The sequence below is a fragment of the Pan troglodytes genome, chromosome 4 (assembly GCF_028858775.2).
Source record: "Pan troglodytes isolate AG18354 chromosome 4, NHGRI_mPanTro3-v2.0_pri, whole genome shotgun sequence".
Taxonomy (NCBI): domain Eukaryota; kingdom Metazoa; phylum Chordata; class Mammalia; order Primates; family Hominidae; genus Pan; species Pan troglodytes.
The window spans coordinates 157,165,841-157,237,929 of NC_072402.2; the positions used below are offsets into that span (position 1 = coordinate 157,165,841).

The 72,089-nt window shown below is 41.8% G+C and overlaps 1 long non-coding RNA gene across 5 annotated transcripts; it reads right to left on the reverse strand.

The window, feature by feature from the left end:
- Positions 1-11,624: 11,624 nt before the first annotated feature.
- LOC107974916 (uncharacterized) lies at positions 11,625-39,847 on the reverse strand. Of its 5 annotated transcripts, XR_008548291.1 has the most exons (6): positions 39,709-39,847; positions 27,428-27,541; positions 19,011-19,088; positions 15,744-15,813; positions 14,892-15,022; positions 11,625-12,631 (listed from the first exon to the last, which is right to left on the reverse strand). It is a non-coding gene; the product is annotated as an uncharacterized LOC107974916 (long non-coding RNA). The 5 variants fall into 5 exon arrangements; XR_008548293.2 differs by lacking the exon at positions 19,011-19,088; XR_002943968.2 differs by lacking the exon at positions 15,744-15,813 and having other exon boundaries at positions 39,709-39,846.
- Positions 39,848-72,089: the final 32,242 nt, after the last annotated feature.

Below are 72,089 nucleotides of genomic sequence, written 5' to 3' on the forward strand. Positions count from 1 at the left end.
ATTAGCCAGGCATGGTGGCGGGCACCTGTAGTCCCAGCTACTCAGGAAGCTGAGGCAGGAGAATGGCCTGAACTCAGGAGGCAGAGCTTGCGGTGAGCCGAGATCGCGCCACTGCACACCAGCCTGGGTGACAGAGCGAGACTCGGTCTCAAAACAAACAATCAAACAATAAGTCAGTATTTTCTTCATAGAGATAAAACATTATCTCTATGAAACAATAAGAGGATGGTATAAAAAAGGAACGAGTTGTTCTCCCAGCTTTGTTGAAGTGCGATTGGCAAATAAAAACTGTATATATTTAAGATGTACAAGATGATGTTTTGATATACATATACTTTGTAAAATGATCACCACAAGCAAGCTAATTAGCAGTCCTCACATAGTGACCTTTTTGGGGGTGGAACGCTTGAGGTCTACTCTCTTGGCAAATTTCAAATATAAAATACATTTCTAACTATAGGTACAAACTACATTTGTACCTTTTGAACAACATCTCTTTCTCCCCACACTCCAGTTTCTGATAGTCACCATTCTACTTTCTGTTAATATGAGTTCAACTTTTTTTTTAGATTTTACAAATAAGTGAGATCAGGCAGTGTTTGTATTTCTGTTTGTCTTATTTCACTTAGCATAACGTCCTCCTGGTTCATCCATGGTATCACAAATAGCAGGATTTCCTTCTTTTTAAATGCCAAATAACATTCCATTGTGTACATATACCACATTTTCTTTAGTCTTTCATCTGTTGACGGATTCTTAGGCTATTTCCGTATCTTGGCTATTGTGAATAATGCTACAATAAACAGGGGAGTGCAGATATCTCTTCAAGTTAGAAATTTTACTTCCTTTGGACATATACCCAGAGGTGTAATTGCTGGATCATATGTTAATAATACTTTTAATTTTTTTGAGAGACTTCCATTCTGTTTTCCACAATGACTGTATCAATTTGCTTTCCCACCAACAGTGTGCAATAGTACCCTTTCTTACACACCCTTGCCAACATTTATCTTTTGTTTTTTTGATAACAGCCATTCTAACAGGTATGAAGTAATATTTTATTATAGTTTTGATTTGCATGTCCCTGATGATTAGTGATGTTGAGCATCTTTTCATATACATGTTGACCATATGTATGCCTTCTTTGGAAAAATGCCCATTCTGGTCCTTTACTCATTTTTTAATTGGGTTATTTGTTTTTTGGTATTGTGTTCTATGAGTTCCTTACACATTTGGGATATTAACTATCTTGCTATTTTCCTTTATAATTTGATTATTTTCTGTAGTAGTGTGCTTTAATTCCTTTGTATGTTTTGTGTATTAACTACAGATTTTTGCTTTGGGGTCACAATGAGACATAAGAGCCTATTTAAGCCAATAACAACTTAACTTTGAATGCATACAAAAAGTATACTTCCCCTCCCCCATTTTATGTATTTGATTTCATAATTTACATCTTCTTATATTGTGTATCTATTAGCAAGTTATTGTAGCTATAGTTATTTTAAGACTTTTGTCTTTTGACCTTTATGCTAGAATTAAAAATAATTTACACATCTTGATATTACAATATTAGAATATTGTGAATTTGGCTATATACTTACCTTTACTGGTGGGATTTATACTGTCATATGTTTGCATTTTATTAGTTAGCAGCCTTTTATTTCAATTTGAAAAACTCCCTTTAGCATTTCTGGTAAGGCAGGTCTAGTGGTAATGAACTTCCCCACTTTTTGTTTGTCTGAGAAAGACTTTATCTCTTCTTCATTTCTAAAGGATAGCTTTTCTAGGTAAAGTATTCTTGGTTGCCTTTTTTTCCCCAACACTTTGACTATATCATCCTACTCTCTCCTGGCCTGTAAGGTTTCTGCTGAGAAGTCCTCTGATGATCTTACAGTGTTCTTTTGTATTTGGTGAGTTTCTTTTCTCTTGCTGCTCTCAAAATTCTTTCTTTGTCTTTGATTTTTGATGTTTTTATTGCAACAGGTTTGATGAAGTACTCTTTGGGTTGAACCTGTTTGAAGACATTTGAGCTTCGTGTACCTGGACGTCCATATCTCTCCCCACATTTGGAAAGTTTTCAGCCATTATTTCTTTAAATAAGTTTTTTGCCCTTTTCTCCTCTCCTCCTCCTTCCATAAGACTTATGGAACACATGGTTCTCAGCTTACAGTGGTCCAACTTAAAACTTTTCAACTTTATGATGCCATGAAAGCGATACACATTCAGTAGAAACCATGCTTCAAGTACCCATATAATCATTCTGTTTTTCACTTTCAGTACAATATTTAATAAATGACATGAGATATTCAGCACTTTATTATAAAATAGGCTTTTTGTTAGATAATTTTGCCCAGGTTTAGGCTACTGTAAGTGTTCTGAGCATGTTTAAGATAGACTGGCTGAGCTATGATGTTAGGTAGGTCAGGTGTATTAAATGCATTTTTGACTTATGATATTTTCAACTTATGATGGGTTTATTGAGACATAACCCCATTCTAAGTCAAGGAGCATCTCTAGCAATTCTCTTAATGGCATCCCACAAATTCTGTAGGCTCTGTTTTCTCTTTCTCATTCTTTTTTCTTTTGTGACAGGATAATTTCAAATGACCTGTCTTTGAGTTCATAGATTCTTTATTTTCTGCTTGATTGAGTCTACTGTTGAAGGCCTCTATTGCATTTTTCACTTCATTCATTGTATTGTTCAGCTCCAGAATTGTTTTTTTTAATCATTTCTTTTTGTTGAGTTCATTGTTTTGTTCATGTGTTGTTTTTCTGATAATGCTGAGTTATCTATCTCAACAAAGAGAAGGGTTATTCTCTTCTAGCTCACTGAGCTTCCTTTAAACAATTATATCAAATTCTTTTTCAGGGAATTCATAGATCTCCATTCCTTTGGGAGTGATTACTGAAAAATTGTTCCTTTGTTGGTGTCATGGTCCTTTGTTAGTGTCACAATTATTTTCTGTGTTCCCTGAAGTGTTACCTTGCTGTCTTTGCATTTGAAGAAGCAATTACCTCCTCTAGTCTTTACTGACCAGCTTTGAGAGAGAAACACCTTCACCAGTCAGTCTGACTAGGGATTCTGAGACTCTCTCCTAACTTTTCTATGAATATTCCCCCTCCACACCTCTTGTTCTGTCTTGGGGGGTGAATTATTAAGATTCTCTGCCTTCTCTTGGTCCTGCAGAGCCAAGCCAGGTGCTGAGATCCTCTCATTTGTTTTCCCAAGATGGTGCCCTGAAATACTCAACTTTGTGTACTTTTTTCCCATCTTGCCAAGTCAGGCTGTCTGTCTGCATGTACTTGTAAACCTCCTGCTGAGATGCACACTTTCAGTCCATGAGGCCACAAGTGGGAAGCTGGCATGGGGGTAGGGGAGATATGTGAGGCATGCATAACATTGCAGAGGCCTGTGGGCCAGTTGGGGAGTCTGCAGGTGTGTTGTCCCAAGTAGTTTTGGACAAGCTTCCTGATGAAGTTCATGAAGCAGTTAATAAAAACTGCATCCCTTTTCTGAATACTGAGTATTGGTTGCTATGATTCTCTTCTCTTCTCTACTCGCAATCTCTCCTAACTGCTGAGCTCTACCAACCACCATGGTACTTTGAGTGGCAAAAGAAAGGTGCAGCCCTCTTGGGCAGCATTCCACATGACTGGGGAAGCCAGGTACTCACTTCCTATGTTCTCAGTTTCTCTCATGGGAGAAATCACGGGCTGAGAGATTCTCTCTTTGTACTGAGCTGTACTGTCCTAGGAGAGGAGTGACATGGGTGTAGTGAAATTTTTTTTCTTACCCTCTTTAGTGTGCTTTTCTCAGATTTTTTTTCCCCAAAAGTGTGTTGGAACTTCTTTGCTGGATTCTCAGACTCCCACAAAGGTAGTATGATCCATTAGTGGTTGTCAAAAGTGATGCTCTGTGGGGAGATAATCGTAGAAAACTCCTATTTCACCATTTTGCTGATGTTACTTATACTGAGCTTCTTGAGAGTTAAAAATATGGTAACAAGAATAGAAGTTTCAATAAAAGATCTCTGTGATAAAGTAGAGGAAATATTGAAAGTAGGTAGAAAAGAGGAGAGAAAAGCTAGAAGACAAAGAGAAAACAGAGGAGATGTATGTAGGAGGTCTTTCATTTACTTAATAAAAATTCCAAAAAAGGGAATAAAAAACCAAAATGAAAAAATAATACCTAAGAAATAATATACATATTCAACAACAGATGGATGTGAGTTTCTAGCTGGAAAGCATCAACCAAACTGTTCAAAACAATGACATTTAAAGGGCCCTCACAAAGCACAATATTGTTAAATTCCAGAATGCCAGAAATAGAGGTTTTAAAGCTTTCAGAGAGAAGAAATAGGTCATATACAGAAAAGAGAAATCAGAATGGCATGAGACTTTTAAACAGCTACCTTGGAAGTTAGAAGTCAATGAAGTGCCCTTCTATTACTGAGGGAAAATGACTTTCATTCTAGAATTGCTTTTCCAGATAAACTGAATCAAGTGTTAGGATTAAAAGATGCTTTCCAATATGTAAGGTTTTAAAAATGTTACATCTCATGGTAACTCTTCTCAGTTTGTGTTCAACCATATTGAGAGAATAAAACAACAAATAGAAAATCATGGGATACTGGAAGTGGGGGATCCAATACAGGAGAGAGCTGAAGGGAATTCCCAGGCTGATGGTGAAAGATGGCCCACAATGACAGCTGTTTGGCAGGTCTAGAAACCCATTACAGGTTGAAGGGAAAAGGTGGAAGTCTGCACGGTGGATGTTCCTAAGAAGAGTGGAACTGAGAGACTACTAATGGATTCAGGTATATTGAGAGAAATTCTTAGGGCTCCATGGGAGAGTTGGGGGGATAAATTAGTGACAGGCACATAGAAAACTAAGCAAAAAATAATGTTAATCCCAATGACAGCAAAAACAAAGACAATTCCAGAAAAAAACCACAAAGTTGTACAAGAAAGAAAATAAAGTCATAGTATAGTCACTTCAGTGAGTAATACATAGTTACAGTATTGGGAATGGTGATGTTGAAAATTTAGTTACAATGTTAGAAATGCTAGTATTGGACATTTAAGTATTTTTAAAAATACTTAACAAAAGCATGATATAAATGTGTTAGGAGAACAGAGAGAGAGGAAGGGTATGTAGGAAGGGGACCTGTGTGGGAATGTTAAGACCAGAGTAGAAAGTCAATCGTTGAGGTATGAAATGCAAAAATCAGAACGTACTGGTTTACAAACATTATTTTTATATATGGAAGGAAATAACCAAGAGAAATATCCCAAAGCTGAAAGTGATTGGCCCTAGAGAGAAGATAAGGGTTACAAAGAGAAATAATGAGAAATCTTGTTTTTCCAGTATAAACCTTGTAGAACTATCTGATTTTTAAAAAGATGTTTTATACAAATTACTCTGATAAATTTAAACTTAAGTTTAACAAAGGGAAATAAAAGCATCTTCTAATCTCACTGTCTGCATATTAATTGTAAATAGTCTAGTGAATATTCTTTTGGACTTTGTTTTCTATGTGTAGTATAACAGAAATATAATTTTTAATTTTCCCATGATTAGATAGTACTATGCAAATTGTGTTCCATTTCTCTTTTTCACTTGTATCTTGGATATTTTTTCCACCTTAGAGAGGGTAATAGTAATACTTTTTAACGAGTTACGTTTTACTAGTCACAACTGCAACTTTTTGCATTGGGGAAATAGCAGTACCTATAAGTAGAAGAATAATTAGGGGCTCCATTTCTTTGGGCCTTCCCTTCAGCTTGCTCAACATTGGGTATCATTTGTTCAAACTCCTACTTAAGTGTTAATCAATAAGGGCTTAATAAAATATGACTTTTTTTTTTTTGAGACAGAGTCTCGCTCTGTTGCCCAAGCTGGAGTGCAATGGTGCAATCTCGCCCCACTGTAACCTCCACCTCCCAGGTTAAAGCTATTCTCCTGCCTCAGCCTCCCGGGTACCTGGGATTACAGGCATGCACCACCACACCCAGCTAATTTTTGTATTTTGAGTAGAGATGGGGTTTCACCATGTTGGCCAGGCTGGTCTCAAACTCCTGACCTCAAGTGATCAACCCGCCTTGGCCTCCCAAAGTGCTGGGATTACAGGCGTAAGCCATCACACCTGGTCTAAAATATGACTTCTCTCAGAGATATTTATGACTTAATAGATAACTCCCGAAGATTAAAGGACCTTATAACTTTAAGAATGAGCTACTAATGAGGAAATTCCAGGTACTTTCATAGAAAGTAGAAGAGATCATTTCTGGGTAGAGGATATCCATTAGGTATCTTCTCTCTCTCTCTCTGTGTATATATATATTAAATATATAAAAAGATATATTATATATATAAATATATAATTCATACATATACGTTATATATAAAATACATGTAAACTCTATGTATATTTCAAATATAAAAATTATATATTATAAAATTATATGTTATATGTAGCAATTTATATATATATATATATATATATATTTTTTTTTTTTTTTCCTAACCCTGCTTCCTGTGTGAGAAGGGGAACTCCCTATTGTGGGTGCCCTGCCCCCCACTATGAAAATCCTTCCTCTCTCCCTGTAACCACAGACAACTAGGGCATGGGCACCTGCTCCAGTCCTGACACCCTTCTGCCCAGGGCTTTGATCTTGAGAGAGCAACACAGAAATGGACAGAGGCGCATGTTTTGTGGTGGTATGCCATGTCAGCAGTTGCATCCCCCCTCTTCCTCCCATTTTTCTCATCTGGTGTCCATGCTGTCATCCGTTGCTGTCTGTTCCTGCTACCCCATCTCTGGCTTTGGGGGTGGGTCTCTGCCGTCCTAGTACATCTCCATCTTAGGGCTGAGCAGAAACCTAGCTCTTCCATGTCCACAGTGCCAAGAGGCCTGGCTGCAGTGTCTAAGGAGAAAGTAGCAATGACTGGAGACAGTGGTAGAGGAACACACATCAAAGAACAATACTGCACAGGATAGAACTGCCTTTGGGTCTAGGGCAGATACATCTTGCTTAAGACCTGCCTTTATGTGACTGGCAGCAGCAACTATGCCTTCAACTCTCCCCTCTCCTGGAAGTCCTCTAGTCATCTTCCATATCGATTTCAAACCCCAAACAGAGCAAGAAGTGTTTCCCTCATAGCTGTATAAGGACTGGCCTCTTCTTAGGATGACCGGTAGTAAGAACACCATTTCTCTTTAGGGGAAACCCCACCCTCTCTACAGAGCTTTGGTCAGACCCTGTGGCTCAGATAAGACTATCACAAAGGAGTTTTAGATGGGTACCTTTCCTGAACTCTGGGGAATTGAGTCTTATGACTAACACTTTGCCACCCTAACAAGAAAGATGCAATTAACAATGCTGTTTGTGATTAGCAGTTGGTAGTCTGTCACTCAACGCTTGCACCTGCCTATCTGATGGAGGACCAATATACATGCTCAGTAATCATAGTCCTAATAGCCAAATGAGTACCCATTATTCACATGCAAAAATTCTGGCTGAAGCTGGAGTAGAATACATAGCTTAGGTCCAAGGCCGATAAGGCCTTTCCTTCTCATCCTCAATCTAAATCCTGGGACCTCCATGCTCAGGCATGTCAATAGGTAGTGAGAGACAAGGAGCAGACACTGCATTCATTTGCCCACCAGTGATGTGAGCAAGGATGGCAGGCTTGCCTCAACCATTCACCTGTGAGTGGGCCAGGAGAGCCCACACGAGTAACACTGCTCATGGTATAATAAAATGTCAAAGGATGATCAATCAGATTAGCTTCTCCTCTTTTCTTCCCTCTCTGTGGAGGAGTTGGGTAAGGGGTGGAGGGATAGAAGGAAGTATGTCCTTTCCGGAAAACAAGGAGGAAGACCTTCCCTGCAACATCTAACAGTGTCTGGAACACAGTGGCTACTTAGTAAATGCTTATTAATGAGAAGCAGCAAATGATCAGATTCTAATGAGAGGCACAAAAAGAAAAGGAACTCAGAGAAGGCTTCTTGGAGGAGAGGGCATTTAGAGTCATCTCCTCCATCCTTCTGTGGCCTATCTGCATCTGGGGCACAGCCCATGCAAGCTTCAGTAATTAAAACGTTTTCCTAAGTAGCTAATTCACACTAAGTGATATGATCATGAAGTATTACTACCTGTCATTACTTTGGTTGGTTGTTGGCTAGAACTTTTGGATCAATTAGTAATAGTCATTGAAGTTGGATACAAATAATGATATGATCTGGGATCTGGATGTTCTTAAATTTTATTCCACTAAAATTATCTCATAAAACTCAGGCCTTCTGAAAGATTATTGACAAAAGGAGAGGAAATCTCAATAAAGCCTCCAGGTACACTTGCCTAACAACTGAATCATATCCAAAAATTATATACTATGTATGGAGGCTTTCAACCCACTGCTTTTCTCAGTAAGTCACCCCTGCAGCCAGTCCACACCCACACACAGATTTTGGATGACAGGTGGCACAATTGAAAAAATGTGGGTGTCCATAGAGTCAGTGGCAGAAAGGAAGAAAGGCATTGGGGTGGGAGCATTGTGTATGCAGAAGGAGTGTGCAAGAAACATTCAGGGGATGATGAGCACACACATTTGGCTGACTAGTTAATCTGCTCATTAATCGCTCTGCCTCTCTGTCAAAAAGAAGCATTTCACTCCGGTCCTGAGAAATTGCCTTCCTAAGGAAAGAAGGTTATTGATGGAAATTTAGGGGTGTTTGGGGAATATTACTAAAATTTGTGTGTAACCAAATTTGTGACCTTCTAACAAATGTCCCCCTGTAGACCTGTGAGAAACAATATTAGGGTTGACCCACTCAGTTCATGCTTTTTTTTTTTCTGTTAAAAAAGCCAGCATTTCAAGCAGTGAGTAGACCAGTAAGATTTACCCCAGGCCTTATAGGTCAACAAACCTGCACCAGGGATCCAAATCTTTCTCAGAGTGATCATACCACTGTGTTAGAGTTCTTCAGAGAAACTGAACCAATAGGAGACGATATAGATATGTGGAAAGACTTATGAGGACTTGATTCACTGGATTATGGAGGCTGAGAAGTCTCATTATCTGATACCTGCAAGCTGGAGGCCCAGGAAAACCAGTGAGGTAGTTGCAGTCCAAACCCAAAGGCCTGAGAACCAGAGGGGCCGGTGGTGTAAATCCCAGCCAGAGCCTGCAGGCCTGACAACCAGGAACACTGATGTCTGAGGGCAGGAGAAGACGGATGTCCCAACTCAAGCAGAAAGAGCCAATCCACCCATCCCCTGCCTTTTTGTTCTTTTCAGATCCTTAATAGACAGGATCGTGCTTACCCACAGTCTACAGATCCACGTGCTGATCTCCTCCAGAAACACCCTCACAGACACACCCAGAAATAATGTTTTATCAGCTATTTGGGCATTCCTTAGCCTAGTCAGGTTGACTCACACAATTAGCTAACATACCAACCTCACACTTATTTATTTATGTATTTATGTACTTGTTTATTTATATTTTTAGAACTTTTATTTGAGGTTCACAGGTCCATGTGCAGTTTTGTTATATAGGTAAACTTGTATCCCAGGGGTTTGTTAAACAGATTATTTCATCACCTAGGCACTAAGCCTAGTACCCAATAGTTATTTTTCTGATCCTCTCTCTCCTCCCACCCTCCACCTGCTAATAAGCCCCAATGTCTGCTTGTCCCCTCTATATATCCGTGCGTTCTCATTATTTGGTTCTCACTTACAAGTGAGAGCATGCAGTATTTGGTTTTCTATTCCTGTGTTAGTTTGCTAACAATGATGGCCTCCAACTTCATCCATGTTTTTGCAAAGGACATGATCTCATTCTTTTGTGTGACTGCATAGTATTCCATGCTAACCTCACACTTTTGTTGTTAGGGCAGGCTCTGGGAGCTTTGGGATAAAGGAGACCTTTAAAATTTGCCCCCTTCATTTAGTCATACTAGATACAGAGCCTCTAATTGGTCAACAGGACCCACCAGCCGCTCCCTCTCCATCTCTATACTCAGGCCTCCTTAGCTTGTGCTGTGGATGAGCTTCCACCACATGGCAGAGGGTAAAGGGGGGGTGGCCACAGTCAGCTCCAAGCTCATATCAACCAAGCCTAGCAACCTTGGGAGAAAAACAATTCCCCCAATCCATTTCAGAAGATTTAGAAATGTGGAAAAGACTGATTACTATGGCTTGGGTCACTTGCCTATCCTGTGAACCAATCACCTTAGCCAGGGAAATAAAGATGGGCCATGCACTAATTCTCTCAGAGGGATCATCAGAGTTGGCAGTCCCATCAGACTCACATGGGAAGCCTAACAAGGGGGCAGTGATCCCATGAACGGAGGTGTGTGTGTTGAGCAAGGCTGTTATCTGAAGAACCAGAGGAGAGAAATACTGATAAACCAAAGTAGCAGATGTCCCCAAACTGGGAAAGCTAGAAAAGAGAGCAATGAAATTTAGAATGAAAAGTAAGAAGCAGAACTTGGAGAAACTCCCAAGTAGAAGGCAATACGTTCAAAAGATTTTAGGGTACTGGAGGTTTTAAGTGTGTATGGGGAAGGAAGCTGTTAATGGCATTGGCCAGGCCTTGACACTGCTGGAAAAGTGACTTCAAGAGCCAGTCACACTTCTTATATGAAGGTCAGTAGACTCTTTTTGGCTAGAAGAACAAGGATACTGACCTGTGGGGACATCGTGGTTTTCTTTTTTCTAACTTAAGAATAAAGATGTCAGGGTTTCTTTCCCACTGCAGTGGGAAGGTTCTTTCCCATGGATGGAGATCACTGAACTGGTAGGAAGATTGCCACGTTGGCCAAAGGAAATCTGCCACTTTTGTTTAAGTCCTGGAGATACTCATTGCCTCTAGAAAGGTAGTCCGCATTATGATGTGGTGAGCTCTGATGGAACACCATGGATAGGGAGTGGCACTGAATCTTTAGAAACTCAAAAGTGAGCAGGGGAACCACAGGGAAGTTTGGATCGACTGAAAGGACAGTCTGCTGAGTTCCTAGGAAAGGGAAGTAAGTGAAAGTGTCATTTTCCCCTGACATATCTCCAAGATAAAATTTTGATGTGATGATACCGATCAAGCTCATTAATTTGTTTGGCACTGGTTACTGAGGTTGAATGATGGAGACTGCTTGGAGTATTGTGTTAAGAAGAATTCTGAAGCAGTATTGGGCTCAGCCAGGAACAGTGCTATAAATGACAAAGCAAAACCTGGCAGTATCATAGAAATAGAACATGGTAGTATGTATCAATCATATTTGCCTTCCCCAGGGAATCTATTTCCCGAGGATTTCTCCCAGGAAACTATTACAAAGGAAGAAAAAAATGCTATATGCCACAAAGATGTTCTCCTCGGTGTTATTTACCATAGCAGCAATTTGTTCTGCAGAAGGAGAATGGTCACTTGTCAGAATGAAATTGTTGATCATGAAGGCCATTTGAAAACATGGGAAAATATGGGACATAAAAAGCTGAGTAAAAAGAAAACATTTATATACATAATATTTGCAATATTATATATTGCATATATATTACATATATATATTTACATATATATGTAAAAGATGACATATCACACACACACACACACACACATGTATTTTTGTGCATCTAGGGCTCATTTATTTCATATTCACTTGTGTTTGAAACCCAGCTGCTATCACACAGTAGGTACACAATAAATACTTTCAACTATTTTGTTGCTAGCTTTACATATTTTTTTGCAATAAAAATAGCTTTTCCCAAAAGGAATAAAAACTAAAACAAAAAATTCAAACATCCAAAAGTTAACATCCAAAAGTGTTGGTTTTTCTTCTCAGAAATAGCAATTGTTCTGCTTCTCATTAGTCCCACTTAGGCTCTCTCTAGGACTTAACTGAGCAACTCCTAAGATCCAAGTTCCCTTAAATTCCTACAGGCAGTGGTCCCACCAACAAAGACTTCTCTACTCTTCCTTTGCCTCCAGATGCTCAGACTTGGGCTTCTGGTATTCTGAAAGCATCCTTGTTTATTTTCCTACCAGAGATTGTTGATTTGCCCCAAAGGAAGTTTTTTTCTTCCATTTTGTGTAGTGTGAGTGGTGACTAACTATGAGAATGGTCTCAATGGCATCTCTGAGGCCAGAGGAAAGCTTCTGATGCAATTCAAAATTCAGATCTGAAGCCTATGAATATGGTTACTGGGCGTGATTGACAGATTGAGGCCAGGTATCAAACAGATCTCAGATATTGACAGAACCTCTGCTCATTGGAATGACCTCTCACTATGAGGGCAAGTGATCAATTACTGTGTACCTTCACTAACTTCAGAAACTCTCCTAATATTCCCTAATTCCATCTAACAGTATTTTTTTTTCCTCCAAACCACACAAAGCACCCGTAGCCCTTGACTAGGAAATTAAAATTTATTTTCAATTTCCTCAGGCAAGGCAAAAGCAAGTGTAAATTAACAGTCTGTAGCTTGTCTGGGACTAGAAAAGCATTGAAAATGTAGTGAGGAGTCACAATGTAGGAAAATTGTCCAAAGACAATGCAATATTTAGCTGATGGTAATCTCAGACGATATACTGGCAGGACAGCGGCAGTTGGACGAATGGGCAATATCTCTAGAAGCAAAGGAAAAGAGGAGAGGGGAGGCAGTTATTGCAATGATTTAGACCAAGAAAAAAGCCATGGTTTATCTGTCTGTACCAATCTAATATACTAGATGACACAATATCTGTCCGTTTCACCGGGTCCAAAATAGTCAACTCACTGTCACATGTAATTTACTCATTGTAAAGTAATAGTTTTGTCTGTCTTTATTTCTCACCTGAATACCTTCTGTTCCCAGCCCTTCCTTTTTAATAACATCATTTTTTTCTTACCGTAACAATTCTTGCGTATATCTATTCTACACATTTTTATTGAATTTCTACCATGAGCAGGCACTATGTGAGGCACAAAAGAAAGAATGGGCAATAAAAACTGGTCAGGGATTGGCCGGGCGCGGTGGCTCACGCCTGTAATCCCAGCACTTTGGGAGGCCGAGGAGGGTGGATCACAAGGTCAGGAGTATGAGACCAGCCTGGCCAAGATGGTGAAACCCTGTATCTACTAAAAATACAAAAATTAGCTGGGCGTGGTAGCAGGCGCCTGTAATCCCAGCTGCTCAGGAGGCTGAGGCAGGAGAATCGCTTGAACCTGGGAGGCAGAGGTTGCAGTGAGTCGAGATCGTGCCACTGAACTCTAGCCTGGGTGACAGAGCAAGACTCCATCTCAAAAACAAACAAACAAACCAACAAACAAACAATGGTCAGGGACACAGGTAAATTAAAGAGATAACTACAATTCAGTGCTATGATGCGAGGATGTAGTAGGGGCTCTCAAAGCACGAAGGAGGGGGCCTAACCCAGGCTGGGGAGGGCTTTTTGGAGGAGGCAATAGATAAGCTAGTTTTGAAGATAAAATGGCTTAGATGGTAGAGGAAACATCCTATAGCACCTTTGATCCCTCTTAGATAAAAGAGCTGTTAACATATATGTGTGTTTTCCTTCAGTATTTTAAACACACACACTCACACACCACTTGATGAAGAATCAAACACAGGGGATTTTAGGGCACACACACACACACACACACACACAGAGAAAGATTGGATTTATAGATATCATAATAATTATCTAGATGTACATAGATGTATAGAACTGTGATCTATATAGGATTCAATGTTGTTTTTTCCATGTCTTTAAATATGTGTTGAAAACATGGATTTTGATAGATTAATAATATTATATTTAATAGATGTTTCATAATATATTTGATCATTCTCTGTGTCTGTCAGAGTTTTTGTTTGTAAGCCACAGAAAACAACACTGGCTATATTAAGCAAAAGATGAATTTACTGGAATCATATTAGGTAGCTATAGGATCTATGGGAGGCATGGAAAAATAGGCTAACAAAAGGGACAGCAATCAAAATAGGCTCAGCAGTGGGACCCCTAGCCAGGGCTGACCACAGAAACAATCTGTCCCTGGAATTTTTGTTTTCTATACTTAGGTTTCAATGTTCTGAATAGGGGCATCTTGCTGACCAAGCCTAGGTGATGTGTCCCACTTTACCTACAAGGGCACAGGCAGTAGGAAGGATTGATTTTGTAGTGAGAAGTAAGGCCCCACCTCCCATTAAGAGTCCCCACTGGGGTCCATCTGTCAAACAGGAAAGGCATTAGGACATGACTAGCAGGAAACCACCAAGAACATCTTACTACCTCCCCATCGTTAGATGTTTGGGTTGTTTCCTTTTTCCCCTATTCTATTGTATTATAAAACTATGAAACATTTTTTCTCTGCAAAATTCTTGAGTACCTCTCTGATTATCTCTAAGATAAATTCTCTAGCAATGGAATTTCTGGATGAAAGGGTATGAATGTTTTCTCATCTCTTAATAGATACTGCCAAATTGCTTCTCTGGAAAGTAGCATCCGTTTAAGCTCACTCTTGGAGTGGGTATGAGGTGTGCCTGGTTTCTTACCCAGCTTTGGCATGATTATTTTTAGGAATCATCACGCCCACGCCTTTCTAGGCTGTACTCATTTGTGCAGCCTGTACATCACTTAAATTATGGTTCTCTGAAGTTGAAACACCTAGTGGCAAAGTGAACAACTGAGTAAATAAGTTGTTTATTTTCTTAATTTTATTTGTGATAATTACTTTTATTGATTTTCTTACTCATTAATTTGATTAATGCAGGGGCTGCTTCTTTTAATATGCTGTAGAGAAGCTGTTTCTTTTTCTCTTCTGGAAAGATAGCATTTACAAAGCGGCAAGTGCATCTGAAATAATGAAAGGTTGAGTTCTAGAAATGAGGTTCTAGGAGGTGCTCACCCTGCCTCGGCAGGTGGCTCTCACGGATAATGTCCAGGGTATCTCTCAGACCTCCTGGGAACAGGCGGAGAGCTCATCTCCAGAAGCAGATCCATTCAGAAGTCATAGCAGTGATTCAACTCCTATGGCCCCTAAGTTGGGATGAACACGAAACCCAGAGAGGTGATGACGTATTTCATGACTTTTCTATTAACTTAGAGGAACATCTTTCTAGCAAGAAATTGAAAGGCATGAAAAATATTAGGGTCTGGGCTTCCATCATGAGAGTCCTAATGATGCCCAAGAAGGACCACTTGATGAAGAATCAAACACAGGGGATTTTAGGGCAGTGAAACATCATATGGCAATTGAAGTATCATATTATATGTGATACTATAATGGTAGATACAAGATGTCACACATTTGTCAAAACTCATAGACCCATGTTGCACACAGAGTGAACTCTAATGTAAACTATGAACTGAATAATAATATATCAATATTGATTCATTAATTATAACAAATGCACCACACTTATGCAAGATGTTAATAATAGGGAAAGCTGTGTTGGGGTAGGGGACTGTATATGGGAACTCTCTGCACTATCTGCTCAATTTTTCAGAAAATGGAAAACTGTTCTAAAATATAAAGTCTATTAACTAAAAAACATTTCAAAAATACACACAGAGAAATACAGTGTATTCAGGAAGTAGCACTTGACTAGGAGTCTGGGTCCCGGAATGCTGGTCCTACTCACTAGCTGTGTGGCTTTGGAGAAGTCACTTCACCTCTCTGGATTTTACCATAGGGTTGGACACATGATCTTTAAAGTGATTCTCCCTTCTGATAGCAAAAGATCTCAGGATTACTTACTTTAGATTTGTCACCTGTGTCCAGACTTTGAATGTCGGTAGTAATCAAAACATGCCTTTCACTTTGCTGTCTGGCAAGAAATAATGGAATGAATAAAACACAAGTCTTTCCCCCTTACCTTGGGGCTCAGAAGCCTCTCTAGAGCTAGCAAGACCTATATAAAAGTCAGGCATAAAGCAAATAAGGCAAGCTGATTTTTTTTTCCAGAGAAAGCCACTTTTTTTTCTCTTTGCATAATTTGATTTTAGTGTTCTGCCCTTGTTAAGTTCTCTCCCACTTGTGGACATTTACACAATGGGTTATAATCATATTATTTTATTGTTGGTCATTAACCATGGGTTAACCTTTTACATGGACTTACGTGGCGTATTAAGTATGCCATTCACGAAGACTAGAGATAAGGCCTGATTTTGGATCATGGGTATGAACAAACATCTCTGGGTGTCTGTGCTTGGCTGGTAGCCAGCTTGATGCTGAGCTCTGATTGGTTGGATGCTCTTGGGGCCATGCGACCGCGACCTCAGGTCCAGGCAGTGGTGCACATTCATGGGATGGTGGGCTGAGGTAACCTCACTGGTCTTGAAGGAATGTTGATCTCATTAGAAAGTGTGTATAGCAAAGAATAATTTTCAATTTTCCCTAAGTAAATATCTGGCAAAGCCTAGAATTGGATCATGTCCAATTCTGCAGATAAAATGCCCCCAAACACGTTTCCCCTGAAGAAAGGCTGAAAATATATGCTCATTTATATTTGTCTAATTTAAGCAAATCTCATTAATGTGAATAATGCAGAATAATGTACAGTGATGTAGTGGTTTATATTCTCATGCTAGTCTACAAGGGAGTTAATTATGGTCCAACAGGAGGTTAGCACTTACTGAGGCCTTCTCTATATGAGGTCTTTACACATGTAAGCTCTTACATAGTCCAGGAATAGCAAATACACAGCAGCACTTGTGCCTCAACTCTCCCTCCTAAGCTCAAAGCAGACATTACTAATGTAAAATGACATTCTTGCCTGCAAAGATGGCCAGTAGACCTCGAACGGGGCTTTCAAGAAGACCTAATGAAGGCTTGTAAGAAGAACCTCCCTGCCCAATGAAGTCAACAAGCTTATCTTCATGGGAAGCCACCTTTCCTGGAGAAGAAAGATCTTGCTTCTTGGAGACGACTGTCTTTAAACTCATGGACTAATGTACCAGGTTGTTAAATTGACTTTCATTGTATTCTTAGAGGCTTAACTGAGTCCCCAGAACAGAGGTCAGTGATTGCTAAGTGCCCATCCTTTCTGGAAAACATAGATGCTAGACATATCCTTGGGAAGTTTCTGAGAGAGAGCAAAAATGATCCCTCATGTCCATCATTCACATCCGTTCCATGTAAGAGAAAGAAGACCAGACATCTTAAAAGATAGAATTAAATGAAGGGATGTCTTGGGAGCGAGTAATTCTCCCCAACCACCACTACTACTTCCAGGCAAATAAAATAGCTGCAAGAGTAAATGGTGGAGGTATTTGGGATGCATTCCTCTGCCTAGAAGACTCTGAAAGCTGGAGGCTGGCTGGAAATGACAGTGATGGTGGAGCTAGGAGACAGGGTGGAAGTCGGAGCAACCGCACTTATATCATTTGTAGGGCAAGATGAATGGGTTTTCCCATGGGCTGAGTAGACACAGAGGAGGGCAGTCAGGCTCAGCCTTTCTGAAAGGGCTCCACCCCAGAGGGCTGCCTGTCTGTTTCTTTTATGCAAATGTCAGTTTAAATGTTACATCCTCAGAGATGCCTCCCCTGACCACCAGGGCAATATAGTGTTCCTTGCAGTCACACTTTATTACACCACCTGGTTTATTTCCTTGATACCACTTACAACATAAACTTACGTTTTCCTTTGTTAGTTTATTTATTGTCTGGTACCTGTCCAAAGTTTTGCAGGAAGAATTAGAGGTGGAGAAGTGAGGAAGGAATCTCAAAGAGGTCATTCTTTACAAAGTAAAATCATCTTATTAAATTTAAGTTCCATGAGAGCAGGACTTTATTCATCTTATTCACCACTATTCCAGGTACTTGGAACAGAACCTGGCACATAGTAGCTACTCAACAAAAATGTATAAACTAAGTACATCTCTGCCAAGCAAGAGCCCTAAGAGATAAATAGACATCAGCTGGTTCTGAGAATGGCATTTTTTCCAGTCCATGGCCTGCTTGTAAATGTCTATGTTAAAACGGTGTAGAGGGAGAAGCAGGTAGGTACTATAAACTGGAATAATTTTTTTGTCCTCTCTGGGTTTCTATTATGCCTATGCTTCAGTGTCTGGATAACCAGTAAGTAACACTTTAGGGAAGTTTTTTCCTTCTCCTTTCCTCCTAGCCTCTGCTTATAATCTGCAAAGTCTGCTGGCCCTTGGAAACTCACATGGGCACTTAGTTGGTTTTGATTGATTGGATTGGCAGTGATGAGCTCTTCCCAGCCTTGATATGCCTCCAGGCTTCAGGGAAAGTTGAGACTCTGGCCAGATGTTTGGAGACAATTTGGGAAGGTGGAAATATACAAAGGATATGCATTTGCTAGTGTTGTTCGTGGCTTTTGTGCACATCCTCCTGAGTCATGTTAAATTAAAATTGTTTACTTTGAGCAAGTGTGTGTCTTCAGTGATTGGGACCCCCGAAAAACAAATTTATTGAAAAAACATGGGTAAACCAGGGTATTTTAAAAGCCATTCATTTCTCATGCTTTTGATTAGAGTCACAAATTAAATCTCCATAAACCTAGTCATACAGTGAAGTGAGAAATTACAGCCTTTCCTTTCTGTAAGAATTTTTTGAAAGATTGAAATAAAAATCAAAATACATTTGAATAGCACTTTGCAGTTTACCGGCACTTCTACCTATATTATATCACGTGGTTGAAAAAAGATGAATCATTTGGTAAACTTTAAACTGATAAAATCATAAAGCTGAAGAAACTTCTGGGTGTTCAGTGAGTAAATGAATGTTTGAGTGCAATGTGGAGACAGAATCATCATTGCACGTCTTATTTAGAATTAGGATTGTTCATCAGGTTAACCTTGAATCATGGATCCCATAACAGAAAGTTAGATAAGGCTGCTTTGAGAACTAAAAGGCCCAAAAAGTGCAGTCAGATCCATGTTAAGATTTGCGGAGCCCAGAGTAAGACTAATAGAGAGGCCTATTTACATACGTATGAATATTTTAAATGTGTAAATAAAGCTAGAAAACTGTTAAATTAAAATACAGTCGATCCTTCTACCTTGACAAGTAGAACTTCATGACTTTCTGGAAGGCCAGATTTGAACTGCGAATTCTTGGATGCCTCGGGTGGATGTTTCTGATGGAACATGGAAGGGTCAGACGAGTCTCACTTGGGTGCCACCTCCTTCCCTTTCCACTCCCAGCTCCATCTTATACCACAGGGGCCTTGAGTGCAGGCAAGTGGATATCCCAACCCCACCTCCAGTCTCCATCCACACCTCATCAGAAAGGTGGGCCCTGGGGAACAGGTCTGCCTGGTCCTCAGAAGTGAACTCAGGGCCATAAAGTCAGGCAATTCCAGGGTGCTGGGTACTTCGTATGAACAAGATGGGTGCAGGCTCTGGGTGGACATGTTTCCTTGGGCCCTGGGAGTCCTCACTCCATGAGGAGAGGTATAGTCAGCGGAGGAACAAACAGGCCTCTCTAAAGTGCAGGAACCTGGGCAGGGCCCCTTGTGCCTGGATCTAAAGGTAGTACTAAATTTAATGATAGTTAGTGCTATGGTCTGAATGTTTGTCTGCCTCCCAAGTTCATGCATTAAAATTCTAACCCCCAAGATGATGATATTAGGAGGTGAGGCTTTGAGAGGTGATTAGGTGATGGGATTAGTGCCCCCTATAAAAGAAGCCTGAGAAGGACCTTCACCCCTTTCTCCAGATTAGGTTACAATAAGAAGATCACTGTCTATGAACAAGGGAAATGGGCCCTTATTATATGCCAAATCTGCCAGTGCCTCGATCTTGGACTTCCCAGCCTCCAGAATTATGAGAAATAAATTTATGTTTTTCATAAGCCACCTAGTTTCAGGAGTTTTTGTTGTAGCAGCTCAAATAGACAAAGATAGTTGAAATTAAACTGAGCGTTGTTTGCTTCTCAACTTTTGTCTTAGGTACTCTTTTCTTTAAACCATTTGTAAATGCTATAGTACCTAAAGCTACCCTAACCAAAGACCTATTTTAAATGATGCCCAATTTGGTTTTAAAAAACATATTGAAAAGGGGCCACTTGGGATGAAGAATTCAGTAGTTAGGACAAATGAACCAAAATTTGAAATAGAAAACAGATAAAGCATTCCATCGCAAGTATAGACAGGTGAACTAAAAGAGCTATAATTACAATAATAGTGTCTTTCAAAGTATAACTTCTTGTTTCCAAAACACTTTCACCTGTATATGTATCATTGAGTTCTTATGAAATTAAGCATCAGTTCTTTGAAGTTTGAAATATATATATATATACTCCAGACAAATATAAAAAGGAACACTTGACACTGTGAAGAGTAAATTTATAGACTCCATTAGCCAAGGAATGGTGGAAATGAGAGGTGGAACAATGTAGAAAGAGAAATCAAAGGCAGCAAACAGGCTTCAGCCTGGGTCAGCTCTGATCTTTGGATAGTGGCCACTGAAGTGCTAGACTGAGAAAATCTTAGGTCATGCCTGGCCTCAGTGGTTAGTAATAAATTAGCCATGCCTGTTACAATCAACAAAGGGGCCATGATGGCATGTGAGCTGTGAATGTGCCATTTCTGGGCTGGACAAATGCATGTGGCTGACAGTAAGGGCAAGCAGGATGCTTGGGGTTATCCTTAATCTTTTGAGGTTGTTGGCAAGGAGAACAATCAATGCAAATTCTCAAAAAGAATTCTCATGTTCTTGAATATTTCTGTCTTTCTCCAGCAAAAATAATTTGGGTTTCTTTGAAAAAGACGTTGCCTTCAACTTACTTTCTGATATGGAAAAAAGATGAGATAGACACCTGTTAAGGTGTTGATTGGTGATAACTGGATGAATAGAAGACCTGGATTCTTTTCTCATCTCTGTCACTAACTAGCTGTGTGACCTTGAGCAAATCCCTTAACCCCTCCAGACCTCTATTTCCTTGTCTCCAAAATAGGGATATTATCTGAGTGATCTCTCAGAGATTTGTGAGGCTTAAAGGAGTTAGTAACAAGGCAATCACTTGAAATATAAAACATTACACCATTGTAAACCATTATGATTCCACTGAAAAATTAGCACATTAGTCTAGGGTAGCATTTCCCAAAGTGTGTTTTTGGAACATCAGTTCTATGGGATGTCAACCGGTATTACGCTAAAGCTATCAAACAAACAAACAAACAAACAAAAAAGTGTTTTCTGGCCAAATAAATTTAGAAAACTCAAGGCTAAGCAAGCTTACATAGTTACTTTACCACATAAATTATTAGTCTTAATAATTTAATGTGCATTGTGAATCATTAAAATGAGGAAATTATATGCAGTAATTCAGACACTTCTTTGGACACAAGACTCTTATTTTCTCAACATATTAGTCTTTCAGAACACAGTCTTTTGGAAATTATTAAACAATCTACTCTTCAAGTTCTCTTCTGACTTGAATGCCCTCTGATTCATTCATCTGTTCAACAAATATTTATAGAGTCCCTATTATATGCCAGGGACTGTTCAGTGTAAAAAAAATACATCAGTGTACAACACAGAGAAACAAATCCTTGCTTTCATGGAGCTTACATTCTAGCAGGATTTGATGTCACTCACTCAAAGTGTACTCATACTTTGAGAAGTGACTGCTATCCCTTAACTCAAAGATACAAAGTTGTAAAGTAGGATCATTAAAAACAGAGAAAGGCCAGTGGGGAAGGATAGTTTGTGGGGAAAGGAGGGAAGACTGTGTGTCACTCTGCCTCCCTATCCCTCAGCCTCTGAGTTGAGGTTAAACTATGAACTCAGATCTGAAGAAGCAGATGGCTTCTACATCAGGGGCACACAATCCCATTTGTTTATTTATTCATTAATGTCACTATTCAGCACATAGTTATAGGCATGACATATGTCATACACAACAATGCATAAGACCAAATTTGTACCCCCAGAGCTGACTTCCAGGTGGGCAGGCAGATCAGGACATGAGAGATTGTGTCTGTGTGTTTTATGTGCTATGGGGGAGAGGACAGAGTAATGTGGGGGCACATTGCAGGGGCACTGAACCCTAGACATCAGAGAAGACATCTTAAAGTGACATTTAATTTGAATTATCCAGAGAGCAATAGGAGTTTGTTTAGCAAACTGGCTTAGGGTGAATTGGGGAAACAGGGAGTAGGAAAAGCGCTCTAGTCAGTGGACACAATATGTACCTAACAAAACTCCCATGGCAAGTTTACACAGTGGAACTGGCATGAAAGGCATATGTATATATTAGAGTTCTGTGTATGATTTTCTTTGAAAAAGGGTTCTGTTATTGAAACAAAACTTGAAAACCATTAGTGGTTTCCCAAAGGAAATTTTTGAGGCTACTGTATGTTTATAATTCTTAAATTCTACTGCTTTTGTAAGTCTTTCTGTCAAAAGTATTTGCATTTTCATGGGGAATTTAGGAAGACTGAGATTTCTTTCAAATCTGAGGTACACATTGCTGCTGGCAGATAGTATTCATTGAAATGATTTTTGTTATAAATGACAGAAACCTCAATTCAAGATGACTTTAGCAAAATAGGAAATTAATTATCTTACATGACAAAACAATTCAAATGGAGAGAGACTTCAAATCCAGTCTCTCTCCATTTCAGTTGTCTGGCCTTCATTCTCAGTCTTAGCATTGCAGCAAGAGGGCTGCCAATGTCTCCATGTCTGCATCTTTCATGTCCAAGTCTAGTGGAAAAGAGGGTTGTCTTCCTGAAGCTGCCACATAAATCCCTGTATTCACTCTGATTATACCATCTTATCTCATGTGCTCATCCCCAAACCAATCACTGTAGCCAAGAGGGTGAAACTACAAAGATTGGATAGGCCTGGATCACATAATCCAATCCTGGAGCAGGAAGTGTAGTCCCATCAAAACCACATGACTGAGAATGATTTCCTAAAAAGTCCTGAGGCTATAAGCAGAAGAATAGGGAGGGAGGCAGAAGGGGAAGGAGAGAGAGATGGAGATAGGGAGAGAGAGAGAAAGAGAGTCAAGGATGAAGGGAAAAAAGAGAAGTATCACGGAAAACAGGAAGAAAAAATCTCCTATTTCCTTTTAACAAATGTAAAAAATAAATCTACGCTCTGAATAATTTTTAGTTGTTAGAAATGGAAGAGGAAGTAGGGAGAAAAGAGGAAGCGTTGTGAATTAACACTAATTAGATGTGGGTATTCCTGAGTCTGCTGTTTATCAGTCTCTAGGTAGGAGAGGAATTTAAAGATCAACAATCTATTGGATGCTTGAACCTCCTTCAGCTACACAGCCAGCATACAATCAATTTATGTCCTTGAATACCTCCCAGTGACAGGAAACTCATGCCTCTGGTAGCTAATCACTTCATTGCTGAGTATCTCCCATTGTTGGCTTATTAGTTCTCATAATGATCTGAAGTCTTCCTCCTTGTAACTCTGCTGGCTTCAGTTCTCTCTAATCCATGAAAGGAAAGCTTAATTCAGTGGGGGTAAACTAGTAGACTATGGCCAAATCTGGATCTAGACAAGATCATTGCCCTGCACAATATATTAAATGTGGTTGACTGTGGGTGCTTTGGGTGGGCAGGCACAGCCCTTTTCTTGTAGCCCTACAACTCCCTGCTGTTCACTCCCTGGGAACTTCATATGTTTATGTTACCTGCCTGGACTGGGAAGGGATGTGATTTCACAATTCCTGGTCTAATTCTTCTTTCACATAGTTGGCCAGGCACTTGAAGGCTGTTATGTGATGGATTAAAAAAGGGAGAAAGCAAAAAAGAAAAGAAAAAGAATGAAACTGGAAGTAATACAGTCTAGTGGGTTCTTCCTTAAAGCATCACCTTGAGGGTAATGTTTACTTTCTCCAGTGATACTGCTTTGGCTCCAAAGGATTTTCAAACTCCTCTTGGAATTTTTTTCAGAGCCTGAAGCACGTTCTTTGAATATGCTCATTGGTGGCGAATCCTCATTCTTTGGGGGTAGTTTTGATTTTTGAAAGAAGCCAAAAGTCATTGAGAGCTGAGTGTTGACCAACATGGTGGCTGCTGCATCTGCCTCATCTTTCTTGTGTCCAAAGTAAAGTGCAATGATGTCTTCATAAGTCTGAGATCCTTATAGGTTCCTTTTAATTAATTAATTCATTTATTGTTTTATTTTAATTTCATTAACATAATAACCAACACTTTCACAAAGGCACAAAAGAATATATAGTAAAAAGTCCTTTCCCTTCCCTTGCCACCCAGCCACCTGGTTTACCTTCCATGTTTTGCGTGTATCCTTCCAGAAAGAGCCTACTCCTATCCCTTAATTGACTTGAAGAAGGCCCAGAGAGGTATCTCTAAGTAACTGAAGAACTGCTTGAATGCTGGCTGAAGAGCACTGCAGTGTGTGTAAGCTGTGATAGGTTTATGCCAAATGCAGGTGTCAATACTTTATCCTTAGGACCCTGAGAAGTCTCTGTAATATGAGGCAGTTTCCTGGCTCAGATACCTGAGCTGTGCGAGATCAGGTGGGTTACTTTTTCTCTTGAGCTTTGGTTTTCTCATCTGTAAAATGGTGATAATGTCAACAACCTCCTTCGCAGGGTATAATGCGGTTTAAGTGCAATGATGTACGAAAATGACCTAAGGAGATTTATTGTATGTGTCGACTTAGCTCAACCACGGTACCCAGTGGTTTAGTCAAATACTAGTCTAGATGTCTCTGTGAAGGTATTTTGTAGATGTGATTAACATCTGCAATCAGTTAACTTTAAGTAAAGCAGATTACCCTCCGTATTGTAGGTGAACCCCATCTAATCAGTTGAAAGCTTAGAACAAAACCTGAAGTTTTCTAGAGAAGAAATTCAGCATTAAGACTGTAGCCTAGAAATCCTGCCCAAGTTTCCAACCTGCTGGCCTGTCCTATGGATTTCAGACTCAAGACTGCAACATCAACTCTTACTTAAATTTCCAGCTTCCTGGCCTGCCCTACAGGTTTGGGACTTACCAGCTGCCACAATTGTGTCAGCCAGTTTCTGAAAATAAATCTCTCTCTCTCTATATATATATTCTATTGTATTCTACTGATTGTTTTCTCTGGAGAACTCTGACTGATACAGAGGGAGAAAACTGCATTGCAGTGAGGCGGGGTGTTGAAATAAACCTAGGTTTTAGTCCTAGGTCTCTCTCTGACTGGCTAAGCAGCTAAGCAGCCCTGGGAAAGACCCTTGATACTACTGAGCTTCTAGTGTCATCACCTGCCTAATGCCTCTCAACATTGCTGGGAAGATGGACATCATGAAAATGACTCGTCAAGCATCATATACGTGCAGGTTATAATTATTTGAGTCGGTCCTCCTTTGATTGCACACATATCCTTAAAAGTCGTGCTTTGGTGGCTCCCAGACCTATAACTTCTTCAGAGATGTTTCCTTCCCAGCATTGATTCTTGGCTCTGTCTCTATGAAGTTCATAGTCAGGGAATGAAATCCAGTCCAGCCTCAAGTAGTTGTCAAGGGGGCTAGAGGGCTCCACCCAAGGTCTCAGTGGGCTCTGCACCCACAGGCAAGGGGAAGCAGAGGGAGGAGGGTAGGGGAAAGTGGAGGGAGGAACTTATGGAGGCGGGAGTAGAAGGGGGAAGGGAAGGAGAATGAGAGAGGAAGGAGGACATGTGTTAAGATGGGTCCCCAGGGGTCCAGGGCTGATTTGCTGGGGTTGCTGGGTCTGCTCTGCAGATTGCAGGCTGATTGCAGCAGATTAGCTGGGACCTAAAAGGGGCCTTGTCACAGCCCATGAATCCAGCGCTGAATATTCTGGTATTTCTCTTATCTTGGGGTTAGAGCCAATCAAAACAGAGAGGACCGGGGGATGACAGGGAGAAGCACTATGAATAACCTGCCTCCTTTGCCATCACAATGCGTCAAAACACCACTCAGTCCCATTTCCACTTGTTTTCTCCTCTGCCAGGGATTCAAGGACTGGCACTTGAGAGGGATGAAACTTTCTGTGGTGTCTAAGAGGTTCATGTTGCTTTCCACCCCACCTTGGTGTTCTATATTTCATCACTCAAATCTTTTCTTTCATACCACTTATCGTAAGCTGAACTTATTTGATAAAAAATTATTTACCAAAAACTGCTCTCTCAACCAGAAAGTCCCACCTTATCTTATTTGCCTGCCCCTGTAGTGCCAGTTCCCAACAGAGTGGAGTATGGTAATGCCCCTAAAAATGTTTATTAAGGAATGGGGTGGATGAATACCATTTACTAAGGGCCCTCTTTGTGCCAGGCAAGGAGCCCATAGCTGTACAGGCATTTGTCATCTGCTTTTAATGATAGCTCTGTGAAGAAGGTATGATCATCTTTATTTTACTGATAAGAAAACTAAAGTCCAGAAAGGTCAAGTAACAAGTCCATGGTCACACAGTCAGACCTGGGATTCTAATCTAGGTTTGACTGACTCCAAAGTACATGGTCTTAATCAATATAGCATGGATAAAATATGCATTTTCTGCCATGCCAGCATTGATTGGCAGTTGCTGCCAGGAGCCCTTAGCTGAGAAGAATATCGAGGCAATGTCCAACTTGGTGGAGAAGAGTGCAGAGATCAATTAATAATGTCTACAAGGGGTGAAGTAGAATGTCTAGCGGCACATGTACCATCTGTTTTTCATTTTAACACTTATTATATCACCTCCCTAAAGATGTGCACTAGAGGCAAAGAAAAAAAAAAGAGAGAGCGAAACTAGGAGGCAGAAATGCTTAACTTCTTTTCTGGCCCTAGTTTTCACCCCTTCTTGTTGAACTTTTCTTTAAAATGAGAACACATCTATCTACATGCTTATTTGGAGGACAGAATGCAATCAGAAGTAGGAAAAAGCTTTGAAAAGTCTTGGAAGCAAAGGTTGTGATATTGCTTCTTAAGCTGACTTTATGATGCTTCAGGGGCTTTGGGTCACCTGATATTTCTGTGGGACTCCAACACTCCTGGCAAAGATGCTGTTATTATTTCCCAAAAGCCTTTCAAAGAAATCAGGGGCAGGGAATGAGGGGAGGTGACAGTCAGCCTGCACAGCTGGACATTGGGAATTGGAGCCTATTGCACTTAAGACTTTGCAATCTGTTGGCCATGGAATAATCATCATGCATTTACCCTGCCAGACTAAAGCCTGGGAGTAGGGCAGTAGATTGGTTAAGAGTGGGGCCTGTAGAGTTTAAGTCCCAATATTACTACTTACTGTGTAATCTTGGACAAGTTATTTAATCTCTTTGAGCCTTGATTTCTTACGTAAAATAGCATCTATCCAAGGGCCTGATATGAGAATTAAATGAGACAGTTTGAGGCCAGGCGCGGTGGCTCATGCTTGTAATCTCAGCACTTTGGGAGGCTGAGGCGGGTGGGTCACTTGAGGCCAGGAGTTTCAGAGCAGCCTGGCCAACATGGTGAAACCCCGTCTCTACTAAAAATACAAAAATTACCTGGAGGTGGTAGCGCACGTACCTGTAATTCCAGCTACTTGGGAGGCTGAGGTACGAGAATCACTTGAACCCGGGAGGTGGAGGTTGCAGTAAGCTGAGATTGCGCCACTTCACTCCAGCTTGGGTGACTGAGACTCTGTCTCAAAAAAAAAAAAAAATTAAATTAAAGTAAATAAAAACATAAGACAGTTTGTAGAAGAAAACAATATGGCCCTGGCATACAACAAGCACCAAATGCATGTTAATTACTGTCTATGAGGAATCTGTATGCACACGTGGAAAATGGAAAATCAGAGCAATGATCTGAATCTATGTTGTTCCAAGCCAGATAACTGGTGGTATTTTGGTTTTTGTTTGTTTTCCTACTTTTTTGTTTGCAACTGGATGTTCTGAATACCCAGACTTGGTGTTTTTCTCAGAAAGGAGACAGGCAAGATTGTTTCAAACTGTTCATCTCCTTCAAGTATCCAGTCTATATAGTTCTTGCTGCTGTTAGGCCTCTCTCTAATTGAACAAGGGGAAAAATCACCCTCTCACTGCGTGTTGAAAAACTGGGTTTTAAGAATATAAAGTTGGGCATTGCCCCACTTGCCCATCATGAAACACACTGGCCCAGAACAGACTTTCTTCCCTTCATCTTCTGTAAGAAAGAGCTTAGGCCATGGTTATGTACGGTGATAGCTACCATTTACTATGAGGCACTAATTGTGTGCCAGGAACTTCATTCTCCTGATAGCCCTATAAGGTGGCCACTATTGCCACTCTTGGTTTGCAGATAATGAGATTACAGCCACGTATGTTTAGCTCACCTGTCCTAAGTCACACAGCCAGAAAGTAGCAAAGCTGGGATTCAAACCTAGGTCAGTCAGGCCTCAGTATCCCTGTGCTAACCACTTAGTCATATTACCTAATGGGAACTCTGGCTTAGTGAATAATCTGTTTGGCAGAAGGGATGAAATGTCAGATTCATAAAAAATGATAAAGGGGATATCACCACTGATCCCACAGAAATACAAACTACCATCAGAGAATACTACAAACACCTCTACACAAATAAACTAGAAAATCTAGAAGAAATAGGTAAATTCCTCGACACATACACCCTCCCAACACTAACCCAGGAAGAAGTTGACTCTCTGAATAGACCAATAACAGGCTCTGAAATTGTGGCAATAATCAATAGCTTACCAACCAAAAAAAGTCCAGGACCAGATGGATTCACAGCCGAATTCTACCAGAGGTACAAGGAGGAACTGGTACCATTCCTTCTGAAACTATTCCAATCAATAGAAAAAGAAGGAATCCTCCCTAACTCATTTTATGAGGCCAGCATCATCCTGATACCAAAGCCGGGCAGAGACACAACCAAAAAAGAGAATTTTAGACCAATATCCTTAATGAACATTGATGCAAAAATCCTCAAGAAAATACTGGCAAACCGAATCCAGCAGCACATCAAAAAGCTTAGCCACCATGATCAAGTCGGCTTCATCCCTGGGATGCAAGGCTGGTTCAATATACACAAATCAATAAATGTAATCCAGCATATAAACAGAACCAAAGACAAAAACCACATGATTATCTCAATAGATGCAGAAAAGGCCTTTGACAAAATTCAACAAACCCTCTTGCTAAAAACTCTTAATAAATTAGGTATTGATGGGACATATCTCAAAATAATAAGAGCTATCTATGACAAACCCACAGCCAATATCATACTGAATGGGCAAAAACTGGAAGCATTCCCTTTGAAAACTGGCACAAGACAGGGATGTCCTCTTTCACCACTCCTATTCAACATAGTGTTGGAAGTTCTGGCCAGGGCAATTAGGCAGGAGAAGGAAATAAAGGGTATTCAATTAGGAAAAGAGGAAGTCAAATTGTCCCTGTTTGCAGATGACATGATTGTATATCTAGAAAACCCCATCGTCTCAGCCGAAGATCTCCTTAATGTGATAAGCAACTTCAGCAAAGTCTCAGGATACAAAATCAATGTACAAAAATCACAAGCATTCTTATACACCAATAACAGACAAACAGAGAGCCAAATCATGAGTGAACTCCCATTCACAATTGCTTCAAAGAGAATAAAATACCTAGGAATCCAACTTACAAGGGACGTGAAGGACCTCTTCAAGGAGAACTACAAACCACTGCTCAATGAAATAAAAGAGGATACAAACAAATGGAAGAACTTTCCATGCTCATGGGTAGGAAGAATCAATATCATGAAAATGGCCATACTGCCCAAGGTAATTTATAGATTCAATGCCATCCCCATCAAGCTACCAATGACTTTCTTCACAGAATTGGAAAAAACTACTTTAAAGTTCATATGGAACCAAAAAAGAGCCCACATCGCCAAGTCAATCCTAAGCCAAAAGAACAAAGCTGGAGGCATCATGCTACCTGACTTCAAACTATACTACAAGGCTACAGTAACCAAAACAGCATGGTACTGGTACCAAAACAGAGATCTAGATCAATGGAACAGAACAGAGCTCTCAGAAATAACGCCACACATCTGCAACTATCTGATCTTTGACAAACCTGAGAAAAACAAGCAATGGGGAAAGGATTCCCTATTTAATAAATGGTGCTGGGAAAACTGGCTGGCCATATGTAGAAAGCTGAAACTGGATCCCTTCCTTACACCTTATACAAAAATTAATTCAAGATGGATTAAAGACTTAAACGTTAGACCTACAACCATAAAAACCCTAGAAGAAAACCTAGGCATTACCATTCAGGACATAGGCATGGGCAAGGACTTCATGTCTAAAACACAAAAAGCAATGGCAACAAAAGCCAAAACTGACAAATGGGATCTAATTAAACTGAAGAGCTTCTACACAGCAAAAGAAACTACCATCAGAGTGAACAGGCAACCTACAAAATGGGAGAAAATTTTTGCAACCTACTCATCTGACAAAGGGCTAATATCCAGAATCTACAATGAACTCAAACAAATTTACAAGAAAAAAAAAACAACCCCATCAAAAAGGGCGAAGGACATGAACAGACACTTCTCAAAAGAAGACATTTATGCAGCCAAAAAACACATGAAAAAATGCTCACCATCACTGGCCATCAGAGAAATGCAAATCAAAACCACAATGAGATACCATCTCACACCAGTTAGAATGGCGATCGTTAAAAAGTCAGGAAACAACAGGTGCTGGAGAGGATGTGGAGAAATAGGAACACTTTTACACTGTTGGTGGGACTGTAAACTAGTTCAACCCTTGTGGAAGTCAGTGTGGTGATTCCTCAGGGATCTAGAACTAGAAATACCATTTGACCCAACCATCCCATTACTGGGTATATACATACCCAAAGGACTATAAATCATGCTGCTATAAAGACACATGTATGTGTATGTTTATTGCAGCACTATTCACAATAGCAAAGACTTAGAACCAACCCAAATGTCCAACAATGATAGACTGGATTAAGAAAATGTGGCACATATACACCATGGAATACTATGCAGCCATAAAAAATGATGAGTTCATGTCCTTTGTAGGGACATGGGTGAAATTGGAAATCATCATTCTCAGTAAACTATTGCAAGAACAAAAAACCAAACACCGCATATTCTCACTCATAGGTGGGAATTGAACAATGAGAACACATGGACACAGGAAGGGGAACATCACACTCTGGGGACTGTTGTGGGGTGGGGTGGGGGGATAGCTTTAGGAGATATACCTAATGCTAAATGACAAGTTAATGGGTGCAGCATACCAGCATAGCACATGTATACATATGTAACTAACCTGCACATTGTGCACATGTACCCTAAAACTTAAAGTATAATAATAATAAAATTAAAAAAAAGAAAGAAATGTCAGATTCATAAATGACGGGCTGTGAGAAATGGTGGAGGGGTCGCAGCCATGGTTCTCATGCCCAGCTGCCCAGCTGAATCCCCTGAGGAGCATTCATGAAATAGAGATTCCTGGTACCCACCCGCAAAACTGTTGATGCACTTGATCTAAGATGGAGCCAGAGCTTTCCAGGTGATTCTGATGGGCTTCTAGGCTTGAGAACCACTGGGACAGAGGAGGAAGGTTTGGGGAGAGATTTAGCAAATTCCTTGTGGTTAGGAACTTTTCCATTCCCTCGTAGGAAGTGGCTAATTCACATTCCAGGTGGTGTACCTTTATCTCAGTATCTCCGTTTGCAGGATGGGGGCAGTGGAGCTTGACAACATTGCAGGCTGCTGTGTGGATAAACAGCTCGTAATGTGCCATTTAAATGGGAAGCATTGGGATGAAGTGTTCCTGGGGCTTGAAGTGACCCCATTTTATTTTCAGTGTGGAGGTGCCCAGGCCACATCTTAAGCAACTTTGAATCATCTGGAACCACTGGACAGCAAATGGTTAATCCTGTAAGGCCAGGGTGTGAGGGATCCGGTCATGCAACTGGGGGTAACTGGGGAACTCTCATTGTCCCACCCTTTGGTTGAGGAACAGTGTGAGCCGACACATAATTAGAACCATTAACTGGCTTTCAATATGGAGAATGAGATTTGTGGCTCCTGCTCACTAAGGAAATATGAAACGGTAAACACACTTCCAGTTATGGATGGGGCTAAACACACCATTAAACTGAAGGCTAATAGCTGCCTCCTTCTCCCTTCGAACATTTCACCGTGGCAACCAGTAGGTGCCCTTTTCTTGCCTTCTCTTTCAGCTTCCCATAATTCTCTTCTGCCGTGGTTCTTTGGATGATAATGGGCACATGCTTGAAATAGTAGTTAGAGAATAAGAATTTAATAACAACAACAACAAAAAAAGCAAATGAGGCTGGAGTAGGTTTCCAGCTCCTCATATTATTTGCTTGTAGGCTGTAGCAATCTCAGGTATTGAGAATAAACCAAAATAGACTGAGATGAACATCTTTAATTGACGTGAGTGTCTTAAATATACTGCATGCTAAAGGCATCAAGCTTGACTTCTGAAGCTCAGTCACTAAGTTGTGGGAGCACCATTACTCAGGGTTTAACAACAGGAGGCCAGGAGTTTGACATACTTGAGTATAAATCCTTCCCTATTGCCTAACGGCTGTGTGGCCTTGGATGAATAACCTTCTCTCTCTGTGCCTAAGCTTTTCCATCTATAAATCATGGCTAATAATAATAAACTTTTCCTCATAGAGCTATTGCTGGGGTGGAGTGGTTAAAGACACATGGGTATAAAGCTTTCAGTACGGTGTCTGGCACAAAGATTCTCAATAATCAATAGCTATTCTGATGATGATGATATGATTAACAACTTGCTGGGCAACGTTAGGCCTATAACTTCCCTGAGCTTCAAATTTTTCATCTGCAAAAGGCAAGCTAATCACAGTACTTGAGTCATTTGCTTAAGGCTCTAGATAAGAATTAAATGATGAAAAGGACTTGGCACAGGTCTTGGCACATAATAAGAGCTCAAGGAGGACTTGCTGAATGAATGGGAAAAAAATAAATGAATGCTATGTCGGCTGGAGAAACTCAGTCATCAGACCCAAAGTGCTTAATATGAGACACAGAGGAAGAAAAATACACACAGCCCTGGACTCTTTGTCAGTTACATTTTTTAGCAGCCGAAGACCTTCCGTTGCTTCCTTTCTCCTTGTTGCATCCGTTCCTCCCGCCCCTTATCAAGACTGTCTGCTGGAAAAGAGAAAGCATAATGCTGACACACACAAATGAAACCCCAGTATCACAAGGGGTTCCTAGCAAGGCCTCAGACAGGAAGGGCCATAAATAACCGAGTGGCCTGTGCAACAGGCTCAGCCTGTAAAGCTGGTCAGTAGGACCTCTTCAGTCCCTGCCCTGGCCCCTCAAGTGGCCAGTGTCCTCACCTTGAGCCCCACACCTCCTTCCCCATCTAGTGCCCCTCCTAGGTCTGTTCCCCAGGGCAGTGACTCATACTCTGAATTGCTTCTCCCTCCTCTGCCAAACTCCAGCTTTCCCTGGGAGAAAACTATCTGGTAAGCCAGTCACTAAAATCATTGCTTAGTCAGCCACTCTCGTGGGGGTAATTGAAATGTCTTTTAAACAGCATTTATGGTTTTAATTTCTAATTATAAAAGTGATACATATTTATTTTAGAAAACTTTGGGGAAAAAATCTAGGGAAAGTATCCAAGCATGTGGAAGAAAATACGAATCCTGAGGCCCAGGTCACAGCCCAGGCCAATTTGATCAGAATTTCTAGGAATGGTATCCTAGAGCAGGATTGTTTTATTAAGTTCCCCAGGTGATTCCATTGCAGAAAAGGTTCTTTACTTAGAGATACCTGCCAATAATACTTTGAAGTATTCTCTTTACCTTTTATATTGATATTCAGATTATACTGTGTATGTTATTCAAAACGCGAATTTTTTTGCCCAGTGATATATTATGAACATCTTCCCATATCATCAAATATTCTTTGAAAACATGATTTTTAAAATGGGCATGTAATGTTCCATCTTATGGATGCACATAATTAGTTTAGCTAACAATCCATTATTAGACATGTTTCTAAATGTTGTCAGTTAAAATAATACTGAGATGTATTTCTACTTCTCTCTCTGATCACTTAGCTCACACATAGCATGTAATCATATGCTGGACATCATTCTAAGGCATTCCATATATTTCATTTAATCCTCACAACCAGCCTATGATATTATCCCCATTTTAGAGATGAGGAAACTGAGGTTCAGAGAGCCGAAATCACATGGCTGGTAAATGGTGGAGCCCATTCATGCTCTGGAATTAAAATTGTGGGGTTCAAAAAAAATGAACATTTTTAAGGCTTTTGAGGCACACTGCCAAATAACCTACCAGGAAGGTTGTAATGATTCACTTCTTCACCAGCAGCATGGGGAAGACAGTGCAAGGGTCTCTGAATTTGAAAATAATTCTATAAACCAATGGAATCCCTCCACTTAAAAACCCTCCTTATTGCAGGTCTACTATGTATGGAAAGAGTTTTTTGGAGTAGGGTTTTAAAAAATGATATCTAATAGCTGCATAGCATGGCTTTACAGTTTGTAAGTGATGTTCCAAGCATAAGACAGCATATTGCTTTTGTGGAGGGAGGGAAGGGGGACTGCCCAGAATCCTTCAGCTTGTGCCACCCAGTGGCCTGCCCTGTGGGAGAGTTCTAAGACTGTTCCTGAGCACTGGTCCCTCTCTAATTGTCTTTTCTTCCCACGCTTCTTTTGGGGAAAATGCTTCTGGTAAGACAGAGAAAAGAGACAAACATTTCCAAACGCAGTAGTTAATGGAAGAGGTGCTGTGAGAGGAGAGATGGCATTGTTAGAGCAAAACTTGTTGAGCTTTTGATGTTTTACCGAAGGGCCCAAAGCCCCCTTCCATGAAGGAATCTGACTCAACTCTCTTCAGCTCCCAATGGGAGTGAAGGGAGCTGCTTTTCTGGGAGCCCTGGAGGGAGGGCAGAGGAGCCCAAAGGGCCAACTGGACAAGGGAATCCCAATAAAGGAAGGAAAAGCTAGGCAAGAGAGAAAAGATGTCTGGAAGCCCAATGAGAGGCTCGAGGTGGGCTGATGTGTCTCAATGAGAAACATACAAAGCTCTGCGCACCACCCTTTGGCTCCTGTGTGTATCTGTCAAGTGTGATAATTAGCTTGGTCATTATTATTTATCTTTTGGAAGAGGATTGTGCCTCCCCTGCCATTCCCTCTCCCACCACACATACCTACACTGACATCATCAACCTTTCTGAGGGATTTCCTATTTGTAGCAGGAAAGCAAAAAACTTCCCATGACTATGAGTTTCTTGAGGACAGAGCTCCATGCCTTTTAAAAAAAATTATATTCATTCTCAGTGGCTCCAGCAGGTCAAAATTTTAATTTCCATTCACAGGGCAACCTATTGAGGTTTGATTGAGGCTTCAATGGGAGTTATGTTAGTGAACTCTATTTTGGCTGCCAGCTAGAGAAACTCACTTCAAACTTCCTTAAATATAAAAAAGAGTACTATACACCCATAAAAAAGAATGAGATCCCATCATTTCCAACGACAGGGATGGAACTGTAGGTCATTATGTTAAGTGAAACAAGCCAGATACAGAAAGACAAAAAGCACATGTTCTCACTTATCTGTGGCAGCTAAAAATGAAAACAACTGGACTCTTTGATTATGGCCCAATAAAGGAGAAAGTCCAGGATGGGGAGCAGATTTGGCTAGATTCAGAGTTTTGAAGGTTGTTGTTTGTTTTTCCCTCTCTCTCCATCTTTCTTTGGACTGGCCTCATTTTTTCCTACTTATGAATGGGCTTCCTTCACATGTCCAGAGATCCTTTCTTCGGATTTTACATATGGGTGCTGAGAGAGAGAAATCCCCTTTGCCCAGGTCATTGCTAATCTGTGTTGCTCATGCGTGGGGGGCTGCTTAAGCCTTTCTCTTGCGTGACCCCAGCTTCACAATCTAATGGAGAGAGAAGACTGCTCTTCCAATGCCCATACACCAATCTCAGAGAGACAGACTGGCTGGCTTAGTTTGAGTCGCATTAGGTCAACTGACTACTGTTTCCAGTGGGATGAAGTATCACAAGTGGCCAGACCATTTACAGGACAACCCATGTGGTCAGGAATGGCATCTGTTGCCCAAAGAAAAGGGTGAACAAACAGTGTGTCAGGAAAGATACAACTCCCCGAGGACCCTGTAGTGGTTCAGACTCATGTTTTCCCAGTCCAGAGTCTCAGCTGGTCCAGTTAATTTGGATTTTTATTTCTGTCTCTAATAGCATGTCTTTCTTGCACTTTTCTATCTGCAAAATAAGATAAGCACTCATTTTTATTAAAGTCTGATTTTTTAACCTTTCCTCTTGATTCATCGCTTCCCTGTAATTTTAAAACATGCAGATATCATTATATTTACTGCTATTCTTGAATGAGTAGGTCTACTTTAGAAGCCTCGATTTCTCAACCAGTTGCTTGCTGTAAACTGCTTTAAATATCAGGTCTGGACACACTCCTCTGTTGAAGCAGCCTCTTGAAGGCCACTAATGACCCCTGGGTGCTGAATCCATTGTCCTTTCTTGGCTGCATTGTCCTGGCTGCTGCAGCAGTCCGTGATGGGCAATCTTACTTTCCGGCATCATCTCCATTTTGAGAGTAAAAATGTCCTCATAAAGGACCCAGAAAAACTATTTTCCTTCTTGGCACTTCTGCCCTTTTGGGCTGTCTGGTTTTGTTCTCTGTCTATAAATAGAGGAGGGACTCATTGTTCACCCCTCCACCTTTCAGCAGGGCTGCAATTTTGCCTTTGGAACGCAGACCGAACTTGTAGAAAGAGCATGAGCTTTGGAATCAGGCGAACTTGGAATCACATCCCAGCCCCACACTTACTAGTCATAGGACTATCAGTGAGGCTTTTTTGTTTTGTTTTTTTGTTTTTTGTTTTGAACACTTCTCTGAGCATGAGTTCCTGCTCCTGTAAATGGAGGGAAACAATAGTGTCTGTCTCATAGGATAGCAACAGAGTTTCATAACAAGGTACTGCACCCAGTAAATGTTCAATGCATGTGAGTTCTCTTCCTCCTTCAAAGATACTTGGTTTGTCCTCTGTCACTGTATTAGTTCTGTGCTGACTCACTCCTGTATATCTTATGAAAATTGCCACTCATTAAATTGTTTAAAGTATATCAATGTCTTCTGTATTCTAATAAAGCTGGCCATTAGAAACAATCCTAAAACTACTCTTTGGTAAAGTCCTTTTCTACCTTTTCTTTTGGAAAAAAAGTTTTTCCTTTTATTCCTTCTGGTGTAACAGACATCTCTCTCTGCCTCCTCCTCTCCATCCTATTCAGCATCTACTCCCTTTCTATGGAAAGGCACCCTCCTTGCTGTGGGGAACTGTTCATTCGCACCATGTGGTTCTGGTGGGTGAGCTGTGTCATGTGACCAAGGTTTGACCAATCATGGGATCTCATGCATCTTGCCACAGTGATTGGCTTCATGATGGCCACATGACCTAAGTTTGGTTTATTGGTGTTCTTCCCTTGAATTTTACCTCTGAGCGCTAGGAGAGAGAAATCTTTGTTTCCTTGGGAGTTGCAAATCTAGGTTGATGAAGCCTGGAGCTGCCCATGCCACGTCTCCTGCAGTGTGAATAAAGCTCTGCTATGTGAGGAAAGAATGAGTCCAACAGATGGAGAGAAGCAGAGATCTGAGATATGGAATGAGATGGGGTGGGAGAGGAAGGAGAGAGGGAGAGACGATATCATTATTCGAATTCCTGAGGACAGCTCTAGTCCTAGCCTTTATGGATATGAGCCAGTAAATTCTAATTTTTCTTTATGCCAGATTGGGTTAGGTTTCTGTTCCTTGAATTCGAGGGTCCTGATAAATTCATCAGTTTATTTAAAGTAACTGTTACATTATAAATGAGAGTTGTGTATATGTTACAACAAAATCCCAACAGTTAGTTTAAGTTGCTAATAAGGAATGGATTCCTATATTGAACTCCTTCTAAGAGCACAGAGGTCTGGGGTTACAGAGCCCCTTCTATGTTTGTATCACTGGAACCTAGCATAGAGCTTGGCACATGGAAGTTCTCAATATGTATTTGGAGAACACAGTAAGGCACGAGAGAGAATCTGATTGGCTCAATGGGTCAGTACCATCCAGCACAGGAGAGTCCTACTGGCTGGACCACGGTTCCCACATGGGCCAACATCTTGGCTACCTATGGGTTAGGAACCTCACCCACGGTCTGGCCAGCTGTGAGTAGAGAATAATAACTTCTGGTGTAGAAAATCACCTCTTTTTCTCATGCTGTAGAAAATAACCCCTTTTGTTAAATATTTATTTAAATTTGACTGTGGGTATGGCAGGTACTCTGAGTCTCACAAAGGGAACAGAATAGCAGACAAGTGCTTCACTTGGCTTGTTCAGGCCGTGTGAGTCCTCCCATTAAATCCCTCAGTGAGGGGTCTGAAGAGCGACTGGGGAAGTTCCAGAAAATGCTGGTCTGCTTCCTGCCGAGGGTCTCCCCTTGAGCCTCTCTTCCAGAGGAGAACCGTGACTCTGACCAAGGGGGCAGTTCTGGGAAACTGTGGGAGCCTGCAGCAAATGACAGAAAAGGGGCCGACTCCAAAGTGACCCTGCCAGGCCTTCTGGTGAGAAACATGCCCCTTGCTATGGTGAGGCCAGCCACAGCCTGACACTGCCTCTGCTGGGGATGAGAGCATGGGGAAGCAACAGCATTCCAGTGTCAGCCTGGCTCTGGCCGTGCCCCAGGCCCTGTTCCCACTGTAAGCTGACACTGGCTGGGAGGGGCCTCTCATCTCCTCTTTGAGGGCTCCAGGGCAGAGTCTGTTCTCAGATTTGACCGGCAGCCTGTGGATGCTGCAGAAAGTGTGAAGAAAGCAAACCAACCTCTGTGGGCCCAGTGAGTCGGGTAGGGCCCTCTGATTTGTGTCTGAGAGGTTGGCATTTGCAGTAGATTTTAGTCTTGACCTTGTCGACTTGGCAACAGGGTTAAATGGGAGACAGTGAGCTGTATCTGGAGGGTCTGGATTGGGGCCTGAAGGCCTAGGGGTTAGCCCAGTTCTCTCTGTAAGCTGTTGTGGGGCCAGGGGCCAGCCTTTGGTACCTGGGCCTCAGGCTCCTCAGTGGTAAATTGAGGAGGTTTGTCGGGTCAAGTGCACTTGGAGGTTCCTTCCAACCTGAGTAATCCCCACTCACCATCAAGTAATGGCTCTAAATTCATTTGCTCTGTGGAGATAACCAATATGGAAAAGATTGGCCTCAAATTTAACTTTTTTTTATAGGCAGTAAAGGATGGATGAGAAGTAACATTATTCCAAATAGAATGACAGGAATAATAATTATGACAGTAATAACAATAACAAAACAATGCTTTCAAAATAGTCAGTGTAGGCCAGGCACTCTATTCAAGATTTTACATACCTTACCTTATTTATTCCTTTGCAACACTCCCCTGGGTGGATATCATGGTACTTGTTTAGGAGACGAAACTATTGAGGTGCAGAGAGGCTCAGTTACTTGCCCAACAGCTCATTGTTCAAAGGTAGCAGTGCTGGGATTTGAACCCAGGGTCCACTTGATTCTAAAGCCTACATTCTCACCTCCTCCATTATCGGGTAGGTGAGAGGTGCCTTCTACTTTCTGCCGTGAAAGTGCAGATACAGAGGAGCAGCAGCTGTCCACTTGCTTCTCCAGTGCTCATATGTCATAAATCCCTCAGGGATGTAGCCTTAGACTTATTGTTCCAACCCCATTACTGGCCATTCCCTACCATCCCCACCAAACCCATGCTCCTTCTCCACTCACCACTTCTCCACAGGTCACAGTGGTCTGTGCCTCAGAGCCTTCATAGGTGCTGGTCCTTGTTCTTGAAACCCTAGTCATCTCTCTTACTTCTGGAACATTCCTATTCGGCAAGGTTCAGATGCCGTCTCCCTTTTAAAAGATGCTCTGATTTCCAAATAGCCACAGCCCACTTTTGCTTCTGTCATAGTCTGTATCATGTTCTGTAATTATTTGTTTTAGTCAACTCTCATTCAGTAAATATTTGCTGAGTGACTCTTTGTGCTTGGCACTGTGTTAGGTGCTGGGGAATTTTCTCCTGTCCACTTTTCCTGTCCTCTAGACACCAACACACAATCAAACTCATAGTTTTTTTTTTTTTTTTTTTAACAGAGATGTGCCTTATTTCCCCCGAATCCCAGGTAACTGACAAAGCCTAATACATAGAAAATGCTCAATAGCCACTCGATGAGTGGATCCATGACCCAGTACTTATCTTACCTTTGAATAATTGCCTCTTTCTTTCCATCCTCTACTAGATTCTTAGACTCTTGTGGACAGGGGTTGGGACTTATTTTGCTTTTGTCCCTGTTGCTTAGCACAGAGAAGTAATTTAATATGGTTTGTTGAATGAACGATTATGAGAAGTGTGATTTCTGGGAGTGGATATGCTAATTCTACAAGCATATGCTAATTTGGGGAGTGGATATGTTCTGGGTTCCGGGAGTGGATATGGTAATTCTACAAGCATGTGACCCACTGTGTATCCAGTGCCAATCATTGCTTGGGTGGGCACCATGAAAAGCAAATACCATGCAGATCTCACACCCTCAGGATCCTGAGTGCATGGTGACCGGGCGTATACACACAAAGTTGCAAGAGAAAGATTCAGCAGGGGAAGAGCCCAGGTGCCAACCAGACAGTCACCTTGTCCAGAATCTCTGCTGGTCCCTGGCCCTGTCCTCAGCCGCCTGTGGCTCTAATTTCGATGACTTCCTTCCCTTAGAGGGCTCCTTGCCTCTGGAGAGAAATGAACGTCACCTGTGAAAGAGGCTTGCAGAGATTATTGTTCCATCTAATTGAATGTGAATTAAAGTAGAAAGAAAGATTGGCATTCTTACTGTGCCCAGAATCATTGAACTTATGACTGAAAGATGCCACAACTGATCATTTGGCCTTGTTCTCATCTTCTGTCTGCAGAAATACATTGTAGTGGGCCAGCCTCAGAACTCTCTTTTGGGAGAAGACTGCCTTGAAATCCTGAGGGCAAAGTTGGTAGGAGACAAAGTGATAAAGAGAGAAATAATTTTTTTTTTTTTTGCATAACATAGGTAGCTTGGATGAGGGGGTTTCAAGAAAGAGAAGAAATAGAGGCAGAGAGGATCTGGCAGAGAGAAACTAGAATTTGAAGTCTGCATTGGTTAAACCTTTTAAGAACAGGGTTGTCTAACTTTTTATTGTACTTTTTTTGTGTGTGAGTTCTATAAACCTTTTTCTCTCTTTATCAAAGACTGCTACACACACACACACACACACACACACACACACACACACCACCTTGTATAAGTGGGCTTTATTTGGGAGGGGGTAGAACAGAGAGAAGTTGAAGAAAGTTGCTGAGTTTTTTTTTTTTATTGGTAAAGACAGCCCACAGAGGATGGTGAGACCATCGGTAAACTAAAATAACTCACTGGAAACTAGTGAAATAAGGCAAGAGATAATAGGAATTCTCCAGAAGGGTGAGGGTCGTTCATCGTGTGTAGGTTGGGGTCTAAAACCATATTTTTATCTGACTCTCACAGAACAAAGGCACTCACCAGACTTCTTTAGTAGTAAATAACAGAAATTGATAGGCTAAAAAGCCAACAAAGGGTTCCATTGGGAGGATTCTGGGTGGCACGTAGAACTGAAGGGGAAGTTGAACAGTCAGGTCCCAATAAGCAGGAACAAGTAGACCCCACTTCAGGGCAACCCCATGGGGGTGAATTGGCCCAGGGGTTTACCATGATAAGGAGGCTTCCACCAAGTTCAAACCTTAGGAAGAGAAGTTCGATGGCCTGAGTCTGGGTCACATCCCCACCCTCCTTGTCTGGGGTAGCATGGAGTAAGGGTGTCGAAATTGACCGGCCATCTTCTCAGGACCACATAGGAGAATAAAAGATTTGACCAAGGAAGGAAAGGGGGTACTTTTGCCAAAAACTTGGAGGAAGGGATGCCAGGCAAGCAGAATTAGCAGATGCCCATGCTCACAGGGTACCTCAGCTGTGAGATGTTGCTGCTGACACACAAGAGTGGAGCAGGTGAAATGACTCCCCACCTCTACAATTAATTTCACAATAGGTCTACAGTTAGAACTGAGCAGTGCTGTGGTGTGTCGCTAACAGACGAAGGAGGAAGGAGAAGGGCTGAGGGACCAATCCTTTATCTTCCAGTGCTAGGCCCTTTCCCAAACACCAAGCTACTGCCCTGGCGCCCCTATACCTCCAAGCCTTTGCTTGAGCTCCCTCTACCTGGAGTTCCCTCTTCTTTCTTCATTACCTATTGATTTTGTTGTTTAGAACTAGAGACTATCACCTGGAAGAAATCGTTTCTAATCTTGCCCTTCTCCGTGGGTTAGGAGTCTATCCTCTATGTAGACCCGTATTTTATTTCATCATTAAAAGATCTATTGTTTGTAAAAATAGTTAACATAAACACACGGTAAAAAGTTCAAGCACACAAACTGATATAAATGGAAAAGTTGGGCGTTCCTTTGCCTCTGACCCCAGTTTCCCTCTCAGAGGCCACCACTGTTTCCTGTGTCTCCTTCCAGAACACACATGCACACACACACACGCACACACACCTCTGCACACACCCCCATTGTAAACGGCCTACCTCCCCAGACTCCGAACCCTCCGAAGGCGGGGTCTCCTTGTTTGCCTCCAGGGCCCTAACGACTAGGGCAGCCTGATTCCCTGCACAAATTCAGCAACAGACTGCTAAAAGCCATGCTCTTGCACAAGGAAAAGTGGGAGGGAAGGGGATGGATTCTGTCTGAGATCACTGGGTGCCACGCTCTATGATCTACGAGTTGCTTTTAATTTCCTGTGCTCGGCCGCCAGCAGCCTGATGAAATGAAGCAGATAGCAGGGCTTCAGATCTAGCCCTTCCTGGGCTAGGGCTTGTCTGCTTGCTGCAAGGTTATAATCTCCAGACTCTGAAGAGAGAAGAGCTACGTGCACTGTACCCCTACAACCACCCCCCACCCCACCCTGTTGCTGCAGCCTCCTGAGCCAGGGAATAGGCAGAAATGAAGCTGCTTGATGTTGCCTATGGTTCCTAGGGCAGTGGTTCTGAGTTTGCCATTTAGGCTTTGAGGCCAGACAGAGATGGTTTGGATCCTGGTTCTGTTGCCTCTTTGCTGTATGCCTTTAAGGCAAGTTGCCCTAACTCTCTGAGGCTGTTTTCTCAACTGTAAATGACGGCTGTAAGTACAATCTACTTCATCGAGTTCTTACAAAGATTCAGAGAGAATGAATTCAGTGTCTGAGCTGAGGTGCCTGGGACCTAACTCCTGCTGAGTTGGTGGCAGGCGTCCTGGTTGTCTGTATTTGCCATGTAGTCACCAGGATCAGCTCTCAGCAAAATGGCCCAGTTGGTGACTTTCATCTTCTATCTGCTTTCCTTTTAGCACTCCTTTTCCCTTCCAGGTACTGACTGGTCTTACTTCTCCTCATCTCTTTTGGTGTGGACAACAATAACTCCTCTCCTGCTGCTGCTACTATGACTCCCACCACCACGCCTTCCATCGCTTCCATGTTGACTCTGCCAGGCATTGTGCCCTTAATGTGGGCTGCATCAGCTAATCTTTACAGTCACCATTATTTCCACTTCACAGCTGAGAAAACAGAGTCACAGAGAGTCGAGGTGTTTTCCCCAGATTTATAGAGTGAATAATTAAAATGAGCAGCCTGATGGTCATTTACACTATGTGATAGAGACTTAATGGATTATCTTTATCACAAAGTTTGCATTTTCAAAATGCTCTTCAAAAAGAGGTCAGAGCCTAGTCCAAAGGAGTTAATTGATAATAGCAAGTAAATCTTTCTCAACAGGCTTAGGAAAGAGAGGATTTTGTTGAGGGACATGGGATACCTTCATACTACCCTTAAAAAATGAAACCAAGGCCACTGCTTGCTGCATCTGAAATTTAGATCAGTCTTGAATGTGTCTATGAGAGAACAGTACAAAATTCCTTGCTGCATTTCACGAAACAGGTAGCAGAGTGGAAATTCCTGGGAATTATACTTCTTGATGCATGAGATTGTTTAACAAACACAAACTCTCCCCCAGACTTTCGATTTAAAGAAAATCAAAGACCTTCCTTCAACTCAATGAAGTGTTAGTAACACCACGGAGTCCTGAGCCTTCGTCCTGAGCAGCTGCAGGGCTTCCCGCCGCCTGCAGGTGTCGCTGGCGGCTACTGACCCATCTGCTGCTTGGCAGGTGATGGGAACAGGAAGAAGTCATGAGTCAACTCAGTTTTTTTTTTTTTTTTTTTTTTTTTTAGAGACAGGGTCTTACTTTGTTTCCCAGGCTGAAGTGCAATGGTGCAATCATAGCTCACCGCAACCTCGAACTCCTGGGCTCCAGCAATCCTTCCGTGTCAGCCTCCTGAGTAGCTGGGACTACAGGTCCCATGCTCAGCTAATTAAAAACATTTAGTAGAGATGAGGTCTCACTATGTTGCGTAGGCTGTTCTCAAACTCCTGGGTTCAAGCAATCCCCCTGCTTCGACCTCCCAAAGTGCTGGGATTATAGGCATGAGTCACTCCACTCGGCTAGGTCCCCCATTATGACACATTCTTTAGCTCTAGGGACTCTTCAGGAATAATCAACTCTGTTCTTTTTGCAGAGAGAGTGCCCAGGAATGGGAAGTGACCAGGTTTAGGTTCCCCATCCATAGTCAGTGGCCTGGCTTGCCCAGAATTTAGTGAAGAAATGTCTTTGGTGGAAATAATCAGAGTGTTGGATGTTTTTACAGCTTATGCTACTGTTAATCAAGGACATTGACCTTCCTTCCCCTCCCATTCCCTCTCCCTATCTCTTCTTTTTCTCTCCTCTTTATGTCTTCCCCCCTCCCCTTCCCATCTGGTCTTCACAGCAACCAGGTGAGTCTCCAACACTTTAACAATGAGTAGCAGAGGCTTGGAGAAGGACATAACACGCCTGAAACACCTGAAAGTGGTTGACAGAGGAGAGACTAAGGCCCACCAAACATGTCCCTCTTGGATGCTCCACTGCCTTAGTGGGGCTGTCTTGGCTCAGTTACTGATTTGCTAAGTCCTGGAGCAAGTTAAATTACCTTGTTTCTCTGTGCCTCTGCTTCCTTGTCTGTAAACAAGACAGTAACTATAGCTACCTCACAGGGTGGTCATTAAAGTATATAAAGTGTTTATCAGAGTACCTGGTACTTAGCAAGTACTTAAAAAAGGTCTTTGTCCTGACAACACTAACATTGTCATTATGTAGATTGTGTGCCCTCTAACTAATGTTATATGTTGGACTTGAACTTGTTTTGTGCTTTGCAGTGTAAAATATTTGTTTTGCAATGCGAATTTAAAAGCAATCAATTTTTCACTTGTTGAAGATGTTAATACCTAGTGCTGGTGTGTGTGTGGTAATGTGGGAGATAGGCACTTTCATTGGGGCTGCTGCATTCAAACAATGCCAGCCAAGGGCACCATCACTTCCCCTAGTATTGTATAAAAAGGTGGGCCTGGCCCTCATGCCCCATTCAGGGGTAGAACTCGGTGCCAGCTTTGGGAAGCTGACCAAAGTGCCAACTTTGGTGTTGTGCATTAGATGCTCTCGAATGTTCAACTTGAGGCAAAGCAGGATAAACAAAGCTGCAGTGTCTAAAGATGACAAAAAGTCACCTGAAGGGATTTGGACAAAGCAGTAAGCATTCTTCAGGAAGTGACACTAAAACCAGGGAAGGAAACTGAAGATGCCTCATGCTGGTGTGGTCCAGTGGAGAGGGACAGGTTCAGACTATTGCTAGTTGAATATTAAATGGAAGAGTGACCGCTGAAAAAACGAAACCTTAAAAGCAACCTGCCAATCCTATGTAGATGATTCACAGACCTCCCAGACTTACCTACCCTCTCGATTCCATCCATCCTATTAAGCTTATTGCTCCCCACTCATCTACTGAACCCATTTCATTCGTTCCATGAGGATGATAAGCACATCTTCCTCACAGAGCTGCTATGTGCAACCATACAGAGACCTTTCCTCAAAGGTTAGCACATACTCAAAAAAAGGCAGCTCTTCTTTTGGGCCTTCTCAGACCAGATTCCTTTGATATTCCTTTGATACAGAGTAGGACACAAGAGGACTGTCTTCATTTGCTCATTAGTCAGCTGTCCTCATTAGCCCTGTGGTCCTGGATAAGGCCCTTAGGACCTTTGAGCCCCAGTTTTGCCATCCATGTGTGAAATGTGAATAATAATGGTACCTGCCTCACAAGGTTGTTCTGAGTATTAATTGGGATAGTGCATAAAGCACTTGGCATGATGTCTGTCTCAGAAGAAGTGGTCTGGAAGTCCCCTTTATAATTGTTACATAACAATGTTATAATTATTACATAATTGCCTCTCTGAGAGTCAGCTGACTTCCACTAATCTACATCCCTGGTGTTACCCACTGGTTTGATTTCCACAGTTTGCCCACCTCTGAGATGAGGAATAGATTCCAATACCCTCCATCTAGCAAGAAAAATGATGATGGGCACACTGGGAGCATTTCCTTTTGCACTTGCCTTGTCCTGTTGCTGTTTTAGAGCTAGGTGCTGCGTGCCATTTGCAGATAAGGCCATTGCCACAACAAGATTGGGACATCAGGCACAGGGTGCCTGGCTCTAGGTTCTCCACCTCATTGTTGACTTTGGCAAGGGAATTGTAGAGGAGGGCTGCCATGGACGCATTCTTCAGCACAGCAAAGAGAAGAGAAAACAGTGCGACTCTTGCCAATTTCCTTGAGCTCCAAGCAAAAGAAACAGAAACAAGTAACATGAGTAACAACACTAAAATGAGTTTGGAAGTGTGTTGGAATGAGCTGAAAGCCTTTGGGGCATGCTTCAGGAACAATAAGCTGTTCCTGTTTGGCTGCCCAGGATTTTTTATTAGGCTGAGAGTAGCAAGTTAGGGAAGGGAGGTGGAATCTCGCTGGTGGAGGTGATAGGGCACCTGCCGGGAGGGGATAGATGGTGGGGAGACTAGAAAGAAAAGGTGGTGATGTCTACGGTAGACTCCAAAAGTTTTCTTGTGTAATGGGAAATGTACCCGTCTCTCCACTTTCCAATTCAACTTTCAATAATGTCTGCATTAATCTCTAATGCTTTGGGAATTGGGTTTTTTGGAGGGATGTGGCAGAGTGCTGAATATCAACTCAAGGTTGGCATGAAGCATGAGCAGAGGCGGCCAATGGGGACCTGCAGTTATTCATCACCACTGTATAAAAACGCACTGACCTGCTTACTTTTACAGACCTCACCTTCCACCTGACATAAAAGCCTGTTGTATGGGGAACACTCAAATTACTGTATTCGTGTAAATTCATAAGAAACACTGGTTGGCATAAACCTATTCTCCCCCCACCCTTACCCCCTGGCAAGAGAAGCCAATATTGTATAACTAAAGACAAATGGAGGGGAGATTTTATGGGATCTTTCCAAACGGGGAGGAGGAGACAGAAAATGTTCCTTAAGGTTAGAGAAGCAGAAGAAACTGTTGATACCTCAAGACGGGTGTTCTTTTTATCCACTGCTGCTTTAAAAAATGCCCTGGCTTAAAACAACAACATTTATTTTACTCACGAATTGGCAGTTTGGCCAGGATGCTGCAGGAACAGCATGTCTGTCTCTCCACTCAGCTGGGGCGGCTGGAAGGCCAGGGCTGGACTCCTCTCATGGTTTGCTCATCACATACCTGGCAATTAATGCTGGCTGTCAGATCTGGGGCCCTAGCTGGGGATGCCAGCCAGAACACCCACACCTCTCTGTGGGGCCTGGGCTTCCTCCTCACCGTGTGGCGGCCAGGTTCCAAGGGTGGGCGTCTTGGGAGAGAACTAGGCAGAAGCTCCATCACCCTTTCTGACTTAGCCTGAGAAGCCAGGCGGCATCATTTTGGCTGCATTCTATTCGATAGAGTGAGTCCCCAAGGGCATTAGTTTGCTGGGCTGCCATAACAAAGCACCGCAGAGTAGGCGGCTTGGACAACAGAAATTTGTTTTCTGTTCTGGAGGCCAGAAGTCTGAGATCAAGGTGTTGGAAAGGTTGTTTTTTTTTCCGAGGCTGCTGTCCTTGACTTCTGGATGGTCATCTTCTCCCTGCGTCTTCATGTGGGCTTCCTTCTAAGTGTGTGTCTGTGTCCTAATCTCCTCTTCTTACATGAGGAGAGCAGTTAAATTGGATTAGGGCCCCACCCTAATGGTCTTATTTTAACTTGATTACCTCTTGAAAGGCCCTATCTCCAAATACAGTCACATTCTGAAGGTACTGGGGGTTTCAATATATGAATCTGAGAGGAGGGGAAGGACACAGTTTAGCCCATGACACCAAGGATCGGCCATACTCAAAGGGAGAGGAATTAGGCTTCACCTCTTAATGAGAGGAAGGTCTGAGGGTTTGCAGACATGTTTTTAAACCACCACAACTGAGGAAACGGCCAGGTTTGAGCAAGTTCTCTAGTTGACAGGGCCCCACACTCCATCCATACTCAGCACCCTCAGAAAGTTGCGGGATCTCAGAGCACAGTTGGAACGTAGCTTTCAGGAAACACCCAGCAGCACACAGGAGTGAGCAGCACATTTCAAAGGGCCATGGGTTTCAACCATTGGCGTGTCAGCAGTGAGCTCGCTCAGGATGACTCTTCTTCTGTTACCTCATCTCCAAATAAGATCCTGGATTCTGGTATGAATTCAGGGGCTAGAAGGGCTCTCAAAATCATGACTGAGACTGAATTTCCTACCAACCTCTGAGTGAGGACTTAAGAGTTAGATTTCATTGGACTTGAAGTAATGCAGCGTTTCTTCTCACTGAGTTGAGAAGCAAAATTCATACCCATTTCCTGGGGTATGGGCACAGGGTTATGAGCAGGATGTGAGTTATGCCAGCTTTCCATCTTAGATAACTCTATTGCCCCCTTTCTGTTCACCCAAAAGCAGTATAGTAGAGTTCCCAACTCACCAACTCCATTCTGACAAACCATCTGGGATCCGAACAGCTGCAGTACCTGGTGCACCTCCCCGCTGACCACTACTGCCGTGGGTGTGATTTTAAAAATCAAATTAGGCCGAGTGCAGTGGCTCATGCCTGTAATCCCAGCACTTTGGGAGGCCAAGGCAGGTGGATCATGAGGTCAAGAGATGGAGACCATCCTGGCCAACATGGTAAAACCCCGTCTGTACTAAAAATATAAAAATTAGCCGAGTGTGGTGGTGCATGCCCGTAATCCCAGCTACTGGGGAGGCTGAGGCAGGAGAATCGCTTCAACCTGGGAGGCAGAGGTTGCAGTGAGCTGAGATTGCACCACTGCACTCCAGCCTGGCGACAGAGTGAGACTCCATCTCAAAAAAAAAAAAAAAATCAAATTAAAATGGCATTTTTAGAGGCGGGGCTGCGCTGAGCAGTGGAGAGCAGTTAGGGGAGCTGACCCTGGGGCAGAACCCGGGGCAGGGTAGATGTGCTCATACTCCGACCATCTCCCCTCCACCCTGCCCACAAGTGTCCTTTCCCACAGAACTTGAATGTTTGTCACCTCCCTTTTTATACTTCTTGAAGTGCCACCAAGAAGAGATTCAATTAAGTAGACATATTCCTCTGGAAGGTTTAAGGGGTGATCAGTGGGTTCATTAATTTTGTACCAGGACATTTTGGTTGAATTAGGGACTTGTGTCTTACTCCTCCATTAGTAGTAAGAGGGGACCTTCCTTTATGCTGGGGAGAGATGGATGGGCTATTTGCACCTATACTTTTAGGAGCACAGTGGCCTCCTGGGAGGAAAAAGACAACAACTTCAACTTGTTCTCTTGCAGATTCAGTTATGACATTTGTTTGGTGGGTGACCCCCACCAAGGTCAGATTGTAGAAAGAGTAATGAGGCCCCAGAAAGATAATTCTCCACGAGGGTAAAGGAGCGTGGACCAACCAACTGTCTTTTGCACCAAAAGTGAAAAGTGAAATGAGTGTTGCTCGGGGTCTATGAAGGTAGCTGACCCAGCACCAGTCATAGCCTTTCGAGCAGGTGGACCAGTACAACCTTCCTCCCACTCTTATTTCAGCCTTGTGTCAACTCCAAGTCTCTGGCTTCAGAAAGGACAAAGGGACAGGCAAATACCATCTGAAGTGGGTAACCTCATTGCCTATTCTTCCCCCATCACACCAGTCTTCATAAAGCAAAATATTAATAAATGTGACTACATAAAATTAACATGTCTTTATGGAAGCAAATTCCACAAAGTCAAGAGACAAATGATAAAGTGGTACACGATATTTGAAACACATAAAACAGACAGAGATAATTTCCTTATTTTACAAACAGCTTACACAAACCAATAAGAATAAATATGAACAGGCCAACCAAAAAATGGGCAAAGGATATGAAAGGCAGTTCCCAGAAAAATGAATGTAAATATTCAATAAATGAATGAAAAGATGTTCCAGTTTCATCAAATTAAAGACATGCAAATCCAAACAACAAGGTGCGATTTTTCACCTATCAGATTGGCAAAAATTTAAAATATGTGATAATAGTCATCCCTCGATATTCTCAAGACTTTGGCTCCAGGACCCTCCAGTTACCAGAATCTGAAGATGCTTAAGTCCCTCATATAAAATGGCGTAGTATTTGCATATAACCCACACACATCCTCCTGTGTACTTCAAATCATGTCTAGATTATTTATAATAGCTAATGCAATGTAAATGCTATGTAAAAATTGGTTATACTGCATTTTTATATATTTTTTGTATTGCTGTTTGTATTTGTGTTTTAAAATATCTTCAGTCTGAGGTTGGTTGAATCCATTGATACAGAACCTACAGATATGGAGGGCTGACTGTACTCAGTATTGACAAATGAATGAGGAAACAAAGGCTTTTATTCAGTTACTGTGCAGATAACTGGATGCAATATTTTAGTTGTGCGTTTTGGTAATGTCAATCAATTATAAATGCATCTACCCTTTGACCCATGGGCAAGAGTTTAATTTACTTATACATTCACAGAAGTACATCAGATTATTGATACTAGAATGTTCATTGCAGCATTGTTTGTGAGAGGAAAAAATGGGAAAGGGCCATAATTGGGGGTTGAGTATTCCAAGTATGGTACATTCTTGTGGTGGAATATTATGAGGCCATTAAAAATTTGCTAAACTATTTCCAAACCTATTAAGTGAGTCAGAACTTACTGGGTAGGGCAATGACCAGCAAAAGACACCCCTTGTAGAACAGATGACACATGGTAATTGTCAGCCCAATTTATAAGCATCTCATGAGACATGGGCAGTAGGCTTGGGATGCTGTAGCCCTCTCTGAACAAGGCAGAGTCAAAACCGAAATATCTGGGTTTGTTCTGAAACCCCTCTGTATTTATAGCTTGGTGGGATCTAGGAAAACTTGAATCACAAGAATATATTTTCTTTCCAGTCCTCCAGCCTCTGTCCAGTTCTGGTTATAGTTTAAGGTAGAATTGCAGTCTGGGGCAGAAATTGAATGTACCATTTATTATTGAATGAAAATAGGGCTTTGAGAATGTCATTTCTTGAGAACAAACCCCCAAGGATGAAAGACAGGTCCTTCCACTTTATTTACATCCTGTGATTTGTTTTCAAAGCAGCAGTGCTGACCTGCTCAGGGACAGATGATTGGCTCTTGCAGGGTGATTCTGCACAAGAGCAAGGCAAAATCCACGGCATCAGACCACCCTTCCAGGCAATGAACACCAGTAAGAAAGGTGCAACCCTGTCCCGTTGGTGATGTACAGCTTCCAGTCTTAGAGCCAGAGTATGCACAGAAAGAGTCGAATTATTTCAAATGAACTCTAGTTTTTTACCTCCCATTCTCTCTCTTTTTTAAATTATACTTTAAGTTCCAGGGTACATGTGCACAATGTGCAGGTTTGTTACATATGTATACATGTGCCATGTTGGTGTGCTGCACCCATTAACTCGTCATTTACATTAGGTATATCTCCTAATGCTATCCCTCCCGCCTCCCCCAACCCCACAGCAGGCCCTGGTGTGTGATGTTCCCCATCCTGTGTCCAAGTGTTCTCATTGTTCAATTCCCACCTATGAGTGAGAACACGTGGTGTTTGGTTTTTTGTCCTTGTGATAGTTTGCTCAGAATGATGGTTTCCAGCTTCATCCATGTCCCTACAAAGGACATGAACTCATCATTTTTTATGGCTGCATAGTATTCCATGGTGTATATGTGCCACATTTTCTTAATCCAGTCTATCATTGATGGCCATTTGGGTTGGTTCCTAGTCTTTGCTATTGTGAATAGTGCCGCAATAAACATACGTGTGCATGTGTCTTTATAGCAGCATGATTTATAATCCTTTGGGTATATACCCAGTAATGGGATGGCTGGGTCAAATAGTATTTCTAGTTTTTTAGATCCTTGAGGAATTGCCACACTGTCTTCCACAATGGTTGAACTAGTTTACAGTCCCACCAACAGTGTAAAAGTGTTCCTATTTCTCCACATCCTCTCCAGCACCTGTTGTTTCCTGACTTTTTTATGATCACCATTCTAACTGGTGTGAGATGGTATCTCATTGTGGTTTTGATTTGCATTTCTCTGATGGCCAGTGCTGATGAGCATTTTTTCATGTGTCTGTTGGCTGCATAAATGTCTTCTTTTGGAAGTGTCTGTTCACATCCTTTGCCCACTTGTTGATGCGGTTATTTGTTTTTTTCTTGTAAATTTGTTTGAGTTCTTCATAGATTCTGGATATTAGCCCTTTGTCAGATGAGTAGATTGCAAACATTTTCTCCCATTCTTTAGGTTGCCTGTTTCCTCCCATTCTCATGCACTGTGGAGATAGTAGTCTATAGCACAGTTCTCAAACTTCAGCAGCTATCAAAATCACTTGGAAAGCATATGAAAAAGAATTTCTGGATCCCATTGCCAGGGTATCTAATTCAGTAGGTCTGGGGTGGGGCCTGAGAATTTGCAAATTCCCAAACCACAACGATGCTATTATAGTGGTCTTGGAACCCTACTTTGGGAACTACCAATTTATAAAGATACTTTATCAATTTTTTTCTCTCTCATCAACAACCCTCACATAATTTAACTATTCTCATGCTTTTTCCTTAAAACTCAGCTAAAAAGATGCCTTCTTTCATAATCACCAGTCCTTGGACCTCTTCTCCTCTTTTCCTTTTCCAAAGAACCCATCTGACAATGGCAGAAGCCTGCATGAAAGGGTGCAGAAGAGGAAAAAACTCAGCAGGAGAAGCCACAATCCTTTTTTCAGATAGGGGGAGGACTGGGAAGATGATGTGTTAGTTTTTGACTTCTCATAAGACAAGCAGACATTCATTGTCTATCAGGGTCTGGGCATACCAGCAGCGTGCAGCAGGGGGTAGCTTTGGTCTCCGAATCTCCCCTGGGGCTGCCTGAGGATGGGGGCAACAGTCCTGTGGCCCCATTCCCAGAAGGAAAATTTTGGCAAGAGAAGAGGAAAAGCGATCCAGAATGTTTGTTTTTAGAAGCATGCTCAGCGGGGCCTGGCTCCCTGCAGAGCCCTATCAGTGCTGCTCTCACTGGCTTCCCCTTCTCCCACTTCCAAAGCCTCTTCTACCTCCTCAGCTGACGGCTCCCTTCATCCAGGGGGCTGCGCTGGTAGGAAGGTCTTGGGCCACACACGCAGTGATTATCCCAGGGGGACCAAAGCTGCTGGAGAAACAGGAGCAGATAAATTCTTTTGTTGGAAAATGGCAGGATCTTTTTTTTTCCTCACTCCATTTTTCTAGTGGAAAATAAAAGAAAAAAGAAGAGAAAAAAGAAGGAAAGGAAGGGATAAAGGAGGAAGAAAGGAAGGTAGAAAAGGACAGAAAGAATCTGATTTGGAGTTTACTTAGGTAGTAGGAGTTGAATAAACCTTATCCAAAAAGCTATCCCTCCTCCTTCTCTGGGTGATATTAGTCTGCTAGGTGGAAGCAGCTCTTATCTAAATTCAAAAGTACTTTTCTGGAAGGAAGAGAGAGACTCAGCCCAGCTGTTAAACAAGTGGTAACACAGAGCACAGGATAGATACATACAGCTTGAAGTGTATGGGAATCCTTTGGGAGTTTTGTGAAATGTAGATTCTACTTCAAGAGGTCTGGGGTGAGACCTGAGGTTTTGCATTTCTAACAAGGACTCAAGTGATGTTGATGCTACTGGTCTGAGGACATTGCTTTGAGTAGCAAGGTCATAAAATACTAAGGGTTAGAAGCAACCTTGGCATACATTTGAGTGCAATCATTTTACAAATGGGAAATCTGGTCTCCCAAGTGGTTATGTGACTTCCCCAAGGCCACCAGATGGTTAGTAGCAGGACCAGGTCTAGAACTGGGTCCTTGCACTCCTAGTCCCATGCTCTGTCTACTTCCTCAGGTAGGAACTGAGGCAGGAATATAAAATGGGTGCTGGACACACTGGAATATGAACATTGAAAAGGAGCGTCTGGACCTGAGGAAGCCAGTATGCACAAGTCCACTCTGCCAGTGGTCCCAAAATTGGGACCCGAGACTGCAAACCTCTTCACTATGGAGCTGGTTGGTTGCTACTGCCAAGTCACCTGACAACCTGACTCCTGGCCCATTAGGCAACCCCTGGGAAGAGAGAATTCCATGATACTGTATTCTCAATCAGCATTTGGTTAAAAAAAAAAACCCTTATGGCCGGGTGTGGTGGCTCACACCTGTAATCCCAGCAATTTGGGAGGCCAAGGTGGGTGGATCACCTGAGGTCAGGAGTTTGAGACCAGCCTGACCAACATGGTGAAACCCCGTCTCTACTAAAAATACAAAAATTAGCCAGGCGGGGTGGCGTGCACCTGTAGTCCCAGCTACTTGGGAGGCTGAGGCAGGAGAATCACTTGAACCTGGGAGGCAGAGGTTGCAGCGAGCCAAGATCTCACCACTACATTCCATCCTGGGCCACAGAGTGAGACTCTGTTTCAAAACACACACACACACACACACACACACACACACACACACACACACACACACACACAACAAAAACAAAAACAAAACCCCTTATATAAGTGGACCCGTGCAGTTCAAACCTGTGTTGTTTAGAATCAACTGTATTTGAATTATCCTTATTGACTGAGCATCCTTAATCCCCAAATCCAAAATCTGAAATACTCCTTTGAACATCCTGTCGATGCTCAAAAAGTTTTGAATTTTGGAGCATTTTGATATCAAATTTTTGGACTAGAGATGCTCTACCTGTGTATTATAAATGAGTAGATGTACAATTCCTGAGAGCCTTTGCCACGTCCCAGACCCTCTCATTTTTTACATTGGTATACTCCTCCTCATGGTTTCAAAGGTAATACTTTGCCCAAGACATCTGGGAATTCTGAAATTGGAGGTCAGACTTTCTAGAAAGAAAATCATGTAGTCTGCAGTGTTGATCAGGGCAGACCGCTGTAGTGAGCCAGGTTACTACAGGAAGGCACCTGGGATGGATGTGTAAAGACCCGAATTTCAGGCCTGGTCCTGCTGCCTCCTAGCTGTTGAGTGGGTTTCTAGGGAGGCGGTAGCATTCACTCATTCACTCACTCACTCGCTTCATTCAAACAATCAACAGATATTTTATTGAGCACCAGCTGCTGTGCCAGAATTTAAAGACACAAACAATATCTCCTCTGCTCTCAGGGAATTCATAGTCTAGTATGGGAGGTGGATAAATCAACGAATAATTACAATATAGCTATGAGTGGTGCAGGAAACACTGTGTGCTCTGGGAGGGTCAAGGAGGGGCTGTGACGTCAGATTGGTGGGTGGAAAAGCTTTCCTGGAAGAGGTGCTAGCTGGTCTGAGTATTGAAGGAAGATTGGGGAGGGGTTAGGGCCACACAAAAGAGCCTTCTAGGGAGAGAGAACAGCATGACACAGTCTAGGGCCTTGAAACTGCACAGAACACCCAGGGGATTGCAAGCTATTATGTGTGGTTGGATCACAGGGTCCCTAGTGGTGTGATGTGGGTGGGGTCAGGTCACAAAGGCCCTTATTTACTGAGCTGAGGTCAAGTTTCAGTTAGACAAAGCTGTGAAGATAATGCTGGTATTATTAGTTATAGTAATAATTGTAATAATCATCATGATAGTTACATTCATGAGCCCAATGCTATCATTTGATCCACACAGCAACTCTATGAGGCAGGCACTGATGCTATATCTGTTTGTACAGATGTAGAATTTGAAAGGATGAGTAACTTACAGCCAGGCAGCTGAGGTTCCAATACAACAGTATTCCCAACCCCATTACATTTCAAGTACCCTTTCATGATTGATATTTTTAAACTCTCTTTAATGTGAAGTGAAATTCAAACATAATATAACCCATTTAGAATGTACTTTGAAATATGTGTAATACTCATCTTTATTATAAAGAAAATGTAAAAGAAAAATAATTTGGAATAAAATAATGTGTATTTCGATAAGGAAATGTTCAGACCTCACTATTTCAGAAGCAAAATAATCGATGTGTTTACTTATTATGTAAAACCACCTTGAATGCAGCAGCTCCAGTTGCCGATGGACACCTGTGTGCTGAGAGAGTGAAGTAAATACTATCAGCAGTGAAGCTAATAGTGAACTGATTTTTTTAAATGGTGATCCATCCTTGGTAAAGTTCTGAATGACAAGGTACAATATTCCCTTAAAAACTGGTGGGAAAACTGGGATTTGAGCCCTCATCAGCTAATTCCAGAGTTTAAGCAAATAATTCCTACCTGGGGATGACTGCTCCCTCATGGAAGGGACCTCGTGTCTCAGAGGTACCAGGGGCAGGCTGGCAGGGGCCTGCAGAGAGCCCTGGGAGAGCAGAGTGTGGTTTTGCTGAGTCCCAGGGCTCCCCATAGAACATCAGAATGACAGTCAGTCTGCTTTGCTTGCCTTACATTGTTTTCCCAGTGGGTGGGATCTCTTCAATTCTGGGCTTTTGACTGAATAGTTTTTCCATTCCTTCCATGAAGACTTCCACATTTTATGACCACGCTCTTCCAGGGCTCTAACATTATGTAGAGGTTCCACGTATGCACTATGGACTGAATAAGACTCAAAGAACAACGGACTATTTATTGATTTTCCATGTATTTTTTTGAATCTCTTTTTTTTTTTTTTTTTTTTGCTGACCTATGGTTGCTAACAAAGCACTCCAAAACTTGGTGTACTAAAATAATAATCAATTTTTCAAGACCTTATGGGTTAAATGGGGGATTCTTCTTCTCATGATGTTGGGTGGGGCACTTAGATACCAGTTGTTCAAACAAGGGCCTTGTTTCTCTCTTATGTGAGTCACTCCACATAGCTGTTTGGGCTTCCTCACAGGATGTCTGCTAGATTCCTGAAAGAAACTCTGCAAGTGGCCAAGGCAGAGGCAGAGGTTACAGGTCTTTTAAGGCCCATCCTCAGGAGTTGCACAGTGTCATTTCTGTAGTATTCTAGTGATCGAAACAAGTCATGGAGCCACCCCAGATTCAAGGGGAGGCAAAGTAGACTCCATCCTTTGATGACGAGTTGAAAAAAATTTACAGCCAGCTTTAGTCTACCAAAATCTACTGTGTGCCAGGCACAGTGCTGGGTGCCTGGGGATATGAATGGTGAACAGAATCATACATAATCTTTGCTCCCATGAGCTTATAGTTTAGTGGGGGGAAGAAGAAATCAATTATCCACACCACTAAAAGTGTAAGTAGAAGGACTACAAAGGGATATGCTCAATGCCAGAAGAGCATAAAACAGGGGAACAAAGTCATAATCAAGAATGCGGAGGAGAGTTACCTGATAAAGGGGCACTAGGGCTGACATCTGAAGAATCGGTAAAGTTATTTAAGTTGTATGTATGCCTAGCACATGGTAGATCCTTGACTAATATTTGCTAAATGAATAAATGATGGCATGAGAAAAACTCTGTGACAAGAAAGACAAGGGACTGGGGAACAAAGAAAATGGAGGGTTGTAGTGTGGGATAAGGCCAGTGAAGGGTAGATGGTATAGATCTTTGAAGCCACATTGAGTATCTGAGTCTTCAGCCTCAGAGCAATGGGTTTGAAACCAGAGCAGGTTGGTTTAATAAGTTTTGGGCTCTGAAAAAGTCACCTTGACTACAATGTGGAGAATCAAATGGTTCGGAGGGCTAGGTAGTAGCTGGGAGGAGCAGAGAACGAAAGGAGGAGGGAGATTGGCTAGGACACTCTGCAGTAGACCACACCAGGTGGTGGCGATGAATATGGACATGGGGAAAACTCTGAGGAGATCTATCAAGACTGGGAAAGAAATGGCCCTGTGCTGTGGCCAGTTCCACGCCTGTCAGCCCCTCCGGCCCTGGAAGCCTGTGGAAATCTATAAGTAGTCTACACCAACCTGCGGGCATCTGAGCTCTGAAAGGGAATCTGTAGCACTCTCAAGGAAAGGCAAAGAAAGTGAGGCCAACACAACTCGCTTTTTGCCCTCAGAGCTGCAGTTCAGGCCAGGTGCCAGGCGCCTTCTCCCACCTCAGGCTCTGAAGAGGAATATTGATTTCTGCAGCTGAGAATATAATGTTGGTGCTTGCTCTCAGGCCTCTCATTTTGCACTGCTTGTACCCTGGGGGAGGAGAGAGACCATGACTCTGGAGATCAATGGCTGTGAACAGGATGGAGGAGAGGAGAACACGGTTTCTTTATCAGCCTATGCTGTCCCAAGGTGGCCACACAAACAAGGGCCATGCATCTAGGATTCTCCATCAGTGGCACTGTAAGAGTTTTGCTTTTACCCTTTCTATTGGAGAAAATATCAAACTTATCTATAAGTAAACTAGTGAAAGTTACCATTTTACCATCAGCTCCAACAATTATCAGCTCACGGCCAGTCTTATGTCATCTATTTCCCCAACCTCTGTCCCCCTGCATTACTATGAAGCAAATCCTAGACAGCATATAACTTCGTAGGTAAATATCTTAGTTTTATTTTCTAAAAGATAGGAGCTCTTGAAAAAAAAAAGCACAGTCATGGCATTATCACACTTAAAAATATTAATAATTACAAATGGATTTGTAATTATGATGCATCATACATTATATGATTATTTGATATCATCAAAAAAAAAATAGATGTTTGTTCACTTTTCCCTACTTGTCTTATAAAAAGATGTTGTTATTTGTTTTTGTTTGTTCATTTGAATCAGGGTCCACACAAGGCCCATACGTTGTAATTGATTACTGCATCTCTTAGGTCCCTTGTAATCTACAGGTTCTGTCTCATTTCTCTCTTTAAATAATTTTCCTCACCAGTACTTTGGAAAAGAAACTGGGTGGGTTGTCCTGCAGAGTTTCCCACATCTTGATCTTGCTGATGACATCTTTGTGGTGATATTTAATAGATTCCTGGTCCCCTGTGTTTTCTGTCAATCAGTAGTCGGATGTTGAATTTTGATTAAATTCACAATCAACTTCTTTTGGCAAGGCTACTTCATCGGTGGTGCTCTCTTTATCTAGCAGAACGCACACTGTATTTGATTGTCCTTCTCTGAAATGTGAGCAGTCACTGGTCATTGCTTAGGTGCATTAACTCATTAGGAATTGCAAAATGGTGATAGACTAATTCTATATTCTGCCTTTTTTTGTTAATTAGGTAGAATGCTTCTATACAGAGAAACTTTCTCTCATGATTATGCTGAGGCATAATTCTCATAGAAAAACATGATTAATATTGAATTCTTTACTCTTTACCTTCTTTTTTTTTTCCACCAGTTCTCTAAATAATGTGCTGGTTCTGCAGCAACTTCTAAGGGTAACTATGGATGTTTTTAAATATCATGGATTTAAACATACTAGATATCATTTGTAAGTTATTAATTCTCAAATTATCTCATTTTTGGCCAGTAGGAGTCTCTTCATATTGGCTTCTGAGTTCATTTGACAGAATCCCAGTAATTTTTGATAGCTTCCTTGCTTTTTGATATGACAGATTCTCCAGCCTCATTTTGCACATTACCTGCCCCAGACATGAAATGAGTCACTTTGCCAAGGATCCTGGACTTCTCTTAGCGAGAAGTGGTATTTAGAGATAGCAAACTAGGCACAAGGAGTGCTCAGTGCTTCTGGATTGCTGTTGCTAGGCCTTTCCTGTACTGATATGCATCATACAAGTAGTTTTTATTGAAATTCAGAATTCCAGGATTTTAGCTACCATCATCTATCATATATATATTTCCTTTCTCCCATGTTGAAATTCCTGGTTTTCAATGACACCCACAAAATGATTCATTTGATTTATCCCAAACTACATTCACAACCATCTCAGGCTAACAATACTAACACTACCACCATTAGTATAATTATTATAAATAATTTGTTTTCTCCAGTTCTTTTTTCTTATGCTATATCTTAGTACGGATGTACAGTCACATAACTGTGCTTTGAAGCAGAGCTGAAGCACTTTAAAGCACTTTGAGAAGTTCTTCTCTATGTGTTTATGTCAATGACTGGTTACAAATTTCTGTTTCGTTTCATTTTACTTTGGATATTTAGGGAGTACTTTTTAAAACAAGATATGTTAAAAGAAGTCTCTGCCATCTCCACTCAATTTCCTCACTCCCACTATAAGTAACCACTTAACATTTTTACAGTTTTTCTATTGCATAGATATAGATATAGATATACAATATTTCCTGTGGTTGTATGAGTTGTACTCACCACCTCACTTTTCTTGGCTAAATTGTAGTATATTATACAAATCATTTACCATTTTGCTTTTACTTTTTAAACCAATAATATAACCTGGATCACAAAAAAATGGATTCAAATCCCACCCATGCCACTTACTAGCTATGTGACCTTGGGCCTGTATCTTAAATGCTCTGAGCTTAGTTTCCCTATTTGTAACATCAGAACAATAATATCCACCACCTAGGGTTGTTGAAACGGTTATGTGTGCAAGTGTGAACATGGCAGGTGACATAGAGTAGGTGCTCAATGTATAGTAGCTCTAATGGTTTTATGGATGTTATAATACTTAATAATTTTTATGCACTTCTCATTTGATGAGAGCCTTGTTCTTTCCCATCAATGTCACATAGTGAAGCTTAAGAGGGGTAGGTGGGGAATTTGAGAATCATTGAATGAGGACTCGAAGAATTAGAATGTTAATACAGGCAAGAACCCTTAGAGACCTGAACAATTGTCCTGCTTATTCTGCAGGAAGAGAAATAGATACACAGAGTGACAAAGCAATTTGCCCAAGGTCACAAACCAGGGTGGGGAAGTCTGCTGTTGATGCCTTGTTCAATTATTTTTCAAGGTAACTTTTCTCTAAAACAAAGTTCATCTTCTGCTGTTCATAGAAGTTTCTCTGTGCATTCCTGCGTTCTCTCTGTAAAAGGAGAAACCAGGTGAGGGACGGGTCAGAGAAACTATGCCTTGAAGAAGCGTTTCTTCACCCTCTTGGTATGTAAACACAGCAACAGTCACTGAGGCTGATCCCTATCAGTGAGTAAGGTCTCATTAATACAGTCAGCAGGGGATCCTGGAGATAAAGAAGTTCAAGGAACAGTGCCTTGCCCTCAGGGGGCTTTACAACTATTAAGACAACGTCAAGCTTATTTGAAAACCAAACATGGCAGCAAAAATATGTGGCAGTGTTTAAAATAATCGTTCCTTTTAATGACTTTGTTTTATTTTCATTACAATAACCCTAGGAGATGGCCACTATCCTTGCATCTCTTTTACATATTAGAAAACTAAGGTTTAAGTAGATTTTTGTGACTCTCCCAAAGTTATACAGCTAATGAGCAGAAAAGCTGCTTTTGAATTCAGGTATGTCTGACTCCAGCTCCTGTGCCCTTTAAACAGATGCTAACAGGGGTGTGATGCATTTCCACTTCAATCCGTTGGTTTTGAGACAAAGAGAAGGATAAAACCTGATAGGGTATTCCAGAACAGTTTGCAATCATTTGATATTTTATTCATCCACTCATTCATTCATCCATTATTTATTCTTTGCTTACTAAGTACCTTAAGAATCTGAATGCCAAAGCCAGCCTGGGTTTGAATGCTGACTCTACCACTTATTGGTAAGAAGGTGACTTTCCTTCCCTGTGCCTCAGTTTCCTCATTAGTATAAAGAGAATAATAGTACCTACCGTATGGGCTGTTACGAGATTTAAATGAGTTAATATGTAAAAACACTTACATATAGAGCTTTATAATTGCCACTTGTGCCTCTGCTGCTGCTACTGAGCTTTATGCTTGGTGATTTGTGTTTTAATGTTAAGAACCAGCAGTCCTGGATACTGCTTTAGCTCTGCCACCAGTGAGCCACGTGATCATGGGCAAGTTATCTTTAAAGTTTCTCCACCTCTGATTTTCTTTTTTGTTTTATTATTAATATTATTTTTATTTTTATTTTTTTTGAGACAGGATCTGGATCTGTCACCCAGGCTGGAATGCAGTGGCACAATCACAGGTCACTCAGCCCCAAATGCCTGAGCTCAGGTGATACTCCCACCTCAGCCTCCTGAGTAGCTGGGACTGCAGGTATGCACCACTGCGCCCAGCTAATCTTCATTTTAACTTCTTTTAGAGACAGGGTCTCACTATGTTGCCCATTTTGGAGTGCAATGGTGCAATCATAGCTTACTGCAGCCTCAGCCTCCTGAGTAGCTGGGACTAACAGTATCCACCACTACAATCAGCTATTTTTTTAAAACTTTTTTTTTTAGAGACAGGGTCCCACTGTGTGGCCCAGCTTCAACCTCCTGGCCTCAAGTGATCCTCCTGCCTCAGCCTCCTGAGTAGCTGGGATTACGGTGCCTGGCCAACCTCCAAGTTTCAAGGTTTAGAGGGGTCTGTTTTCCCTCTTCTCCTTGTTACAAATGTGGGAACTGATCTTAAAAGCAGAGTCTTTTTTTTTGTTTTATGTTTTTTGTTTTGAGACACAGTCTTGCTCTGTCACCCAGGCTGGAGTGCAGTGGCGCAATCTCAGCTCACTGCGACCTCCACCTCCCGGGTTCAAGTGATTCTCCTGCCTCCAGAAGTCTCACTCTGTCGCTCAGGCTGGAGTGCAGTGGGACAATCTCAGTTCACTGCAACCTCCACCTCCCGGGTTCAAGCAATTCTCCTGCCTCAGCCTCCCAAGTAACTGGGATTATAGGCGCATGCCACCACACCCAGCTAATTTTTGTATTTTTAGTAGAGACGGGGTTTCACCATGTTGGCCAGGCTGGTCTTGAACTCCTGACAGCAAGTGATCCACCCGCCTTGGCCTCCCAAATTGTTGGGATTACAGGCGTCAGCTACCACACCCAGCCACTAAAAGCAGAGTCTTTATAAGCTAGAAGCTTGTTTTTAAAATATCCTATTTTATTCTCAACAGACAGGAAAAGTGAGGCCAATGCATTTTCTATCTTGTGTTTCTCAAAGTGTGATCCTCAGACCTTCCACATTAGAACCATTTGGGCTGTTGGTTAAAAATACAGATTCCTGTGCCTCAGACCTGAACTACTAAATCACAGCATCTGATGGTGGAACTTCAATAAGTAACTACCTGTTTAATATGGATCTCAGGTGACTATTGTGGGAACTCATGTTTGAAAACCACTGGACAAGAGAGGAGAGAAAGAACCCCAGCTTTGAGTCAGGAACACTAGGGTAGGCCTCTCAAACTTGAATGTGCACATCAGTCAGTTGAGGATCTTGTTAAAATGCAGATTCAGATTCAAGAGGTCTGAGGTGGGGCCCAAGAGTCTGCATTTCTTTTTTCTTTTTTTTTTTAAATTTGAGGCAGAGTCTCCCTCTGTTGCCCAGGCTGGAGTGCAGTGGTCCAATCTTGCCTCACTGCACCCTCCGCCTCCCGGGTTCAAGCGATTCTCCTGCCTCTCATGCCTCAGCCTCTTGAGTAGCTGGGATTACAGACATGCACCACCACGGTGTCAGCTCTCTCTCTCTCTCTCTCTCTCTCTCTCTCTCTCTCTATATATATATATATATATATTTTTTTTTTTTTTAAATAGAGACAGGGTTTTGCCACGTTGGCCAGGCTGGCCTCGAACTCCTGACCTCAAGTGATCCACCTGCCTCGGCCTTGCAAAGTGCTAAGATTACAGGTGTGAGCCACTGTGCTCAGCCCAAGAGCCTGCATTTCTAACAACCTTCCAGGGGATGCCAAACCTGCGGGTCCATAGACCATACCTTGAGTAGCGAGACTTTGGAGCCCCACTCATGAGCTGTAGAACCTGGGGGAAAGTATTTAACTTTTCTTATATGCAGTTTATTTATCTATGAAGAGGGATAAATGTGATGCTAAATCATAGAATTGTTAGTTGGGTTAAACCAAATAATGTATGTTAAGCTGCTTGTCCGAGCACTAATCACATGGGAAGCTAAAAAAGGTCCTCTGAATAAATATCACAATAGAACTTTTATTATCTGTAATAAAAGTTCTATTGACTCAGACTCTCATGGGGTAGGATGCTGGGAATGTGCATTTTTAACTGAGATCTGGAGGTGACTCTAATGAACAAGGAAGTCGATAACCCTGCAGTCTGTCCCCACTAAAGACAGGAAAAATCCTCAACTTGATTTGAGTTCCCTAAATCCCACCAGCATCTGGTTTGAAAATGTTCGATTCAGGAAGCAATGTGGTGATACCTTCAATAAAGCTGCAGCTCCCCAAACAGCACAGGTAACGAGAGCTTTCTGAGGCAACTTTCATTACTTCCAAGCAAAGGTCCATGGGAAGGTGCCTAGTCCCCTGAGAGTGTCAAAGATGAACCCAAATCATCAAATACATAAGCATGAAAACCTAATCCTACAATGAAGCATACACACTGGGAGATAAACACGAGAGCCACCTGGGATGGAATGCCGAGTCATAGGCTCCAGGCTCTTGTCAAACGGAGGTTCCTGTGGGAGAGAAAACCGTTAATAAAACAAACCATTTCCCTTTCTATGTAGAGCCTCTGGCTATAAACTGACCTGGATTTAGATTCTGAGGCTTTCATTTATTAAGTTTGGGAAATGCAATTCAACAAATCTCTAATGAGCATCTATCGTGCCAGGCACGGCACGCGTTAGGTGCAGGGACACAAGAATAGCAAGACTGTGTATATTCCTGGTTTGGAGGTGGCAGGTGATAAGTACCTGTACTAATGAATGAATGAGACCATTTTAGATTCCAATGGATAGGAAGGGAGTAAGCAAAGATATACAATAGAAAGAGACAGAGTAAGTCTGTATTTGGAGAGGATCAGGGAAGGCCTCTCTAAAGAGGTGATAATTTAGCTAAGGCTCCAGCATGAACGTGAATTGGCTCTTCAAAGATGGAATTCTGGAAGAGCATGCCAGGAGGAAGGAACAACATGTGTGAAGACTCTGAAGAGGTAAAGAGCTTGGCTTGTCGGAATAACTGGAAGAAAACTAACATGGCTGGGAATTGTGTGTTGGTGGATGATGGAGGGAATGGGTGGTGGCCTCAAATGAGGTTGAAGGGATGACAGATAATAATGGGTAACACTTCTTAAGGACTTTTGTGTGCCAGACACTGTTCTAAGTGCCTTTCTGGTAATACTTCCTCTAATGCTCTAGAGGAAGGACAGGAAAAATACCCAACCTGGTTCGAGTTGTATCTACAACAACTAATTATATCCATTTTACAGATGATGAAACTGAGGCTCAGAATAGTTAAGCAGGGTCAAAGTCAGGTAAGACCTAGTCTACCAGGAGTTACAATGCAATGTCTGTTCCCTGCAAAGTGAGATCAGAAAAGTTAATTTGGGGACCCTTGCCCCAATGCCTTCGTTTTTCTACTTCCCTCTCCTTACGTTTTTGGTGATTTACCTTCTCACCCCCAACCCTCACTCTCCAGTTCCCACCCCTGTCAGTCATACAGAATATTAGAAAGAAGCTGAAAGGCTGAAAAACCATAGAGGTAAGGATTCTTCTGCTCATTTGATCTCTATGCACAGCCATTTACGTTTTGCTACAAATTTTTCTCTTTATTTATAATGACATTTAATAAAGATTGATTCAAGGCAGTGTGGCACAGTGATTACAGATAAGAAGTCAGATGGAGCAGGTTTGAAGGTCAGCTCTGCTGTTCTTATGTGTCCTGTAGCCTAAGAAGCTGTCTGGTATAGGATACATTATTAAAGTCATAAAAATGGGTCAGGAGAGAAATACTACACTAAAAAGTTTCTTCTGTTGTGAGATAATCTTTATTCCAGAAATGTTAAAATATGAGGGGGACTACGCATGATGTTTTAAAACAGGAAGTAGCATGTGGCAGTGGGATGTTTCCTCTAAACCTCAGGTGTCTTATCTGTAAAATGGATGCAATCACATCACCTCGCTGGGTTATTGTGAGCAGTTCTAGATCTGTGAACACAGGCAGAACAAGTATGTGCTTCAGGCCCTAGCAAGAAAGAGAAGGAAAATGTGAAAAGTTCAGCTTTGATGCTTGAGTTCCGAATTTTGTAATGACCCATCGGGAAAGAAGCTATTTTTCAAAATGCATGCGGATTTTAAATATTTTAGTTTAGCATGTATAGTTGTTCTTATGTTGAATACGGTTGAGGGGTACAGTGGAATCTTTTCTGTGCCCATGTCTTCTAGAAGTCTTATCTAAGCCTTGTTGGGAAGAATAAATGAAATAATGCACGGTGGATGTTCAACACAGTGCCTGGTATATATCAAGGGCTGTGCAAATATAATTTTCATTATTACTACTCCAGGTTGGGGCTCGGATTCTCTGCTGGGGAGACAGGAAGACCCATAAGTAGGTGACAATCTAATTTGTCACCCAAACTGGCGCAGTTTTGAGAATGCAAGAAAGTGTTACTATTAATTAAACAACAATGATGGGCATTAACTGGGACTGTCATGGGCAAGCCAGGGTGTGTAGTTTCTGTAACCACAAAGTCCATATATATACTAGCTAATGGAGCATTATCAACAAACCCCACTGACCCTCCCCTCATTTCATGGCATTCAAACCCTCTCCAAGGCATGGACAATAATCTACCCATCTGACATTTCTCTACTGTAGTTGAAGTTTCCTATAACAAAAGATCTTGCCTTGCCCATTTTATTATAATACGATTTTTTTCACAAAAATTTCAGCAGGCATGAGGATACTGTTCTCTGTGATGTAACAGTGAAATTCCTCTCCCATCTAGGGAGAAAATACTTACATTCTAAATTATAATGTCACAGGGAGAAAAAAGACAATTTCAGACTCCACTAACCTGGGGTTTGTATGAACTTGGACAGAGCCTGGAACTGATGCTTCCTTTTGCATTAGCTATTAGTAAAATACATTTTTAAAAAGGCATTTTTTTTCTTAATGTGCATTGAAGAGAGGGCTAGATACAGTGTTTAGAGGGTGTTAAAACTACATGGTAATAATATATTTTGAGCGCTTGCTATGTCTCAAGCTAGGCTTTTATGTGTATGAATTGATCTAATTCTCCAGACAGCCCTGTAAAGTTGGTACAAAAGCAGGAGGCTGAGGCCTAGAAAGGCTTGTTTCATTTTGCACAATTAATAAGAAAACTATGGAGCCAAAAAACAACCTACTATTCTCTACTGTATCTCAAGAAAAATAAACTATTTTACTTACAGATAATTGACATCTGAGGTTATCAGACTTACCCAGGGCATGCGGAAGAAATAAAACGACATGTAGCTCAAATTTTACCTTTACTATGAAGCCCACAGAACCTTGGACATTTAGCTTATATTCTAAGGTTAAATTTTTCATTTTTGCCTCCTCCTTGACTTTGAGCATCTTGTAGTTTTATGCACATTTGCCACACTTGGTATCTCACACATTGCCTGGCATTCATGTCAGTACCCATTCATTTGCTTATGCTGATTGTGGGCTGTCTATGTGGCAGGTGCTATGCTGCACGCCAGTGATAAGCAATGAGGAAGACTCACGTGGGTCTTGCCCTCACTGAGCTCATCAGCTCACACCCCTAATGCATCATCGTTCAGTGAATAGTCCTAGGAAGAGCAAACTGAGCCACCAAGTTGAAGAAGCCTTAAGTTCCCCCTAATTTGCCTCATAGTCTCTGTCAGGACACAGCCTTTAGGTTAGGATAAGAGTGAAAGCAGGGCTCTTGACAAGGCAGGTAAAAATAGTACACTTCTCACCCCCCAGGATGTGTACAAATCATCTGAGGCACTCGTGAAAAACACAAATTTCAGGGCCAGGTGCGGTGGCTCACGCCTGTAATCCCAACACTTTAGGAGGCCAAGGCGGGTGGATCATGAGGTCAGGAGTTTGAGACCAGCCTGGCCAACATAGTGAAACCCCGTCTCTACTAAAAATGCAAAAATTAACCAGGCGTGGTGGCGGGCGCCTGTAATCCCAGCTACTTGGGAGGTTGAGGCAGGAGAATAGCTTGAATCCAGGAGGCGGAGGTAGCAGTGAGTTAAGATCACGCCATTGCCCTCCAGCCTGGAACAGAGCAAGACTCCATCTCAAAAAAAAAAAAAAAAAAAAAAAAAACCCACAGATTTCAGGCTCTGCTCTTAGAGAATGTGATTTAGTGGGCCTGGGGCACTCCAGAGAGTTGATTTATAATTTATATATTCAACAAGTATTTCCTGAGATCTTCTTATGTGGCAGGCACCATTTGGGACCTTGCAGTTCAGAAGTTAATAAGCTAGAAGTGTCCTTATCCTCAGGGAATTTACATTCCAGTGGAGAAGATGAAGAAACAGATGAATAAAGAAGATGATTGCAACTTTGAAAAAGTGTGATGAAGTAGGTGATGCGTTGAAGGATGGCCTGAAGGAAGGGGTAAGAGACTACTTTATGCATGGAGCTGGGAGACTGGGTCAAGGGAGGCCTAAGTGAAGAAAGGACACTTGAGTTGATTCTTGAACTACGAGAATAGGCAAGTCATGCAAAGAGATGGGGAAGAGGGTCCCAGGCAAATATTCTGAAAGATTGTCATGTTCAAAGAATAGAAGGGAGACCAGTTGTGGGGGCTGGGCACGGGGGCTCACGCCTGTAATCCCAACACTTTGGGAGGCCGAGGCAGGCAGATCACGAGGTCAGGAGTTCGAGACCAGCCTGGCCAACATAGTGAAACTCTGTCTCTACTAAAAATACAAAAAAATTAGCTGGGTGTGGTGGCGGGTGCCTGTAATCCCAGCTACTTTGGAGGCTGAGGCAGGAAAATTGCTTGAACCCGGGAGGCACAGGTTGCAGTGAGCCGAGATGGTGCCACTGCACTATAGCCTGGGTGACAGTGTGAGACTCCATCTCAAAAAGAAAAAAGAAAAAGAAAAAAAAAGGAGACCAGTTTTGGAATAAAGCAAACTGCAAGATGAGGGCAGAGAGGTAGGGAGGGGCTAGATCCTATCTTCTAGGCCATGGAAAACCGTGATCCTTGCTCTACACTTTGAGAATGAGAAATATTGACCCAATGACTCTGCCTCAGCCAAAGAAATGGGCTCCCAGGAATTTTAGCTTCTTGCCTTTCCACCCTTCCCAGCATTAACTGTCCTCAGAGTAGCTGCCATGCAGCCGTCTTCCATGCAGCCATCTTTCTCTGTCACTCCCACCTGAGGGCTAAGAGCAAGTGTTTGGTGAGGAGCTGTGACAGACAGTCAACACAGTCACCTCATAAACAGGTTATGGCTCACTAAGTAAGTGGTATAACACTCTTTTGGAAGCCCCAGTGTCCTGAGGAAGAGAGAACAGCTGTTTCTTCTGCTCTCATTAAGGACTTAAGCCTTCTTCATATTGAAGAGCTTCCATAAACAAAGCTAGAGATTACTGGACGTTCCCACAAAAATTATTTGTGTAACTGAAATGTGTCTGTATAAAGGGGAGCTCTTGGTGTTGGCAAATGGCATAACAAATGTTCTCTCCTGAGGCATGGAGGGGGCCAGAAGGCCAGAGCAGGTTCCCAAGCGACATGGGATTGTCCTTCCTGGATTAACTTAATTCTAAGAGATGAGTCTTGAACTTGAGGAAGTGAGCCTCCACCTCAAACTTCTGATCCACCACTGAGTTTATCCTGCATGTGTCTTCTTTCTGGGCAGCTCTGGGTCTCTTTTGAATTAGAAATGCCTGCTTGATTTATCTTTCCCAAGTGGCAGCACACTATTCTTCTTGGGTTGTTCTTGCCTTTGAAACCTTTTTATATTCCCCCAAATGGAAGATTATGGAGAACTCTGGAATCTTCCAGAGAATGCAGGTGACATTAGATGGTTCTTCCTAAAAAGTCTTTTGTAAACACTGTGTTATATATCTTTTAGGCTCAGGCAAGTCCTCCATCTTTGTCTCTGAGAACAGCCCTGTCCTTTGGCTGCCATGTCTATAAAATGGGATCCTTGCCTTCCAGGTGGCTATGTTGTGAATGTGTCCCCCGAATTTCATGTGTAACAAATCCCTTGTAAACATTGTGTTATATATCTTTTAGGCTCAGGTAAGTCCTCCCTCATTGTCTCATGTCCTTTGGCTGCCATGTCTCTAAAAAGGGATCCTTGCCTTCCAGGTGGCTGTGGTGTGAATGTGTCACCCCAAATTCATGTGTTGGAAACTTAATCCCCAGTGCAACAGTGTTGGGAGGGGGGATCTGCAAGAAGTGATTAGGTCATGAGGCTCTGCCTCATGAATGGATTAGTGTCGTTATTGTGGGAGTGGGATCCCGATAGTAAGCATGAGTTTTGCCCATTTTTTTCTCTTTCTTTGTCTCTCTTCTCTTTCACCTTCTGCCGTGGAATGATGCAGCAAGAAAGCCCTCATCAGATTTGATCTCTTTGACCTTGGACTTCCCAGCCTACAGAACTATAAGAAATTGATCTCTAATCTTTATAAGTTACCCAGTCTCAGGTATTCTGTCATAGCAGCACAAAACAGACTAAGACACTAGCCAAGGCTGACTGGATGAGGTATGAACAAGTGACTCAATATGAGCCAATCAGATTATGTCCTGAAAGCTTGACAGGGAGATTCAGAGATGCCAGACCTTTCCCTGCTGGCTGCTAGAAAAAAAAAAAAAAGACGTTGAACTCTAGATCTGTGCTGTCTGGTTTGGTAGCCACTAGACAGTGGCCATCTGAAATGTGACCAATCCAAATTGAAATATGCTATAAACGAAACTACAGATTGGATTTCAAAGACTTAATATAAAGAGAAAATTCAGAACACTATCTCATTAAATTTTTTATATTAAGTTACATGTTAAATGATATTATAAATATATAGATTAAAATATATTTCTAATATTAATTTTACTTTATTCGGCTTCTTTTAAATGTGGCTACTAGATACAAAAGGTACAATTACATTTGCAACTCACAAATGTACTTCCATCAGCATGTGCAGCTCTTGATCTTGTCCCATGTGCCTGGAGAAAGAAAGAAAACCAATCTACAGAGAAAGAAGGATGGAACAAATGATCAGAGAGATGCAGATAAAAATGAACATGTGTCTCTGAAGAGAGTTAGAGGAGAGAGAAAGAAAGAAAATAAAGAGAAGGAGTGGGGTGAATGGGGGGACAGAAGAGTTAGAATAAGGCAGAAGTTAAGTGACAGAAAGATTCTGCCTGGGTTTCTGATGACATTTCATTTCTTGGTTTCAGTCCATGGAGATGACTGTCAGCACTTCCTATCCCTGGGTTTCAAGAGACACCTCCATGCTCTTATATAATACATTCTCTTTTTTTTTGGTTTAAGTGTATTTCAGCTTACTTGCAACTAAAATATATACTTCTTATACTTCTAAGACATAATGATCGATAGATTGCTGAAATGTAAGAAGGTTAAAGAGTCTAGATATCATGATTCAGTGTAGGGCAGACCCCTGGTGCATAGGCTACCACTTTCTTATCCCATACTGCATTAGACACTGCTACTCAATCACAACCTTATGTGTGATCTTATAATCTTTTCAATGCTAGATCTTTGGCCAGCCACCACCAATAGACAAGAGAAATGTCATATGAGGAAAATCCTATTTGTCGTTCTTGGGAAAAATCATTGAGGTAGATGTCATAGGAGACACAGGTTTTTGGTCTTGCTGAAACATGAACTTGTTTTGCCTTTAGTGAAATCATTTTCCTTCTCTGAACCTCAGTTACCTAGTTCATAAAATGGCAATCATAATCATATCTACCCACAGGGTTGTT